At 41.5% G+C, this 72089-nt stretch overlaps 4 protein-coding genes and 1 pseudogene across 5 annotated transcripts; all 5 read left to right on the top strand.

Annotated features, from left to right (window-relative positions):
- Positions 1-7469: 7469 nt before the first annotated feature.
- Positions 7470-8309, top strand: LOC311180637 (olfactory receptor 7A10-like; the record flags this gene model as incomplete). Its single annotated transcript, XM_084248554.1, has 1 exon — positions 7470-8309. The coding sequence occupies one exon, from the start codon at positions 7470-7472 to the stop codon at positions 8307-8309; it is 840 nt and encodes a 279-aa protein (XP_084104680.1).
- Positions 8310-18148: 9839 nt separating this feature from the next.
- On the top strand, positions 18149-19260 carry LOC311180636 (olfactory receptor 7A10-like; the record flags this gene model as incomplete). Its single annotated transcript, XM_084248553.1, has 2 exons — positions 18149-18178; positions 18280-19260. The coding sequence occupies 2 exons, from the start codon at positions 18149-18151 to the stop codon at positions 19258-19260; spliced, it is 1011 nt and encodes a 336-aa protein (XP_084104679.1).
- Positions 19261-34435: 15175 nt separating this feature from the next.
- LOC311182665 (olfactory receptor 7A10-like) lies at positions 34436-35282 on the top strand (annotated as a pseudogene). Its single transcript has one exon. The product of its transcript is annotated as an olfactory receptor 7A10-like (transcript).
- Positions 35283-40355: 5073 nt separating this feature from the next.
- LOC311180635 (olfactory receptor 7A10-like) lies at positions 40356-46529 on the top strand (the record flags this gene model as incomplete). Its single annotated transcript, XM_084248552.1, has 2 exons — positions 40356-40438; positions 45578-46529. The coding sequence occupies 2 exons, from the start codon at positions 40356-40358 to the stop codon at positions 46527-46529; spliced, it is 1035 nt and encodes a 344-aa protein (XP_084104678.1).
- An 8066-nt stretch (positions 46530-54595) lies between these two features.
- Positions 54596-58216, top strand: LOC311180634 (olfactory receptor 7A10-like; the record flags this gene model as incomplete). Its single annotated transcript, XM_084248551.1, has 2 exons — positions 54596-54624; positions 57265-58216. The coding sequence occupies 2 exons, from the start codon at positions 54596-54598 to the stop codon at positions 58214-58216; spliced, it is 981 nt and encodes a 326-aa protein (XP_084104677.1).
- Positions 58217-72089: the final 13873 nt, after the last annotated feature.

Genomic DNA, 72089 nt, shown 5'->3' with positions numbered 1-72089 from the left:
TTTTTTAAAATGAGAAGATGAAAAATTATGTAATAGATCCCATTTACATCACACCAAAATAAATAAAAGTTAGATATCTAGTTAGTAAACTTAACAAAGGATGTGAAGGGTTTGTATAATGAAAATTATAAGACTCAGTTAAAATAAATAGAATAAGACACAAAGAAATGGTAAGTTATTTCTTGCTCATGGATTAGAAAAATTAGCGTGGTCTCAATGAACATCCTTCACAAAGCATCATCCAGAAAATGAAAAAAAAGGACTTTGTGGTAAGACCCAAAACCATAACACACATAGAAGAGAACTCTGCAACATAAATTTCAGATGTGTTCCTGGAATCATCTCCAGCAGCAAGGGAAACAAAGGAGAACATAAATAATTGGGCCTGTATTAACCCAAATACTCTGTACAGTCCAAGAAAACAGCACTACAGCAATAAGACACCTACTTAAGGGGAGGGTGTATCTGACCAGCATAATGCTGAAAATTAAAGACATAGGAAGAATCTGAGCTGTTGAGGTCCTTCCTCTCCTGTTCCACAACAACAGACACAGACGGGTCCAGTTCACTGTGAGGTGCACAGCTGGTTGGGAGACATCTGTCCGGAGAGAGAGGCTTCAGGCCAAGCCCCGTGTGCCACTGGATTGTCTGATGTAACATCCAGTTATTTCCCGGAACGTGCCTAACTTGCAAGTGACCTGCTGGGGTATGAAAACATCCTACTGTGTTGTGTCGCAACAATGTGAACACTGAGGACAAGAAAGTGGACAGTAAGGATGAGGAGATTTTCAGTACTGAGGTGAGTCTTCACAGGTCACCACAAGCCCTTCCTCTGGCTGCTAGAAGAGCAACAGGCGACCCTCACTTGGAGTTTGTTGTGGCGCCTGCTCCTGCCTCCCCGGGGCTGTCACGGGCCCTGCTTTGGCAGTGAAGACTGGGCACGATTCAGAGGTTGCTCAGACAACTGCTGCTCGGATGACATGGTGACCTGTGAGGATGGGACGCCCGGTGTCAGGAGTGGACTGTTGTGGGCAGCACCTCACGCTGGAAGCAGGGAAGCGTGTTAGCAGCTCCCTGAGCTCTAAGCAGGACACGTGCTTAGTCTCAGGGGTCAGAGGAGGCGCACGGGCTTCAGATTGAGTGTGGCAGTTGCCAAAATCTTCACTCTTTGGCCCTGCACATTTAGCTGGTTAGGAACACAGGCGTTTCCTTCTGGAGTTTCAAACACAAGGCTGCTGCAGTCACGTCAGTGTAAAAACAAAGAAGAAATTCCTATTTGCTTTTGCAAAAGTGCCATGAAAATAAGGAGTATGGAGTCTAAGGTGTTATATAGAAGGCTCGGTTCGCTGCTTTATGAGAGGGAAATAGCACCACTAGACAAATGATGTGGGGTCTTTGCCCCCAACACATTTGTGCCTTGATGATCCAGGCACCGAGTCAAGTTGGGTTCCTCAGCACAGATTTAAAAAAAAAAAATTATTTTATCTATTTTTTACATAATTTTTCCCTTTTGCACAATGTTTGCATTTTCATCTTGATTATAGTCCCCATACAATTCCCACCACATTTTGAAAACTTGCACACAGAATTAGAACAGGTGCTGGGTGGTTACAACATGAAGGCCGGGAGTAACAAAACTGGATGCACTTGACATCTAATCTAGTCCCTTGGGATCAGAAAATCATTAAGAAACTTTCCTTTTGCCCAATCCAGTGTCCACAGGGAAATCATGAGCTCAGAGCTTGGGGCAGGAGAGTGAGGTCTGGCTAATGAGACCGCGTGGAGGGCGGTAAATACCCTGTCTCCCTCGGTCCCTCAGACTGTCCAACCCGGGACCGGAGAGGACATGATTCCTGTCTGTGGAGCCCGACCTCTGCCCAGGGACCAGCCCTTGGCACCCTCCTGAGATCCTGTCTGTGACACAGCCCAGATCCATCCTCAAGCGTCCAGGGGGTCTCAGACGCTACATGGAGAAGCCCCCCTCACAGCCCCCACCCAGGTGAGTCTCAGAGCCCAGCAGGCACTTGTGACAGATCCAGGGAAAATGCAAACTGAGAAGTTCTGCCTCAGGTCACAGAGATCAAACCAGGCCCAGGGACAAGAGGTTCCCTTGTTCTCTTGCTTGACTGACTCACCATTTTATAATTAATATACTTATTTTTTGATCAAAACTGTCCACTGCTCTCAACACTACAGAGATGGTGCTGACAGTGAAGAGACAGGAAGGAAAATCTGTTAGGATGAGACTGAAGGGGTGAGTGGGGGCTTAACGTGGTTCCCGCAAAGATAGGAAAGAGCCCAGGTTTGGAGTTGAGGCAGCAGGAAGGGGATGACAGGAGTGACGGGGTGATGAGCAGGGCGTCTGTGTTGGAGAGATCCAGAGTAATGGAGGCAGATGACCTCACAGAGCAGCTGAGGAGAGGAACAGTGTGTAGTGTCCCTCACAGCAGGTGCTCACAGAAGTCATCCTTTTTCTTTAGTGTCCATTGGGGGAGACTAAAGAGTTTAACTTTGTAACCACTCTAGCATGGGCAAATCTGCATGGCTTTGCTTGTTAGAATTTTGCTCTTTTCAACTACAAATTGTTTTCATTCTTACAGTTTACTTACTTGCAGCCTGAGGTTTTATCTGGTTTTCTTTCAAATATTGAAATAGAATGGGAGTTTTTCACAATAAATACATGGCAGTTAATTCTCCCATATATGTAGAGTTTGTTGTACAAAATGGTTGAAAGTTTTCAATTTGTGTGTCGGCCTCAGTCGATCCTTTGTGTCCCACTATCTATGTCAAACACAGGCTGTTCTTGCAGTCTTAGTAGTGCTAAACCTAGTATACACATTGTGTTCATGTCACATCTGTGTTTCCTCATTACTATGTCTCTTCACATGTGTGATGTGATCTGTTGTATTTTCATTGATATTTAGTTGACATGAAACAGTGTGAAAGTTGGAGACAAACATGTTGACTGGATATAGTAATCTACTACAATATGATGACCACTGCAGCACTAGCTGACACCTCCTCAATACACACAATTAATATTTATTTTTGTCACAAAACGTTTCAGAAATAATCTCTTCACAACTGGGAAGTTTGCAGGAAAGCACGGCTGACTGTCACATGCAGTGGATTTGCAGAACCTTGTTCATTCAGTAGCTTCCAATGTGTGTCCTGGAACAACTTTTTACAACTGTCCCACCCCGGTCCCTGTCACCAATTTAAGTCTGTTTCAGGAACGCACGCAGAAGTGATAGCCAGTATTTGTAGTTCCTCCACTTCTATCACGTAGCAGAATGTTCTTAGGTGCCTGTGTGGTGGCAAAAGCACAGTTGCCTTCCTTCTCTTGACTGGATATCATGTGATATTTTACTATATAGAATGTGTATTATAACAACACCATATCCTGTGTGTGTGTTACTCATTACATGTTTTACATAACCCATGTATATTCATTTGGACAGTAAGAGCAATCGTTTACACATATAAAACAGCGCATATATTTTTTATATCAACATATGTACACATTATGTTCTTTATTTGTCATGATGGACTTATAGGTTATTTCTACATTTTGCTCACTAAGCAAGGGGGTGCTAATAGCTTTTCAATGTCATATACTCATTTCCATTGTACATGTATGAACAGATCATGACGGAGCACATAGAAATAGTGCATGTGGGATATGATGGTCTCAGGAATACACAACATGGAGGAAAGGGACAGACTGCTGTGGCACCAGCAATAAACATGGATCTGCCATATGACCCAGTAATTCCACTCCTAAGTATCTGTCCACAAAATTCAAAAAATTAATTTGAAATAAAACTTGCACTCCCGTGTTTATTGCAACACTACATATTATAGCTGAAACATCTGAACATATGAACAGAGCAAGAAGATGTAGTATATACACACAGTGGAATACTACTTAGTCATGAAAAAGATAAATGTATGCCATTTGTGGCAACATGGATGGAAAGTGAAATCATAATGCTAAGTGAAAATGTGTCTTGAGAATATTAAAAATCAGGTGATGTGATCACTATCTGGAATAAAGTAACTAAATGAACAGATTAAGATAAGGTGGGAATCTGACCCTTGAGGGTTGACCACAGAACTGAACCACCAAGCAGGGAGGGCTGGGGGAAGGGGAAACAACAAAGAGGAAAGGATGCACAGTGGTCGGCGGTGGTGGAACATGGGTGAGTGGGTGTGGGTGCACTATGGTGGCAATACCTGGTAGGGGTACCCCAATATTCCTTCAGTTACAAATAGATATGAATAAATAAGGATACAGGGCAAGGTTCTTGATTTTTAGATAACCGGTGTCTTAAATTACAAAGGAAAATAACAACTTTCTGTACAACAGTTCTGGACAGCTGATTTTTGAAAAGTAAAACACTTCTTACTTTCGCTCTCCATAGTGATTTCCAAATCTCAGCTCTGCCTCCATGCAGAGGACACAAGGCCCTAAGCGCGGATCGGAAAGTGTGTGTGTGTGGCTGAAATAAGGGAAATAACCTTTATTACAGGTAAAGTGAAGACAGATGAGACATCTGTGCCAGTGGAGCTGTCTTCTGTAATCAAACATTCAGAATTTAGCTGAAATGGAGGGAAAACATTGTATTTTATGTAGGGATTCAATGACGGATCATTTATGCATGTAATACATAATGTTCACACTTAGGCACAGCACACGTAACACAATCCACATCTAGAAGATCAGCAAATGTACAACTTCATGTGCAAGGACCTCACTCGGCAGCAGGATGTCGGGGCCTCCTGCCCACTCTCTCACCTCACCCCGAACCTGCAGCGCCCCCTCCTGTCACACCCCTGCTTCTGGGATCTGTAACTGCGCCAGGAACGCTCCTGTACTGACATCTTTTTTCTGGCTGTTCCCCAAACCCAAATGTTCTTCACATGCATGTATTGTTGCCACGTGATATCTCCTTTATATTAAAAATCCTGGTGACTTCACATTTTTTTTTCCAAGTCTCCTAATTGGAAGTGATTATACATGTTTCCTCGAGATTCAACCTCTTCATCCAACTCCAGTATTTTACTTAACATTAATGATCACCATAGGAAATATCATTTACCGAGATGACAAACATAATTAGAAGAAAACTTGTTTGGGGCTAGGATTTTTCTTTTTTTAAAAAAATAGATTTATTAATTATTTATGCATAGAAAAACTGGGGTGCAGGCCAGAGGTGCAGGGGGTGAGAGGATTCACCAGAGATAAGAATGGGGAGCAAGACATGTTGAGCTACTGAAAGCCACTGCTTCGGGGAGCAGAGGGGAGACAGGAGAGCTCTGCCGCACCTTGCGGGTCAGCTCCTTGGCTGGGGATCAAACTCAGGCAGTCCTGGTGGTTGCCTGAGACTTAACCCCTAGGATGCTAGGGTGGCCCTAGGGCTAGAATTTTTCAATGTAGTCTCACTGCTTTTTCTCCTTGATTCCAACAATATTTGGATAATGTAATTGGTCCAATGTATTTAAAAGAAAATATTAGGACATTTTCAAAGAAATGTTGACTTGGAAAAATGTTTGGATTAGATGAAAGAATGGCTAATTATTTTCAGCATCAAGAGAAAGTGAATAATGAATAGCCTTGAAAATTTCAGGTTAATTGGGCCTCCCTGATGGTGCAGAGGGTTAAGCACAGCACTGTCAAGCTACCCATGTCCACCTCAACATGAGTTTGATCCCTGGCCAGGGAGCTACCCACATGGCACAGCAGACCTCTCCCATCTCCCCGCTGCTCCCCTCAGCAGTGGATTTCAGTCAATCTGCCTGATTTGCTCTCTACTCTTGTCTCTGGTGAATCCTCTCACCCCCCATATCTCTGGCCTGTACCCCAGCACTTGCATGTATAAATATATGAATCTTTAAAAAAACGAAAATTTTAGGGCCTCCCCTGTTGGTGCAGGCAGTTGAGCGCTGCACTCTGATGCTGTCCGCAGCTTCTGCAGTGCCGGTTTGATCCTGGACGGCCGGCAGGGTCCCACATGGCACAGCAGACCTCTCCTGTCACGCCCACTGCTCCCCTAAGCAGTGTGTTTTGTCAGTCTGCCTGTTCTGTTCCCCCTCTGTCTCCAGTGAATCCTCTCACCTCCTGTGCATCTGGCCTGTACCCCTGTTCTTGTATAAATAAATAAATCTTTAAAAAAAATAAAGAAAATTTCAGATAACAGGTACTATCTCGATGAGATGAAATACATTAACTGAATGTATTAAAATAAAATCATGCCATTTAAACTCTTTTTTTATACTTTAAAATTTTTATTTATTTTTATGTATTTTTACATCATCCTTCATTTTTTTCAATGTATGCTTTCTCATCTCAGTTACTGTCCCCATGAAATTTCCACCATCAATTGACTCATGTCCCATCACCGCAGTCCCTTGTGCTCTTCCCACCCGTTTTGATCCAACTACCTTCTCCCCTCCTGCAGAATGTCTCTAGTTTATAGTTGCTGGTTAATATTGATTTTCACTTTATTATAATAACTTTTGTCCCTGATCCCCTTATTTGTATCCTGTACATTCATCCTGTAAGTGAAACCACTCTGTATTTTTCATTTTCTTTCTGGCTTATTTCAAGAGCATGATCCTTTCCAGCTCTACCCATGTTGCTGCAAACTGCATGAGTTCATCTTTTTTGATTGCTGAGTAATATTCCATTGTGTATATGTACCACATCTTCTTGATCCAGTTGGCTATTTTGGGGCATCTGGGTTCTTTCCATAGCTTACATACTGTAAATAGTGCTGCAATAAACATAGGGGTGCATAGGTGCTTTGGAATAATATTTTTGTGTCCTTTGGGGTAGATACATAGGAGTGAATTGCTGGATCATATGGAAGCTCCTTCTTTAGCAGGTTGAGGAACCTCCACACAGCTTTCCATAGTGATTGGCCCAGTTTTCACTCCCACCAGCAGTGCAGGAGAGTTCCTTTAACAAAAACAAAGAGAAGGCCTACAGATTGGGAGAAAATTTTTGCACACAATACGAATGATAAGGGAGAGAACACAAAGATCTACAAAGAGCTGAGGAAACTCAACAAAAATAGAGTCAACAACCCAGTCAAAAAATGGGCAGAAGAGAAAAAAAGAGACTTTTCCAAAGAGGAAAAGCAAATACCCAGCAGGCATAGAAAAAATATTGAACATTACTTGTAATCAGGGATATGCAAATCAAACCACATTGAGATACCATCTTACCCCAGTGAGAATGGCACATATGTAAAAAACAAGCAACAACAAATGTAGGTGAGGATGTGGAAACAAACTCATTTCTTGATTGCTCTGCTGTGGTTAAGTTTACATCGCTTCTGTCTCCATCCCCCAGGCTCACCAGCGACCTGGCGCCAGGAAACCAAACCCACCCCACAGCCTTCACCCTCCTGGGGCTCTCAGAAGAGGCCTCGCTGCAGCCCCTCCTCTTCTGGGCATTCTTGGCCATGTACTTGGTCACGGTCACTGGGAATCTCCTCATCATCCTGGCCATCGTCACGGACCCCCACCTACACACCCCCATGTACTTCTTCCTTGCCAACCTGTCCTGTGCCGACATCGGCTTCACCTCCACCACCGTCCCCAAGATGCTGCTCAACATCCAGACACAGAACAAAGCCATAACCTACAGGGGCTGTCTCAGCCAGATGCTTTTCTCCTTGCACTTTGGAGGACTGGACAACTTCCTCTTGACAGCCATGGCCTATGACCGGTTTGTGGCCATCTGCCATCCCCTGCACTACACGGTCATCATGAACCCCACGTTCTGTGGCCTCCTGCTTCTTGCATCCTGGGTGGTAAGTCTTTTGGATTCTCTATTACTCAGCTTAATGGTTTTGCGACTGTCCTTTTGCTCACAGCTGCAAATCCCTCACTTCTTCTGTGAACTGGACCAGGTGATCCAGCTTGCCTGTTCTGACACCTTCCTCAATGAGCTGGTGATATATTTAGCAACGGGGATTCTGGGGATCATTCCTCTCAGTGGCATCCTTTACTCTTACTCTAAGATTGTGTCCTCGGTTTTGAAAATCTCCTCAGCGAGCGGCAGGTACAAAGCCTTCTCCACCTGCGGGTCTCACCTCTCCGTGGTCTCCCTGTTCTACGGGACGGGGCTTGGCTTGTACCTCAGCTCTGCTGCTACCCACGACTCCAGGGACAGTGCAACAGCCTCGGTGATGTACACGGTGGTCACCCCCATGCTGAACCCCTTCATCTACAGTCTCAGAAACAGGGACATAAAACAGGCCCTGGTGAGACTCGTCAGCTGCAGAGCAACCCCAACGTGAGGGGGGCCGCTTCCTCAGATTGTCTGGTCGGGAGCAGCAGGGCTCACAGTACTTCCTGGTTATTTGTGCTTATTATTACTATTCAGGTTGGAAAATTTCAGGTATGATTTTTTTGAAAAGTCGTTATGTGTCCACTTCTCCCTGAGGCTGGGATATTTGGCAGCATTTCCTTATTTTTCCTGTGTCTGTGTCTATTTCTCTCTGTTTTCCTTATTGGGTGTTTTATAGAACTGGATCCTCATTTCCGAATTTATTTTGTTTGCATTTTAATTCTTTTTAAAACACTTTCTAGATCTGTCTTTGTGAACATGCAGAGACTCTTTTGTGTTCTCTTAATACTGTCCATCTCTTTGGTGAGGCGCTCCCATGTTCCTTTATCTTCTTTCTACTGCCTCGCAGCTGCCTGTCTGCCCTGAGTCACCTCTATAACTCACTGGTGTATTTAATGTTTCATTGACTTCGCCGAGACTCCTCTGCTTCTCACTCCTGTCTGTATGAAGCAGAACTTTTGTTCTGCTACTTATTTTATCCTTCTTGTGCTCAAATGTTCCTTGATTTTTAACTATTTATGTCACCTCATTTCCAGGTGTATAGCTGGGGTGATGTGTGTTAGGTTGATTGTTTCTCTTCTAAATTTCCTTGGCTTCAGGTGGAGGAAACCGTGGGTCTGGGAATTAAATGTTGTCTCAATTTGTTGAGAAGTGAACTCTGTCACCTCCACCCCCCCCTCCACAGAAACTCCAAGTGATTTTCATTTTTCCTCACCTCCCTCCCCACCTTCTTTTGGTCGCTCCTGCCACGGATTGAGTCTCCTGATGACTGGAGCTGGGTCTAGTCCACAGGGTTCCATCTTGGACTCAGCTGGCCTGGATATGAAGGGGGCACCTTTATGTGCTCAGTGTGCCCATTGCACCGCTGGAGCACAGGCAGTGACCACACCACAGCCCCAAGCCCTGCTGTCCATTGAGGGACCCGGGTTGCAAATGCTGTAAGTCTGCTTCAAACTTTACAAGGAGTGCTGTGTTCTCTGCCCCACTGTCCTTTGCTGTGCTCTGGATCCATTATGAAGCCATCTGGGCTCCCCTGAAAACTCTGATCTCCTCACTCTGGTAGAGGCTGGAGATTTTCTGTTCTGTGCTGGTCACTGAGCTCACAGGAGTCCCCGCCGGAAGAGGAAACACTTATGTAATGTTGGTGGAAGGGAAACTTGTGCATCTGTTATGGAAGCTGTATGGAAATCCCTCAAAATTTAAGAATATAAGTTCCCTATGATCCAATTGTCTCATTGTGAGCTTTTAGCTGGAAAATACCCCCATAAACACTTATTCAAAGAGTTGTGTGTCACCCGTGTTCACTGCAATGGTATTTACGATAGCCTAGAGGTAGAATGAATCCAACTGATTGACAACAGGGCATAAAGATATGGTTTATGAGATAATGGAATACTATTTGGATATTAAGAAGATGAAATTGCACCATTTGCAACAACAGAAGGGAAACAACAGAATTATCCTTACTGAAATAAGCCAAGCAGAGAAAGTCAAATACCATACGATTTCACTCACATGTGATAAAGAAAACAAACAGATCATGTCCATAAAACAAAATACACTTTTGGACTATGTAAGAATAATTAGTGGCTAACAGCAAGATTGGGGAAGGGAGGTGGTTAAATCAGATAGAGGACAGCGGTATAATGAAAGATAAATTTGAACATTTAGCAGTGAACTAAATGTTGCATATACTCATGTGGATTAATAATCATGTATACCAGAAAAATACATAAGGTTATAATGCAACATTACTTCATTTTAAAAATTAAAAACTGAACTCAAAAGAAATGGAAAGAATTTAATGGGAGTGTTCCTTTAATTAATAGCTTTGTATTACAATTAATTTACATTTCTAAGTGAATAACGAGGCTATGATGCATTTTAACATATAATGCAAAATTACTGATTTAGAGCAGCAATAAGAAATTTAGCATACATGCGGCAGGGGTCCCTCTATACAGAATATACAGGAGATTCGCGAGATTCAACTGCTTTCTTAAATTATGTTTTAAAAAGATGGCCTTAAGTCTGTTTTCTTCCATATAACATTGTGGGAATAACAAACCAATATTCAGATGGATGTTTTCAGAAATAAATGCCTGTATATAGTGTTCATTATTTTAGGATGAGTTCTATTTATGTCCAGTTTTTAGGGTTTTCAGGATACATAGATGTTGGCTCTCACTCAAACAATAAGCCCGTTCAGTTAATGTGGCAGGACATAAACACAAACATATCAGCGGCCTTCCCATATATACACTAACAATAGTTAGAGGACGAAAAAGTTAGAAAATGATCCAATTTACAACCACACCAAACAAATAAAAGTTAAATACCTAGTTAGCAAACTTAACAAAGGATGTGAAGGGCCTGAATTAAGAACACTATAAGATTCTGTCAAAGAAATAATAATGACACAAAGAAATAGAAAGTTATTTCTTGTGAAAGGATTGGAAGAGTCAATGTGGCCACAATGAACATCCTCCACAAAGCAGTCTACAGAGTCAACACATTCACCTGAATTTTTCAATGGCACATTTTAAGAAATAAAACATACATACCTGAACTTTATATATAACCAGAAAAGACCCTGGATAGCAAAGCAACTCTGACAAAAAATGAAAAATCAAATGTCCCTATTACAATAGCAGATTTCAAGCTACACTATAAAGGTATGATAATTAAAACAATGCTGGATAAATAAATGGTCAGGGAACTATAACAGACACAGAGACCAATGGGATAGAATCAAGACCCAGAAACAAACCAGACTTACAGGAACATTTAATCTACAAATTTGAGCCAAGAACATACACCAGAGCAAGGAGCCTCTTCAGTAAATGGTTTTGGGAAAACTGGGCACACACGCAGAATAATGAAACTAGATGACTTTCTCAAAACACAGAATAATCAATTCAAAATGAATAAAATTTTGATATAAGACCCAAAATTTTAACACATATGAGAAAACTTGGGAAACTCTCTGCTATAAAAATTTCAGACGTGTTTGTGGATTCATCTCCAGCAGCAAGGGAAGCAAAGGAGAATATAAATACTTGGGACTATATCAGTCAAAATGCTCCGTACAGTAAAAGAAAACAGCACTGCAGCACTAAGACTGTGTACGTAAGGGAAGGTGATATCTGTACATCATCACTCTGACCATTAAAGAAATAAAGAGTAACTGTGCTGTTGAGTTTCTTCCTCTCCTGTTCCACACCCACAGAGACGTGTCAAGTCCAACGTGAGGTGCCCAGCTGGTTAGGGGACATCTGGTGGACGGAGAGAGGCTGTTAGTCCAAGCCCGGAGGGCCATTAGGTGGCCTGATGTAACACTGAGTTATTTCCCAGAATGTGCCTAACTTGCATAGACCTGGTACAGGTGTGAGAACATCCCTGTTGAGTTGTGTGGCCACACAGTGGACATTAAAGACAGGAAAGTTAAGGAAAGTCGATTGTCTCCTAAAGAGGAACTTTCAGTACTGAGACGAGTCTGTCACAGGTCACTACAAGCCCTTCTCTGGCTGCTAGAAACCAATCGGAGACCCTCACTTGGACATCCTTGTCATGTCTGCTCCTGCCTCCTCGGGGCTGTCATGGATCTTGCATTGGCTGTGAAATACGGGCATGATTTAGAGGTTGCTCAGACAACTCAAAACTGCAGCTGGAGATGAGGATGGTGACCTGAGAGGATAGTGACGCCCGTGACAGGAGAGGTCTTCTGTTGGAGCCGCCCCCGAGCTGGCAGCGGTGCAGGTTATTAGCCCTTCCCTGTGCTGCTAAGTTCTTGGGGGGCTGAGGAGGTGCACGGGCTTCAGAGTGAGGGTGGCAGTTACAAAATCTTTACTCTTTGGCCCTGCATATTTAGCTGGTTAGGAACACCGTTGTTTCCTTCTGGAGATTCAAACATAAGGCTGCTGCAGTCACATCACAATAAAATAAAAAATAAAAAAGAGGTTCTTATTTACTTTTGCAAGAGTGCCATGAACACAAGGAGTGTGGTGTCTAAGGTTTCATATAGAGGAACTCGGTTCTCTGCTGTGAGAGAGGAATAGCATTATTGGACATATAGGGGGTGTCTGTGCCCCCAACACATTTGTGCCTTGATGATCCAGGACAACAAGTCTAGATGGTTCCTGGGACACACATTTAGAAAACTGAATACAGAGTGACAATAGAGTTCTGGTTGGCAACATCTCTGGGGGGTGCAGGGGTTCATGCAAAAGGAGTAATGACAACTGGATGCACTTGACATCTAATCTAGTCTCTCGGGATCAGTGAATCATTAAGAAACTTTCCTTGGTCCAGTGCAGTGTCCACAGGGAAATCATGAGCTCAGAGCTTGGAGCAGGAGAGTGAGGTGTGGCTAATGAGACCGCGTGGAGGGCGGTAAATACCCTGTCTCCCTCGGTCCCTCAGACTGTCCAACTCGGGACTGGAGAGGACATGATTCCTGTCTGTGGAGCCCGACCTCTGCCCAGACACCAGCCCTTGGCGCCCTCCTGAGATCCTGTCTGTGACACAGCCCAGATCCATCCTCAAGCGTCCAGGAGGGACTCACATGCTACATGGAGAAGCCCCCCTCACAGCCCCCACCCAGGTGAGTCTCAGAGCCCAGCAGGCAGTTGGGACAGATCCAGGGAAAATGCAAACTGAGAAGTTCTGCCTCAGGTCACAGAGATCAAACCAGGCCAGGGACAAGAGGTTCCCTTGTTCTCTTGCTTGACTGTTCATCAATTTATAATTAATTTACTTAATTTGAGACTCAAAACTGTCCACTGCTCTCAACAATACAGAGATTTTGCTGACAGTGAAGAGACAGGATGGAAAATCTGTTAGGATGAGTCTGAGGGGGGAGTGGAGGGGGCGTAAATGGTTCCAGCAACATTAGGACACAGCCAAGAAGGTCTGGAGTTAAGGCAGCAGGAAAATGAAGTATTAAATGTGATGGGGTCAGCCCTGACGTGTGGGCTCAGTTTTAGGATGGGGTGTGTGAGCAGGTGATCTGTATTAGAAAGAGCCAGACCAATGGAGGCAGATGACCCCACAGAGCAGCTGAGGAGAGGAACAGTGTGTAGTGTGTCCACTATATGAGTTGCTCACACAAGTAATACTTTTTCTTCTATGTCAGTTGGGGGAGACTAAGGAGTTTTACTCTGCAACCACTCTATTTCCGGCAAATCTGCTTAGTTTTCCTTGTTAGAATTTTGCTTTTTCAATTACAAATTATGCTCATTCCTACAATTTATTTACGTAGGGCTCGAATTTTTATTCTGATTTGTTATCCAAATACTCAAACAGAATTGGAGTTTTTCAAAATAAGTGTTTTGCACTTAATTCTCCCACATATACACAGGCCTGTGGGCAAAATGTTGAAAAGCTTTCCATTTTGTGTGGGCCTCAGTCGATCTATTGTGTCCCACTATGTATTGAAACATCGGCTGTTTCTTGCATTCTTAGTGGTAATAATATATTACACACATTGTGTTCACGTCACATCTGCTTTCCCGCATTACTATGTCTCCTCACTTTTATGATTCCAAAAGTGAGGAGACATTGAGATTTGATTGACATGAAACAATGTGAATGTTGGAGAAAAACATGTTGATTTCATATATTTATATATTGCAATATGATGACCCCTGGAGCACTAGCTGACACCTCCATCTATACACACAATTAATATTTATGTTTGTCACAAAATTATTAAGACATAATCTCCTGATAACTTTGAATGTTGTAAGAAAATACTGTTGACTCTGTCACAATGGGGTAGATTCCAGAACCTTATTCATCAACCAGTTTCAAGTTTGTGTCCTCAAACAGCCTCTTCCAAATTCCCCACCGTGGTCCATGGAAGCTATTTAAGTCTGTTTTAGGAGCACACATGGAAGTCATGTCCAGTGTTTGTAGTTCTCTGACTTGTGTCACGTGGCACAACGTTCTTAGGTGCTCAGGTTGTCAGAAAGGGCAGGGTGTCCTTCCTTCTCTTGACTGGATATTATTTGATATTTTACTATATAGAATGTATTATAACAACACACTATCCTGTGCATGTATTACACATTATATGTTTTAGATAATCCATGTATATTCATTGGACAATTAAGAGCAAATTGTATACATGTATTGTGAATATACTTTTATATCTATACATGTACACATTATTTTCTTTATTCATCCACTGATAGACTCATAGGTTTTTTCCTAACTTTTTCTCAATAAACAGGGGGTGGATAGCTTTTCGATGTCCTGTTTTCATTGCCTTTGTACATGTATGAACAGATCACGGGGGAGACTATTTTGTTATTTTGAGGTGCCACTGTTTGCTTGTCTACTGTGGCTGCAGCAGTATATTAGTCCACGACAGCATCTAGGGTTCTCTGAAACCCACTCCCACTTTGGTCATCTCCCTGGGAGCTCTGTCAGCAGCTGTGAGGTGACAGCTCCTGGTGTGATTTGCATTTCCCTGGTGAGTGATCCTGAGCACCTCCTCATGTGCTTGCTGACCATCTAGGTGTCTCCTCTGGAAAACACATATTTAGGAGAAACATCACCAAACTCCTCAAAAAATTAAGACCCTGACACTTGTGCTATTAAACACTATTATATTCATTCATCTATTCATTTATCTCCCAATAAGCTTATTCCAGTCAGAGTTGAGGATAACTGGGGCCTGCCAGGAGGCAGACCGTGCAAAGGAACTGACCCTGACAGGATGCTGTTCAGATGCAGGGCAGTGGGCCACACTTGCCTTGGGAGGGGAGGGCAGCCTTGTCCAGCCCTTACAGAGAGCAATGAGGACGTATCTCAGTAAACCTGGGTCTGCCACCATGACCCAATAATTACACTCAGGCATTTGTCCTAAAAATTCAAAAAAATAATTTGAAAGAAAAATTGCTCTTCCATGTTTATGGCAGCACTATATATTATAGCTGAAACATCCTAACATATGAGCAGATCAAGAAGATACAGTATATACACACCATGGATACTACTGAGCAATCAAAAAGGATAAGCTATGCCACTTGTGGCAACATGGATGGAGCTTGAAGTCATAATGCTGGGAAATAAGTCATGAGAAAGATAAATATCAGAGGGTGTGACTGATATGTGGAATAAAAGTAACTAACAGATTAACAAGCTGGGAATCTAAGCCTTGATGGCTGACTACAGAGCTGAGACACCAAGGGGGGAAGCCGGGGGAAGCAGAAGAACAGGCAGGAAGGAAGCACAACGGTCTGAGGTGGTGGAATATGAGTGAGTGGGTGTGGGTGCACTATGGTGGCAATACCTGCTGGGGGTACCCCGGATTTTCTCGGTTACAAATAAATACGAATAAATAAAGGTACAGGCCAAAGTTCTTAGTTTTTAGGCATCCAGTGTCTTAAAATGCAGAGGAAAATAACAACTTTCTTTAATACATTTCTGGAGAGCTGATTCTTTGCAAAGTAAACCACTTCCTATTTTCATTGTCCGTAGAGATGTGATTTCCAATTCTCACCTCAGCCTCAATGCACAGGACAAAATGCCCTAATCATGATCAGAAAGGGTGTTGTGTGTGTATGTGTGTGTGTGAGTGTGTGTGGCAAAATAAGGGAAAAAACCCCTTATGACAGGTAAAGTAAAGCACATTAGACATTTGTCCCACGTTGAAGCTGTCTTCTATAATCAAATACTCAGAATTGAGATGAAATATAAGGAAAGGAAAAGACATTATAGTTTATGGAGGGATTAAATTATGGAAAATTTATAGATGTGATACATAACACTCACAGTTAGGTAAAGCACATGTAACACGATCTACACTGTAGAAACTCAGCAAATATACAATGTCTCATGTGGGAACTTCCAAGGCATCAGGATGTACTGCCAACCTCTCTCATCCCACCCCCTACCTGGAGGGCCCCCTCCTGTCAACCCCAACTTCTGCTTCTGTAACACTGCCAGGAACCCCCTGTACTGACATCATTTTCTGGTATTTCCCCAAAGCCAAATGTTCTTTTCATGCATATATTGTTGCCAGGTGATATGGCCTTCATATAAAAAATCTCGTTGAACATTTTTTCATATGCCTGTTGGCTATTTGCATTTCCTCTTCAGAGAAGTTTCTTTTTAGCTCTTCTGCCCATTTTTTGACTGGGTTATTTTCTTTGTTGTTGTTGAGTCTCATCAGCTCTTTGCAGATTTTTGTGATCAGTCCTTTATCATTAGTGTTGGGTGCAAAAATGTTCTCCCAGTTGCTGGGGTTTCTCTTTGTTTTTGTTATTGTCTCTTTTGCTGTGCAGAAGCTCTTTAATTTGATGTAGTCCCAGCTGTTTATCTTTGCCTTCACTATCACTGCTTTGGGTGATGTGTCTGTAAAGATGTCTTTGATGTGCATATCCCGTAATGTTTCGCCTATATTTCCTTCTATGTATTTTATGGTTTCAGGTCTTATGTCTAGTTATTTAATCAGGAAAATGCAAATCAAAACTACCATGAGATACCATCTTACACCAGTGAGAATGGCACATATTAAAAAAAATAGCAACAACAAATGTTGGCGAGGTTGTGGAGAAAAAGGAACTCTCCTGCACTGTTGGTGGGAGTGCAAACTGGTCCAACCACTGTGGAGAATTGTGTGGGGATTTCTGGACCTACTAAACATAGAGCTTCCATATGATCCAGCAATTCCACTCCTAGGTATTTACCCAAAGGACACAGAAACACCAATCCCAAAGAGCACCTGCACCCCTATGTTTATAGCAGCACTGTTTACAATAGCTAAGCTTTGGAAACAGCCCAAATGCCCAAAAATAGATGACTGGATCAAGAAGATGTGGTACATATACACCATGGAATATTACTCAGCATTCAAAAAAGATAAACTCATGCAATTTGCAGCAAAATGGATGGCGCTGGAAGGGATCATGCTCAGCGAAATAAGCCAGAAAGAAAAAGAAAAATACCGGATGGTCTCACTCATAGCAGGAATCTAGAAAACTTAAATAAGGGACCAGGAAAATGAATAACTATAAAAAAGTGAAAATCAAAATCAACAAAAAACTATGAACCAGAGACACTTTTTTTTGGGGGGGGACGGGAGGGGAGGGATTGGGGTCAAAATAAGGGGGTTGCAATTGTATGGGGAATATAAAAATAAAATTTATTATTTAAAAAACAATCTCGTTGATTTCAGATTTTTTTGTTTAAAGTCTCCTTATTGGAAGAGATTATACAAGTTTCCTCCTGAGACTACCTCTTCATCCAACTCCATTATTTTACTTAAAAATAATAATCACCATTTGAATATTATTTAATGAGACCACACATATTTTTAGAAGAAAACTTTGTTGGGGCTAGGATATTTTGGAGTTTTTTAAATTTTTTTTTTTACTATTTATGCATAGAAAACCTGGGGTGTAGGCCAGAGGTGCAGGGGTGAGAGGACTCACCAGAGACAAGACTGGGGAGCAAGACAGGCGGCTCTACTGAAAAACACTGCTGAGGGGAGCAGCAGGGAGAGAGGAGAGGTCTGCTACACCATGTGGGTCATCTCCCTGGCTGGAGAGCAAACTCAGGATGCCTGGGTGATAGCCTGAGACTTAACCCCAGGCCATAAGGAAGGCCCTAGGGCTAGGGTTTTTCAGTTTTTTTTCTCCATGATTCCAACAATATTTGGATAATATCGTTGGTAAAACGTATTTAAAAGAAAATCTCAGAAAATTTTCAAAGAAAATTTTGAATTGGAAAATGTTTGCATTGGTTTTAAGAATAGCTAATTATTTTCAGCAGGAGGAGAAGATGGGCCATTCAAACGCCTTGAAAATCCAGGTAAGAGGCACTAGCACTATAAATGTAATTTATTAACTGAATGTTTTAAAATGAAATCACCACATTTAAACTCATTGCTTGATTGCTCTGCTGTGGTTAAGTTGACATCACTTCTGTCTCCATCCCCCAGGCTCACCAGCGACCTGGGGCCAGGAAACCAAACCCACACCACAGCGTTCACCCTCCTGGGGCTCTCAGAAGAGGCCTCGCTGCAGCCCCTCCTCTTCTGGGCATTCTTGTCCATGTATTTGGTCATGTTCACTGGGAATCTCCTCATCATCCTGGCCATCGTCACGGACCCCCACCTGCACACCCCCATGTACTTCTTCCTGGCCAACCTGTCCTTTGCCGACATGGGCTTCACCTCCACCACCGTCCCCAAGATGCTGCTCAACATCCAGACACAGAACAAAGCCATAACCTACGCGGGCTGTCTCAGCCAGGTGTTTTTCTTCACATTTTATGTAGGTGTAGACAATTTCCTCTTGACAGTCATGGCCTATGACCGGTTTGTGGCCATCTGCCATCCCCTGCACTACACGGTCATCATGAACCCCCAGTTCTGTGGCCTCCTGCTTCTTGCATCCTGGGTGTTCAGTCTTCTGCATGCTCTGTTACACAGCTTAATGGTTTTGCGACTGTCCTTTTGCTCAAAGGTGCAAATCCCTCACTTCTTCTGTGAACTGAACCAGGTGATCCAGCTTGCCTGCTCTGACACCTTCCTCAATGAGCTGGTGATGTATTTAGCAGTGGGGGTTGTGGCGATAATTCCTCTCAGTGGCATCCTTTTGTCCTACTCTAAGATTGTGTCCTCTGTTTTGAAAATCTCCTCAGCGAGCGGCAGGTACAAAGCCTTCTCCACCTGCGGGTCTCACCTCTCCGTGGTCTCCCTGTTCTACGGGACGGCGCTCGGCGTGTACCTCAGCTCTGCTGCTACCCAGGACTCCAGGGACAGTGCAATCGCCTCTGTGATGTACACGGTGGTCACCCCCATGCTGAACCCCTTCATCTACAGTCTCAGAAACAGGGACATAAAGCAGGCCCTGGGGAGGCTCTTCAGCTGCAGAGCAACCCCAACGTGACAGTGGCTGTTTCCTCAGATTTTCTGGTCGGGAACAGCAGGCCTAAAGTCTGTGGACTGAGTCATGATCCTTTCATCAGGTAGTAATAATCTGTGGTTTTTCTTACGTGCAGTTTGATATCAGTTTTTTATACATTATGAATTTGTTTTCCGTGTTTCCTTAATTATTTTTTACTCTTTTGTGTACTGGCTTCTGTATTACCAAAAGCATCATGAGAGTGAATTTTTCTTTAGTAAAATGTTTAAAGGAGGAAATTGGGTACCTACAAAATAATAAAAAGAAATGGAGGAAAAAATGTACAACTGCATCATGTAAAAACAAGCAATTTATGATTATCTGCAGAAAACTCTTGTCATATCAAACTATCCACGAGCATCCAGGGCTAATCCTCAGCTGTCCCTAATTCTGTAACTTCCTTCCTGCTTTCAGTGCTTTGTTGTCAACCCATAATATTCCTGGTGATGTCATTTTGCTCAGGATTTGTGTTTCATTTTTTCTTTCTTGTAGAAGAACCCTATTTCAGCTTTTATTTCAGGCAGGCAGAGCTGATGGTGATCAACTCCATGGGCTTCTCTGTCTGGGGAAGCTTTTATTCACATTCATATTTGAAAAATTCTGCAGGGTGAGTATTCTTGGCGGGAAGTCCTTGTGTTTAGGATTATGAGCACATCAATTCCTCTACTGTCCTGGAGAGTGACTGGGGAAAAATCTGAGGAAAGCCCAATTTAGATGCATTTGCAATTCTCTCTTTTTCCAGGCCTCCTATAAATTCTTCTCCTTTTTCTGACTTTTTATAATTCAACAGTGGGATGTCACAGTGAAGGTCATTTTCACTTTGAAATTTGAGCGTTATCGCTACATCCTGCACATTCATGCTTATTTCATTCTTTAGGTTTGGAAAATTCTCAGCTGTGATTATTTTGAAAAGCATCCCTCCTCTCTTGCCTCTTCATCTTCTGGGTCACCCACTATTCTTATGTGTCCACTCTTCACTGAGTCTGACATTCTTTGTAGCATTTCCTTATTTGTCCTATGTCTGTCTTATTTCTCTCTGTTTTCCTAATTGGCTGATTTCTACACTTGGACCCCATATTTCTGAAGTGATTTGTGTTCTCTTAATATTGTCCAGTTCTTTGGTGACGACTCTCTGGTGCTTTGATCTACTTTCCAAGGTCTCGCAGCTGCCCCTCTGCCCTGAGTCACCTCCCAAAACTCACGAGTGTATTTAATGTTGTTGCTCCACGTCATTGGGACTCCCCTGCTTCTCTCTCCTGTATTTATGAGCCAGAACTTCTGTTCTGTTACTTTTTCTTCCTTCTGTGCTTGATGTTCCTTGATTTCTAAGTATTTATGTCACCTCATTCCAGTTTTAGAGCTGGAGTGCTCGGGGTCAGTTTTGATTGTTTCTCTTCTAGTTGACCTGGGGGTGAGGTGGGGAGTGGGGAGTCTGGGACTTAAGTGTTGTCTCAGTTTGTTGAGAAGTGAACTCTGTCACCTCCACCTCCTCCCCTTTGTCCATAGAAGCTCCAATTGGTCCTCAGTTGTCCACACCTCCCTCCACACCTCTCTATAGTTGTTTCTGCCATGGATTGAGTCTCCTGGTGACTGGAGCTTGGTCGAGTCCACTGGGTTCCATTTCTGGACTCAGCTAGCCTGGATATGAAGGGGCCACCTTCGTGGGCTGTGTGCCCATTGCACCGCTGTGGCCAGAGAAAATGACCCTAGGCAATGACCACCACAGCCACCAGCCCTGCTGTCCACTGAGGGACACTGGTTGCAAATGCTGCAAGTCTGCTTGATACTTTGCAAAGAAGTGCTGTGTTCTCTGTCCCACCGTCCTTCTCTCTGTTCTGGAATCCATTATGAAGCCATCTGGGCTCCCCTAGAAACTCTGATTTCCTCACTCTGGTAGAGGGTGGAAGTTTCCTTTCTTGTGCTGGTCACTTGAGCTCACAGGGCCCCAGGCCAGAAGAGGAAACACTTAGGTAATGTTGATGTAAACTTGTGCATCTGTTATGGAAATCTGTATGTAATTCCCTCAACAATTTAAGAATATAAATTCCCTGTGATCCATTTGTGTCATTTCTGAGTATTATCTGGAAAATACACACAAAAATCACTAATTGAAGAGTTGTGTGCCTCCCATGTTCACTGCAGTGGTTTTTACAATGGCCAAGGTAGAAACAATCCAAGTGATCAACAGAGGACAAGAGATGTGGTACATGTAGATAATGGAATACTATTTAGGTATTAAAAAGATCACATTGTGCCACTGGCAACAACAGAAGGATAACAACAGAATTATCCTTACTGAAATAAGCCAAATAGAGAAAGCCAAATACCACATGGTTTCACTCAGACGTGATTAAGAAAACAAATAAACAGATCATGTCAATAAAACGAAATATACTTTTGGGCTACACGAGAACAATTAGTGGTGAACAGAAAGATGGGAGAAGGGAGGTGGTTAATCAGAAACTCGAGGACAATGGTATAATGAGAGATAAAGTTAAACATTTAGTAGGGAACTTTATGTCACGTATACATACGTTGATTAATATTCATGCATACCTGAAATTTATATAATGATATAATGCAAGGTTACTTCAATTTAAAAAATAAAAGGCGGGCCTCCCCGGTGGTGCAGCGGTTGAGTGCTGGGTTGTGAAGCTGCCTGCAGCCTCTGCAGCGCCAGTTCAATCCTCGGCTGCTCCCCGGCCACCAGAGGAGGGTCCCACATGGCGCGCAGACCTCTCCTGCCACCCGCTGCTCCCCTCAGCAGTGTACTTCGGTCCTTCTGCCTGCTCTGCTCCCCGCTCTGGCTCTGGTGAATTCTCTCACCCTCCCGCGCTTCTGACTGTACCCAGTGCATGTATAAATAAACAAACAAATAAATAAATAAATAAATAGAAATACATGCCTCTCAAAAAAAAAAAGTTAAAAAAAATAAAAATAAAAAATAAAAGGCTAAACTCAAAGGAAATGGAAAATAATTTAATGGGAGTATCTCCTTTAATAATTAGCATCATGTTAAAATTAACTAATGTTTCAAAGTGAATAATGAAGTTATTTTACATTATAAAATAATATGTACAATTATTAGAGAAGCCATAAGAAATCAGATTACACATGCTTCAATTGCTGTCTTATGTTGTTTTTATAAAAGATGTACCTAAATCTATTCTCTTGTGTCTAATAGTGTGGGAAATATAAACCGGATTTCAGATGGATATTTTGAGAAATAAATGCTATAAAAAGCTTTTTTTTTAATTTTAGGATGAGTTTCATTCATGTCCAGTTTTTAGGCTTTTCAGCATACATGGACGTTGGATCTAACTGAAATAATAAACCAGTTCAGTTAAAGTGGCAGGAAATAAACACAAACAAATCCAGCTTCTCCCTATATATGAACAATGAGTTAGAAAGGGAAAAAAAATAAGAAAATGATCCCATTTACAATCACACCAAAATAAACAAAAGTTAAATACCTAGTTAGTAAACTTAACAAAGGATGTGAAGGGCCTGTATAAGGAAAACTATCAGACACTGTTAAAAGAAACAGAGAAAGACACAAAGAAATGGAAAGTTATTCTTGCTCATGGACTGGAAGAATCAAAGCACTACCCAGAGTCAATGCAACACATGAAATTATCCACGGCACCTTTAAGGTATAAAACACACATTACTGACTTTCATATGGATTCACCAAAGACCCAGGAAAGCAAAGCAACTCTGACCAGAAAGGGAAATACTATTACAATAGCAGGCTTCAAACAATACTATAAAGTTATAGTAATCAAAACAATACTGGATAATTAAAATGGTCAGAAATGATAACAGACACAGAGACCAATGGGATAGAACAAAGATCCAACAATAAATCAGACTTACGGGAATATTTACTGTACAAAATAGGAGCCAAGAACATACACCAGAGCAAGGAGCCTCTTCAGGAAATGACATTGGAAAACTGGACACTCTTGAAAAAGAATGAAACTAGATGACTCTATCTCAAAACACACAAAAATCAATTCAAAATGAATAAAAGACTTTGATGTAAGACCCAAACCATAACACACACAGAAGACAACTTGGGCAAAACATTCTACAATATAAATTTCAGATGTGTTTGTGGATTCATCTCCAGCAGCAAGGGAAACAAAGGGGAACATGAATAACTGGGACTGTATCAACCAAAATGCTTCTCTGCAGCACAAGAAAACAGCACTACAACACTAAGACAGCCTACTACAGGGAGGATATATTTGCACAGCTTAATTCTGACAATTAAAGTCATACAAAGAACCTGGGGTGTTGAGGTCCATCATCTCTTGTTCCACACCCACAGAGACATATCAAGTTCAACGTGAGGCACAGCTGGTTAGGACACATCTGGTGGACGGAGAGAAGCTATTAGTCCAAGCCCGCGTGCCATTAGATTGTGTGTTGTGACACCATGTTATTTCTAAGAATATGCCCAACTTGCATAGAGACCTGGCACGGGTGTGTTGTGTGGCATCAAAGGGGCCTCCCTGGTGGCACAGGTGGTTGAGCGCAGTGCTGTGAAGCTGTCTGCAGACCATGCAGCACGGGTTCAATCCTGGCCAGCCACGGAGATACCTACACAGCACTGCAGACCTCTCCTGTCTCCCCTGCTGCTCCCATCAGGAATGCATTTAGTCAATCTGCAGGTTCTGTTCCCCACTCTGTCTCTGCTGAATCCTCTCACCCTCCCACACATCCGGCCTGTACCCTAGTTCTTGTATGCATGAATAAAATCTTTTTTTTTTTTTTTTAAAAAAAAGGTCAGGAAAGTGAAGGAAAAATTATTGTCTTCCAAAAGATTTTTCAGTACTGAAACGAGTCGTCACAGGTCACTACAAGCCCTTCCTCTGGCTGCTAGAAAAGCAAAGGGAGACCCTCACTTGGTGTTACTTCTCCTGCTGTGGCAGTGCGGTGTGTGCATAATATAGAGGTTGCTCAATAATCCTACCAGGGATGAGGACAGTGACTTGTAAGGAAGGTGACGCCTGGTGTCAGGAGTCAATTTCTGTGGCAGTGCCGGGTGCTGGCAGCAGCGAGCACGTTAGCACTTCCCTGCGCTGCTAAGCAGAACACCTGCCTAATCTTTGGGAGGCCGTGCAGGTGCTCAGGCTTCAGAGTGAGTGTGGCAGTTACAAAAATCTTTCGTCTTCAGAACTGCATATTTAGCTGGTAGGGAAGAGTCATTTCCTTCTGACGTTTCAACATAAGGCTGGGCAGTCACATCACTATAAAAGCAAATAAAGAAATTCCTATTTGCTTTTGCAAAAGTGCCATGACAACAAGGAGTGTGGTGTCTAAGGTTTTATATAAAGGAACTCAGTTCTCTGCTTAATTAGAGTGGAATGACACTATTGGGCATATGGGGTGTCTGTGCCCCCCAAATATTTGTGCCTTGAGGATCAGGGTATCATGTCATGCTGCAGGAGGCCTTGTTGCTCCAGCCAGATAGGATACTGACAAGCAGCAAAGAAAAAGGCCTCACACCGTGGGGCTGAAGATCTGGCATTTTTTTGTTTTTTGTTTTTGGTCATAGAAAAAAAAATTATTAAAAAGTATATTAGCCAATAAATTATATATATTAGCATACTGTAAGTAAATAACATAAAAAATTATTTGTTTAAAAATTAGTTGTTGGGCTGTTTGGCTCACTTGACAATGGGAGACAAGTTATTGAACATGCCTGACAAGCATTATAATACAATAATTATAGTAGGTTTTTTTATTTTGTTTTTTTTTTGAAGTTTTTTGGGAAAGTTTTTAATATGAAGTTATTTGAGTTAAGGAATTTCTAGGTAGAAAAAGTTTTGATAGCTAAACAACAGTTGGCCTCCGGCCAAAGGTCATGTAAATAAAATAATTTTTTAATGCTTAGGCTTTAGCTAATAGAAATGTACTGGCGGTTATTTACTGTTTTAAATAATTGTCTAAATAAAAAAATAAGTAGTTTTAATGTTAGGTCTGGTTTATTATTTATTAACCTTAAAAGCTGTCATTTAGCTGAGACCTGTAGGGGCCAGTAGTCTATGGAAAACATAATATACTAATTGTTTTTGCTTTACACATGATAATGTATTTTCTTATTATTATTACTAATAATGAATAAAAAAAGACCTACTGACTCTCTCGGCAGAAAATACTAGCACCTCACCAAGTGTCAGTGTCTCCTCATTCTACCTCATCCCCTTCCCCTCAGCCCTTAAGTTTCAGTTCTTTCGTTTTCGCCGATGCCGTCTCATCCTTTCAGGAACCCCTGACAAGACGTTTTGTCGGAGGCTGGTGCCCGGCAAGTGGCGCCCGAACAGGGACTTGAAAGGTAAGATTTCTTTCCCGTGCGGGGACGGCTAGGATCTGCTCCATAGGGTAGGGCGCATACCCGCCTGTAGAAAAAGCAGGTTTGAGGGGAGCAGTAAGTCAGAACCGTAATAAGGCGAGTGAGTGTCATTACGTGATAAGGCGAGTGAGTGTCTTATCGTTGAGAAAAATTGGGCCATATTGAGTCTAAGAAAAGAGGACTCTTTATTGATATAAGTATACTTGTTAAAAAAGGCCTTAAGACCTCTCATGCGCAATTGGCTAGTTTCCTAAATTTTGTTGTGATGTGTTGTTCTTGATTTCCAAAAGACAAAAGAAAATTATGGCTGTCTGCATGCCTAAAGGACATCAAAGAGGACTCAGCTGACAGCCCCGTATTAACAAAACAGTATTAGAAAAAGTGATCAGGATTCTTGGGATAGTAAAATTGTTTTTCAAAAGCCAAAAGTTAATTCTAGAGCTAGTAGTGACCTCTTTGCAGAGGCATCGGCTCCCAATTATGAGACCATTCCAAAATCCAGCCCAAATTTCCAGCCCCGACTTGGCTAAAATTGTTAAGATAAAAAATAAAAACTCAAAAACAAGTAAGAAATAATGTGTCATAATCTTAAATAAAAAAAAAAAAATACTCCAATCTTTTCCTGTTAATTATTTGGGGAGGAAGCTAAGTTCCCCCTGGTGGAGTTTTGCCGTTGTTTCTTTTAAAATAAATAAATAAATAAGACATTTCTAAATAATAGTATTCAAAATTCATTCACAATTGGTAAAGTAATAAAAAATAGTTAAGTATGACTATGTAAAATTATATGACTATAATATAACTAAAAGTTTTTTATTAAAATAGTATAAACCCACTGCAGTGGACTGGTGGGGGCTGCCCTTGATCTCAACAAGCAGCTGCCTGGACTTTTTCTGCAGTGTTGGAATCACTGGCAGGTCTCTACTGCCTTCAGGCTGTGGGGGACTGAACTTTTCTATTGTGCACCTTAAAAAATTATTTTGGTTCATTCTACAAAAATAGTTCCATTTCCCTGTGTTTCTCTGATTTTAAAGTCTAAATTGTCTTAGGCAAAAACTGTTAAGTTAATTTTGACTTGCTAACAAGCTACACAAAATACTTATTGATTAAATAAAAATTTTAAATTTACTTATTGGACCTGTAAAAAGTTAAGTTTCTTGTTAAAACTAATTAACCTGGTAAAATATAAAGTGGTAATACAAACATTTTTGAACAAAATTCTAAACCTCAGTATCTTCACACATATTGGTAAAATAACTATGTCTTAAATATATACACATGGCCAAAATTTTAAATGTATTTCAAGAAATCTCTGTGTCTGTTTGTGTCTGTCTTTGTGTTTTTGTTTTGTTTTGTTTTTTACCTCCGGAGGACTAATAATAAATGGCGCCTATATAAATTCTCATAAAAACAAATTTTAACATCATCTTCCAAAATTTTTAATATACAAAAACTAGTTCAAATTTTATAATATAATTCAAAACATATATGCCTTAAAATTATATTAAATATTAATAATCTACTCTGTATAAATGTATCTTTAAAGTATTTTTCTTTCCTTGACTAAAAACGTATATATATACATATATGTATGTATATGTAATTTTTTTTTGTCATATTAACTTTACCAAATACAACTAAGTTATACTGTTTTTAAGTCAATTTTAAAAATCTGCAATGTTTAAAGTAACATTTTGGGGTGGTGAACACACAAAGCACCTCCTTATGTTCTGAACTACTAAAAAAAAAACACCATCATAATTTGTTAAAAGTTTCAGTAATGTCTAAAAAAAAAAAATTAATAACTAATGGTTAATTAAAAAAAAAAGGTAAAAAAAAGTAGTTTTGTCTTAAAATTAAAATGTCTGGTTGTGCCAAAATGTAAAAACTAAAAAAAAAGCTAAAATTAAGGGTATGTAGTAAATTGTAAAAAGTTTAAAAAAAGTAAATTTTATTTGCCTTGCTTTATAAAACCTACAAATAATGAGTTTAAAAAAAAACAATAATATATGTTAAAAATTTGACTGTGTTACATTATTTAATCAATTTATTCATTTAATGGTAAAAAAACTAATTAATACTAAATCTTGCTTTCGTGTGGCCACACAGGCCATTTCAGTAAAGTTGTCAACATTGTGGTGCTGGACTAAACCGGTGCCTTCATGGAAATTTTGTGTTGTTGTTTCTGTTGTTTTTCTGATGCTTATGACAAAGCTTCCTAAAAATCTAAATTCAAGTACAAATTTGGTAGCCTGTCATTTGACTGATACAAGAAAATTTTGTGGAACCTCAGTAGAACTCCTGAGACACTCCACAAAGTTTCTCCCTTTCCTCCTGGAAAAGGCGTTAGATAAATTTGTTCTATTTGGCTTACCTACTGTAATAAAACTAAAAAAAAAACATTGTCATTTGAAAAAAATAATAAAACTTTGACATGTACAAAAATATTAACACTAATTTTCTAAAATGTATATAAAACCTTTCAGTACCTAATATATATACAAATTGTCAGTGGTAATTGTCACCTTGTAATATTGTATATTTCCATTATTTATTAATTATTAATTATTTATTGTTTACTAATTATTATTACAAAAATTGTTTCTAAAAAAATAAAAAAAAAACCTCAATAAATTCCTATTAATAAAACTGTTAAAAATAAAACTTTCCTACTAAGGACTAAATAAACCTAAAAATACACCTAATATTTACTAAGTTTTCTTTGACATAATACTGGTAATTTTTTTGCATTTTGTTCTAAATCCACAAAGTTTTCTTGTTTTGGTAACCAAAATCTGCAACAAGGTTGCAATTTTCTTTCCAGCAAACTAACTTGTGTTCACATTTTCTCTCCCCTTGATACCAACACAGCATAAAAATAGTGGTAGTAATCTTTTACTACTTATCTCAAAGTCTGTTTTTGCATAATTTCCATAGAAATTTTGTCTGCTTAAACTAAAAAATTGGACATAAGTTTCATTGTGTGGCTTTAAGTAAAATTCTTCCAAAAAATTAAAACAAAGCTAAACCAAAAAAAAAAAAAAAACCTGTTTGCTTTGTTTGTAAAATTACAAAAACCTCCAAAAAAGGTGAAAAAACTTGCCTCCATTGGCAGGACTAAATAACCCAGCCAACAAAAAGTCCCTAATACCCTCATGAAAAAAAAAGCCCAGGTAAAGTCTAAAAAAACCAACTTTGTTCCTAAAGCCTACATGGACCGAATGCCAACAGTTTGCTCTGATCGTATATAAAGTGTTCCAACAAAGCCAACTAAAATTACTATTTAATTATTCTGCCCTATAATTGTATACAAAAATAAGTAATATGGTTTAAAAATAAATTTAATTTACAAACTTTCGCTAGACTGTTAAAGTTTAAAATCAAAATTAAAAAAATTTATATTTTACATAAATTAAACCATTTCAAAATTTCTTTTTCTAAAATTTTGACATATTTACTGTCTTATTTTGGCTAATGTCTCTAAATTTTTTTTTTACTTGAACTAATAAACTGTTTTTCCAAAAATAAAGGACTTTTGCTTTCTACAATGGACAATACCTAGAAGCACTAATTTTATTTCACACTAAAACCCAATAAAATTTTCATCTAAAACTACATTCCAACATACATATAGTCAATCTTCATCGCCATAAAAATAATGGTCAAAAACAAAAAAGGGGGAGATGCTGCAGGAGGCCTTGTTGCTCCAGCCAGATAGGATACTGACAAGCAGCAAAGAAAAAGGGCCTCACACCGTGGGGCTGAAGATCTGGCATTCCTTTGCTTTTTGTTCTTGGTCATAGAAAAAAAAAATTATCAAAAAGTATATTAGCCAATAAATTATATATATCAGCATACTGTAAGTAAATAACATAAAAAATTATTTGTTTAAAAATTAGTTGTTGGGCTGTTTGGCTCACTTGACAATGGGAGACAAGTTATTGAACATGCCTGACAAGCATTACAATACAATAATCATAGCAGGTCCTTCTATTTTGTTTTCTCTTGAAGTTTCTTGGGAAAGTTTTTAATATGAAGCTATTTGAGTTAAGGAATTTCTAGTTAGAAAAAGTTCTGATAGCTAAACAACAGCTGGCCTCCGGCCAAAGGTCATGTAAATAAAACAATCCTTTAATGCTTAGGCTTTAGCTAATAGAAATGCACTGGCGGTTATTCACTGTTTTAAATAATTGTCTAAATAAAAAAATAAGTAGCTTTAATGTTAGGTCTGGTTTATTATCTATTAACCTTGAAAGCTGCCGTCTAGCTGAGACCTGTAGGGGCCAGTAGTCTATGGAAAACATAATATACTAATTGTTTTTGCTTTACACATGATAATGTATTTCCTTATTATTATTACTAATAATGAATAAAAAAAGACCTACTGACTCTCTCGGCAGAAAATACTAGCACCTCACCAAGTGTCAGTGTCTCCTCATTCTACCTCATCCCCTTAAGTTTCAGTTCTTTCGTTTTCGCCGATGCCGTCTCATCCTTTCAGGAACCCCTGACAAGACGTTTTGTCGGAGGCTGGTCCCCGGCAATGTCAAGATGGGATCCTTAGGCACAGACATTTGGAAAACTTGGACACAGAGTGAGAATAAGGCGCTGGGTGGCTACAGCTCTGGAAGGTGCAGGAGTTCATGCAAAAGGAGTAACAAAAACTGGATGCACTTGACATCTGATTTTTCTCTTGGGATCAGAGAATCATTAAGAAACGTTCCTTTGTCCAGTCCAGTGTCCACAGGGAACTCATGAGCTCAGAGCGTGGAGCAGGAGAGTGAGGTGTGGCTAATGAGACCGCGTGGAGGGCGGTAAATACCCTGTCTCCCTCGGTCCCTCAGACTGTCCAGCCCGGGACCGGAGAGGACATGATTCCTGTCTGTGGAGCCCGACCTCTGCCCAGGGACCAGCCCTGGGCGCCCTCCTGAGATCCTGTCTGTGACACAGCCCAGATCCATCCTCAAGCGTCCAGGAGGGACTCAGACGCTACATGGAGAAGCCCCCCTCACAGCCCCCACCCAGGTGAGTCTCAGAGCCCAGCAGGCAGTTGGGACAGATCCAGGGAAAATGCAAACTGAGAAGTTCTGCCTCCGGTCACAGAGATCAAACCAGGCCCAGGGACAAGAGGTTCCCTTGTTCTCTTGCTTGACTGTTTATCAATTTATAATTAATTTACATAATTTGTGTCTCAAAACTGTCCACTGCTCTCAACAATACGGAGATGGTGCTGACAGTGAAGAGACAGGAAGGAAAATCTGTTAGGATGAGACGGAAGGAGGAGTGGGAGGCTTAAAGTGGTTCCAGCAACATTAGGACAGAGCCAAGAAGTTCTGGAGTTAAGGCAGCAGGAAATAAAGTGTTAAATGTGAAGGGGTCGCACGGAGGTGGATGGGGTGTGTGAACAGGTGATTTGTATTAGACGGATCTCGAGTAGTAGGACATGTTACCTCACAGAGATGCTGATGAGATGAACTGTGTGTAGAAATTCCCGCAGCTCCGGTGCTCACATAAGTAATATTTTAATTTAATGTCACTGGGGACAATGAAGACTTTTTCTTTGCAACCACTCTATTACTGGCAAATCTGCATAGTTTTGCTTGGTAGTGTTTAGCTTTATTCAATTTTAAATTAATTGTGCTCTCTGACAGTTTATTTACTTACTAGGGCCTGAGTTTTTATTTGGGTTTGGGATTCAAATATTCAAACAGAGTGGGAGTTTGTCAAAATAAATCTTTTGTACTGAATTCTTCCACATATGTAGAGATTGTTGGGCAAAAAGCTTCAAAAGTTTTCAATTCTGTTGGGCCTCAGTTGATCCTGTTTTGTCCCACCATGCATTTTAAACATCGGCTGTTTCTTGCAGTCTTAGTAGTACTAACCTATCATCCACCTTGTGTTCGTGTCACATCTGTTTTTCCTCATTACTATGTCTCCTCAGTTCTGTGATTTGATCTCTTGTATTTTCACTGAGATTTAATTGACATGAAACAGTGTGTAATTTGGAGAGAAACCTGTTGATTTGATATATTTAAATATTGCAATATGATTATCACTGTAGCACTAGCTAACACCTCCATCCATACACACAAGGAATATTTACTTTTTCACAAAATGATGAAGAAATAATCTCTTAACAGCTTTGAAGGTTATAGGAAAGTACTGTTGACGATGTCACAATGCAGGAGATTCCAGAACTGTATTCATCCAGCAGCTTCAAGTTTGTATCCTGGAACAACTTCTTCCAAATTCCCTACCCTGGTCCATTTAACTAATTTAATTCTGTTTAAGGACCACTCACATAAGTGATATGCAGGATAGGTAGTTCTCTGACTTCTATCACTTAGCTCAGTGTTCTTAGTTGCTAGTGTTGTAGCAAAAGGCAGGGTGACCTTCTTTCTCTTGACTGGGTAATATTTTATATTTTATTATATACAATGTGAATTCTAACAACACAGTATTCTGTGTATTACACATTACATGCCTTACGTAATCCATGTACATTTATTTTGGACAATCAAGAACAATCTTATATATATATATATATATATATATATATACACGCGCGCATAAAGAGAGCAGGCATATATATTTTATATCTGTATATGTACACATTATTTTCTTTATTCATCCACTGATGGACTCATAGGTTATTTCTAAACTTTTGTTCAGTAAACAAGGGTGTATGGACAGCTTTTCAATGTTCTGTGTTCATTTCCTTTGTACATGTATGAACACATCACATGGGGGTCTATCTTTGCTATTTTGAGGAGCCTCTGTTATGTTTTCCACCGTGGCTGCTGCAGTGTATGAGCCACTGACAGCACCCCAGAGTCTCTGCGCCCCACGCCCATTGCTGACCATCTCCCTGGGAGCTCTGTTAGCAGGTGTGATGTGACATTAGGATTTGCATTTCTCTGGTGAGAGTGATTCTCCTTTTGTGCTTGCTGACCATGTAGGTGTCTCCTCTGGAAAATACACATTTTGGAACTCTCTAGTATTTGTACAGGCAATGACTTCCTGTGTGACATCAAAAAAACAAGAAGCACATGTGGTGATCCATAAACTGAAAAGCTTCTGGGACAATGGGAAGGCAATTCGTTAAAAAAAAAATGGCACCCACCTTCCCATCTCCTGCAACACACTCTTCTGTATTCAAAGGACAATATCGAACTTTTCCTCAGCATATTGGAATCCATTTTTGTTTAGATAGAAATAAGAGCTTTGGATCTGATTAATCAATGCTTTGGGAAAAGTGTTACTTCTCATTTGCATTTTCAAGTTTTTGACAATTTAATTTTTAAGAGAACCACGTGGATATAATTAAGTCTTGTTACATCTTTTCTTCACAAAGTCTTAGGTTTGTACTCCGTTGTGCTTAATGCATTAAAGGTGATCCCGGTATATGTAACCAGGCTTTATTTTTTTGCTATTCCATTGACTTTATGAACTACAATTCCCTAACACAGCTTCTATATGATGAAATCACAAAAGTGAGCAAACTAGCTGCAGTCCCTGCTCATGTGGATGTTACATTATGACAGAGAGGGTTGAGCACAAGGAAATAATGCATGTGGGATATGAAGGTCTCAGGAATAACATGGAGGAAAGGGGCAGACTGTTGGGGCACAAGCAGGATTTTATGGAATATTGTCTGGGGAGGACACTGCTTGTCGGAAAAGGAGCAAAACAAGGACCAGTTTATCTGTGTCAAAGAGAGATCAAAACCTAAAGCCCAAGGAAAACATAGAATCAATTTCACAAAAAAAAATACCAGAGGAGGGACCAGCTCACTCACTACTGCATCATGTCACAGTGTGTGGTCACATAAGTGGGAACAGGTACAAAAACAACAATCAGATCGGTAGCCTACTGTCAACCCCATTACAGGCGCGTGGAGTGACAGCGGGTCAGTCGGCCTGGGGGCCCTGGTGTCCAAGGAACTGTTCTTCACCCAGCCTGGCTCTTCAGTTGGGGCCTCACTCACAGGGTCTCTCCCTCATTAGCAAGAACTGACCTTTCAAATACTTCTCTCCTGTATGCGATGGATGCCAGATACTCTGAGGTTGCCTAAAGTCAGACCTGCCTTTTACTCTGTGATGAAACTTACCTACTCACACACACATACAAAAATGACACACACGTACACACGTAAACTCAACTGATGGAAGAGAACTGTAAATCAATGTCCACGGTGTGTTCAGACATTGCAATCTGACCATATTCTTTATAAAGCTCATGTAATATGTATTTATTTGGTTACTATTGCCAACTAATCTAAGCCAGGGTGTCAGAATATAGTGAATACATTAATTTCACACATAATATCATGCCTAGATTTTTGGAAACTGCAACTTTAAGTGAAATCATACATAGAAAAACCAACTTTATCATAAGTCAGTCGATATAAACGAGAACTAAATTTCCTATGGCAGATTTCTGGTCACAACAACATGCAGATAATATAATTGTTCAAACATATTTAAAAGAAAACTCAGGAAATTTTCAAAGAAAATTTTCACTTGAAAAATGTTTGCATTCGATGTAAGAACGGCTAATTATTTGCAGCATCAAGAAAAGTTGGGTCATTATCAGCTTTGAAAATTACAGGTAATAGCACGAGCTCTATGAGATGAAATTTATTAACTGACTGTACTTCAAATATTATCACCCCATTTAAACCCCATTCTTGATTGCTCTGCTGTGCTTAAGTTTACATCACTTCTGTCTCTATCCCCCAGGCTCACCAGCGACCTGGCGCCAGGAAACCAAACCCACCCCACAGCGTTCACCCTCCTGGGGCTCTCAGAAGAGGCCTCGCTGCAGCCCCTCCTCTTCTGGGCATTCTTGGCCATGTACTTGGTCACGGTCACTGGGAATCTCCTCATCATCCTGGCCATCGTCACGGACCCCCACCTGCACACCCCCATGTACTTCTTCCTCTCCAACCTGTCCTTTTCCGACATCGGCTTCACCTCCACCACCATCCCCAAGATGCTGCTGAACATCCAGACACAGAACAAAGCCATCACCTACGCGGGCTGCCTCAGCCAGATGTTTTTCTTCATATTCTTTGGAGGACTGGACACCCTCCTCTTGACTGCCATGGCCTATGACCGGTTTGTGGCCATCTGCCATCCCCTGCACTACATGGTCATCATGAACCCCAAGTTCTGTGGCCTCCTGCTTCTTGCATCCTGGCTGTTAAGTCTTCTGGATTCTCTATTACACAGCTTAATGGTTTTGCGACTGTCCTTTTGCTCACAGCTGCAAATCCCTCACTTCTTCTGTGAACTAGACCAGGTGGTCCAGCTTGCCTGTTCTGACACCTTCCTCAATGAGCTGGTGGTATATTTAGCAACGGGGATTCTGGGGATCATTCCTCTCAGTGGCATCCTTTACTCTTACTCTAAGATTGTGTCCTCGGTTTTGAAAATCTCCTCAGCGAGCGGCAGGTACAAAGCCTTCTCCACCTGCGGGTCTCACCTCTGCGTGGTCTCCCTGTTCTACGGGACGGGGCTCGGCGTGTACCTCAGCTCCACTGCTACCCACTATTCCAGGGACAGTGCAATCGCCTCGGTGATGTACACGGTGGTCACCCCCATGCTGAACCCCTTCATCTACAGTCTCAGAAACAAGGACATAAAGCAGGCCCTGGGGAGGCTCTTCAGCTGCAGAGCAACCCCAACGTGACGGGGGCCGCTTCCTCAGTTTGTCTGGTCGGGAGCAGCGGAGCTCACAGTGTATGGACTGAGTCACGATACTTTCCTCAGTTAGTCAGAGATAATCTGTGCTTTGTCTCATGTGCACAGTTTGATATCAGTTTTTTATAAATTATATATATATGTTTATGGTATTTCCTTATTTTGAACTGTTCTATATGCTGGGTTCAGTAGTAAGAAAAACATAGTCTGCATGCATATTTCTTTGGTAATATGTTTAAAATAGGAAATTGTGCACTTAAAATGTAATAAAAATGAAAGGGAGGAAAATCTGTGCAGCTGTATAAGACAGCCATTTATGAATTACCTGCAGAAAAATCTTGTCATATCACAGTATCCATGAGTGTCAAAGGCTAATATTCACTGTCCCTTACTCGGTACTTCCTTCCTTCCTTTGGGTGCTTTGTTGCTGGCCCACAATATCCTGTTCATGTCATTTTGCTCAGGGCTTTGTGTTTTATTTTTTTTCCTTCTAGAAGAACTCTTGTCAGCTTTTATGGTGAGGCAGGCAGACCTGACAGTGATAACCTCCACTGGTTCTCCGTCTGGGAATCTTTTATTCAATTAGAATAATTTTCCAGGATTGAGTATTCTTGGCGGGAAGTCCTTGTATGCAGGGTTATGAGCACTTCATTCCTCTTCTCTCCTGGAGAGTGGGGAAAAATCTGAGGAAAGCCTAATTTGGATGCCTTTGCAAATTCTCATTTTGTTCAAGCCTCCTGTAAATTCTTCTCTATTTTCTGATTTTTTTTATAATTTGGGGTGTCAGGTGTAGATCATTTTCACTTTGAAATTTGGCTGTTTTCTCTACATCCTGGACATTCATGGTTATTTCACTCTTCAGGTTTAGAAAATTCGCAGCTAAGATATATATTTTTTTTTTTTTGAAAGGCGTCCCTCCTCCCTGCACCTTCATCTTCTGGGTTATCCATTCTGCTTCTTTTTCTACTCCTAATTGCGTATGAAATAGTTTGTAGCATTTCCTTATATTTCCTATATCTGTCTCATTTCTCTCGTTTTCCTAATTGGGTGATTTATACATTTGGATCCTCTATTTCCGAAGTTATTTTTTTGCCAGTTTAATTCTACATAAAACACTTTGTATATTTGTGTTCATTTACATTCAGAGACTCTTTTGTGCTCCCTTAATATTGTCCATCTCTTTGGTGAAGACTCCCTGGTTCGTTATCTTCTTTCTAGGTTCTCGCAGCTGCCTGTCTGCTCTGAGTCACCTCCCATAACTCACGGGTGTATTTACCGTTGTTGCACCATGTCACTGAGACGCCTCTGCTTCTCTCTCCTGTATTTATGAGCCAGAACTTCTGTTCTGCTACATTTTTTTTCCTTCATATGCTCAGTTGTTCCCTGATTTCTAAGTATTTGAGTCACCTCATTTCCAGGTTTATAGCTGGGATGCTATGGGTCAGTTTTTTTTTTAAAAAAGGATTTATTTATTTTTAATTTAATTATATATATTTTTAAATCATTTTTAATTTTTGCACAACATATGCATTTTCATCTTGGTGATATTCCCTATACAATTCCCACCCCCCTTATTTTGACAGTAATCCCTCCTACCTACCTATAGCTGCTTGTTGATTTTGATTTTTACTTTTTACTAGTCTTTGATAGTTTCTTTTCTAGTTTATCTTGGCTTGAGGTGGGCTGTGAGGAGTCTGGAAATTAAATGTTGTGTAAGTTACTTGAGAAGTGAACTCTGTCACCTCCACCTCCTCTCCTCTCTCCACAGAAGCTCCAGTTGGTCTTCAGTTGTCCTCACCTCCCGCCCACCACCTTCGGTTCGTTCCTGCCATGGATTGAGTCTCCTGGTGACTGGAGCTGGGTCTAGTCCACAGGGTTCCATCTCTGGACTCAGCTGGCCTGGATATGAAAGGGGCACCTACGTGGACTGTGTGCCCATTGCACCGCTGTGGCCAAAGGCAATGACCACCACAGCCCCCAGCCCTGCTGTCTACTGAGGGACCCGGGTTGCAAATGCTGCCAGTCTGCTTGAGATGTTGCAAAGCAGTGCTGTGTTCTCTGTCCCACCTGTCCTTCTTTCAGCTCTGGGATCCATTATGAAGCCATCTGGGCTCCCCTGAAAACTCTGATCTCCTCACTCTGGTAGAGGCTGGAGATTTTCTTTCCTGTACTGGTCACTGAGCTCACAGGGCCCCAGGCCAGAAGAGGAAACACTTATACAGTGTTGATGGAATGTAAACTTGTGCATCTGTTATGGAACCAGTATGGAAATTTCTAAAAATTTAAGAATATAAATTCCCTGTGATCCATTTGTCTCATTTCTGAGTATTATCTGAAAAACAGACTCAAAAATCACTAATTCCAGAGTTGTGTGCCACCCATGTTCACTACAGCGATATTTACAATGGCCAAGGTAGAAACAATCCAAGTAATGGACAAATGGGCAAGAGACGTTATATATGTAGATAATGGAATACTATTTAGGTATTAAAAAGATGACATTGTGCCACTGGCAACAACAGAAGGATAACACCAGAATTGTCCTTATTGAAGTAAGTCAAACAGAGAAAGTCAAATACCATATGATTTCACTCATATGTGATGAAGAAAACAAAAAGATCAGGTCAATAAAAGGAAATATACTTTTGGGCTATTTGAGAACAATCAGTGGTGAACAGAAAGATGGGGGAAGGGAGGTGGTTAATCAGAAACCAAGGACAACGGTATAATGAGAGATAAAGTTAAACATTTAGTAGTGAACTTTAGGTCATGTATACATGTGTTGATTAATATTCATGTATGCCTGAAATTTGTATAATGATATAATGCAAGGTTACTTCAATTTAAAAAATAAAAGGCTAAACTCAAAGGAAATGGAAAATAATTTAATGGAAGTGTCTCCTTTAATAATTAGTGTTGTGTTAAAATTAACTAATGTTTCATAGTGAATAATGAAGTTATTTTGCATTATAAAATAATATGTACAATTATTGTATTAGAGGAGCCATAAGAAATAAGATCACACATGCTTCAATTGCTGTCTAATGTTGTTTTTATAAAAGATGTCCCTAAATCTGTTTTCTTGTGTCTAATTGTGTAGGAAATATAAACCAGGATTCAGATGGATATTTTGAGAAATAAATGCCTAGAAAGAGCTTTTTTTTTATATATTAGGATGAGTTGCATTCATGTAGAGTTTTTAGGCTTTTCAGCATACATGGATGTTGGATCTAACTTAAATAATAAACCAGTTCAGTTAAAGTGGCAGGAAATAAACACAAAAAAAACCAGCTCCTCCTTAAATATGAACAATGAGTTAGAGAGGGAATAAAAAAAGAAAATTATATCATTTACAATCACACCAAAATAAACGAAAGTTAAATACCTAGTTAGTAAACTTAACAAAGGATGTGAAGGGCCTGTATAAGGAAAACTATTAGACACTGTTAAAAGAAACAGAGAAAGACACAAAGAAATGGAAAGTTATTCTTGCTCATGGGCAGGAGAATCAATGTGGCCACAATGACCATCCTCCACAAAGCACTACACAGAGTCAATGCGACACACAAAATTATCCACGGCACCTTTACGGCATAAAACACACATTACTGACTTTCATATGGATTCACCAAAGACCCCAGAAAGCAAAGCAACTCTGACCAGAAAGGGAAATACTATTACAATAGCAGGTGTCAAACAATACTATAAAGTTATAGTAATCAAAACAATACTGGATAATTAAAATGGTCGGAAATGATAACAGACACAGAGACCGATGGGATAGAAGCAAGACCCAGCAATACATCAGACTTACGGGAATATTTACTCTACAAAATAGGAGCCAAGAACATACACCAGAGCAAAGAGCCTCTTCAGGAAATGACAAGGGAAAACTGGACACTTATGAAAAAGAATGAAACTAGATGACTCTATCTCAAAACACACAAAAATCAATTCAAAATGAATAAAAGTCTTGGATGTAAGACCCAAACCATAACACACACAGAAGACAACTTGGGCAAAACACTCTACAATATAAATTTCAGATGTGTTTGTGGATTCATCTCCAGCAGCAAAGGAAACAAAGGGGAACATGAATAACTGGGACTGGATCAACCAAAATGCTTCTGTGCAGTACAAGAAAACATCACTACAACACTAAGACAGCCTACTACAGGGAGGACATATTTGCACAGCTTAATTCTGACAATTAAAGTCATACAAAGAATCTGGGGTGTTGAGGTCCATCCTCTCCTGTTCCAAACCCACCGAGAGGTGTCAAGTTCAACGTGAGGTAACACAGCTGGTTAGGACACATCTGGAGGACGGAGAGAGGCTCTTAGTCCAAGCCCACGTGCCATTAGATTGTGTGATGTGACACCAAGTTATTTCCAAGTACGTGCCTAACTCGCATAGAGACCTGGCATGGGTGTGTGAAAACATCCCTACTGTGTTGTGTGGCATCAAAGGGGCCTCCCTGGTGGCACAGGTGTTTGAGTGCAACACTGTGAAGCTGTCCACAGATCCGCAGTGCAGGTTTGATCCTGGTCGGCAACAGAGATACCCACATGGCACGGCAGACTTTTCCTGTCTCGCCCGCTGCTCCTCTCAGGAATGTATTTAGTCAACCTGCAGGTTCTGTTCCCCACTCTGTCTCTGCTGAATGCTCTCACCCTCCCACACATCCGGCCTGTACCCTGGTTCTTGTACGCATGAATAAAATCTTTTTTTTTTTTTTAAAAAAGGTCAGGAAAGTGAAGGAATAATTATTGTCTTCCAAAAGACTTTTCAGTGCTGAGACGAGTCATCACAGGTCACTACAAGCCCTTCCTCTGGCTGCTAGAAAAGCAAAGGGAGACCCTCACTTGGTGTTCCTTATCACGCCTGCTCCTGCTGTGGCAGTGCAGTGTGTGCACGATATAGAGTTTGCTCAACAGTCACTGCCTGGGATGAGGACAGTGACCTATAAGGATGGTGAAGCCGGTGTCAGGAGTCATTTTCTGTGGCAGTGCCCCATGCTGGCAGCAGTGAGCATGTTAGCGCTTCACTGTGCTGTTAAGCAGGACATGTGCCTAATATTTGGTGCACGGGCTTCAGAGTGAGTGTGGCAGTTACAAAAATCTCTAGTCTTCTGACCTGCACATTTAGTTGGCAAGGAACACAGTCGTTTACTTCTGGAGTTACAAACATAAGGCTGCTGCAGTCACATCACAGTAAAAACAAAAAAAGAAATTCCTATCTGCTTTTGCAAAATTGCCAGGAAAATAAGGAGTGTGGTTGTGAAGGTTTTATATAGAGGGCTCGGTTTTCTGCTTTTTGAGAGAGGAACAGCACTACTGGACATATTGGGGGGGGGGTCTTTGCCCCCACCACACTTGTGCCTTGATGATCTAGGGTATCAAGTAAAGATGGGCTCCTCAGCACAGACATTTGGAGAACATGAACAGAGAGTTAGAATAAGGCACTGGGTGGTTACAGCTCTGGAAGGTGCAAGAGTTCATGATAAAGGAGTAACAAAAATGGATGCATTTGACATCTGATTTCTCTCCTGGGATCAGAGAATCATTAAGAAACTTTCCTCTGTCCAGTCCAGTGTCCACAGGGAAATCATGAGCTCAGAACTTGGAGCAGGACAGTGAGGTGTGGCTAATGAGACCGCGTGGAGGGCGGTAAATACCCTGTCTCCCTCGGTCCCTCAGACTGTCCAACCCGGGACCGGAGAGGACATGATTCCTGTCTGTGGAGCCCGACCTCTGCCCAGGGACCAGCCCTTGGCGCCCTCCTGAGATCCCGTCTGTGACACAGCCCAGATCCATCCTCAAGCGTCCAGGAGGGTCTCACACGGCTACATGGAGAAGCCCCCCTCACAGCCCCCACCCAGGTGAGTCTCAGAGCCCAGCAGGCAGTTGGGACAGATCCAGGGAAAATGCAAACTGAGAGGTTCTGCCTCAGGTCACAGAGATCAAACCAGGCCCAGGGACAAGAGGTTCCCTTGTTCTCTTGCTTGACTGACTTGTCAATTTATAACTAATTTACTCAATCTGTGACTGAGAACTGCCCACTGCTCTCAACAATACAGAGATGGTGCTGACAGTGAAGAGACAGGAAGGAAAATATGTTAGGATGAGACTGAAGGAGGTGTCGGAGGCTTAATGTGGTTTCCCCCAATATTAGGACAGAGGCAAGAAGGTTTGACGTTAAGGTAGCAGGAAAATAAAGTATTAAATGTGATGGGGTCGGCACTGAAGTGAGGGGCTCAGTTTTAGGATGGGGTGTGTGAGCAGGTGATCTGTATTAGAAAGATCCAGACCAATGGAGGCAGATGACCCCACAGAGCAGCTGAGGATAGGAATATTGTGTAGTGCGTCCACTCTATTAGTTGCTCACAGAAGTAATACTTTTTCTTTCATGTGAGCTGTGGGAGACTAACGAGTTTTACTCTGCAACCACTCTATTCCTGGCAAATCTGCATAGTTTTCCTTGTTAGAATTTTGCTTTTTCAGTTATAAATTGTGCTCATTCCTACAATTTATTCACTTAGGGCCTGCATTTTTATTCTGGTCTTGATTCAAATATTCAAACAGAATTGGAGTTTTTCAAAATAAGTGTTTTGCACTTAATTCTCCCACATATACATAGGCTTTTGGATAAAATGTTTAAAAGTTTTCCAATTGTGTGGGCCTCTGTTAATCTTTTGTGTTCCACTATGTACTGAAACATGGGCTGTATCTTGCATTCTTACTGGTAATAATATATTACACACACTGTGTTCATGTCACATCTGTTTTCCCTCATTACTGTCTCCTCACTTTTGTGATTTGATTTAATTGACATGAAACAATGTTAAAGTTGCAGAAAATTATGTTGATTTCATATATTTATATATTGAAATACAATTACCACTGGAGCACTAGCTGACACCTCCATCAATATACACAATTAATAATTATTTTTGTCACAAAATTATTAAGAAATAATCTCCTGATAACTTTGAATGTCGTATGAAAATACCGTTGACTATGTACAATGCAGTAGATTCCACAATCTCAGTCATCCACCAGTTTCAAGTTTGTGTCCTGAAACAGCCTCTTCCAAATTCCCCACCCTGGTCCATGGAAGCTATTTAAGTCTGTTTCAGGACCGCACACAGAGGTGATGTCCAGGATTTGTAGTTCTCTGACTTGTGTCATGTGGCACAACGTTCTTAGGTGCTCGGGTTGTCAGAAAGGGCAGGGTGTCCTTCCTTCTCTTGACTGGATATTATTTGATATTTTATTATATAGAATGTGTTTTATAGCAACATGGTATCTTGTGTGTGTATTACACATTATATGCTTTACATAATCCATGTATATTCATTTGGACAATTAAGAGTAATTGTGTACACGTATTGTGAATATATATTTTATATCTATACATGTACACACTATTTTCTTTATTCACCCATTAAGAGACTCACAGGTTATTTCTAAATTTAGGCTCAATAAGCAAGGGGGTGTGGATAGCTTTTCAATGTCCTGTGTTCATTTCCTTTGTACATGTATAAACACATCACGGGGGAGTCTAACTTTGCTATTTTGAGGCGTCTCTGTTCTCTTACCCACGGTGGCTGAAGTGGTGTATTAGCCACTGACAGCACCCCAGGGTTCTCTGTGCCCCACTCCCACTGGTCATCTCCCTGGAGCTCTGTCAGCAGCTGTGAGGTGACAGCCCCTGGTTCAGATTTGCATTTCCCTGGTGAGTGATCCTCAGGTTCTTGCTGACCATCTAGATGTCTCCTCTGGAAAATACTTATTTGGGTGCTCTCTGCCATTTGCATAGGCAATGACTTCCTGTGTGACATTAAAAAGCAGGAGGCCACACGTGGTGCTACATAAACGGAAAAGCTTCTGCATACAAGAGAGACAAAGTGATGATGGGCAGCCAATTTGTTCCTGAAAAAAGCCCCCACCTTCCATCTCCTGGATCACATTCTTCTATATTCAAGTGACAATATCAATCTATTTGTCAAGCATTTTGGAATCCATTTTTATCTAGAGAAAATTGATAGGTTTGGATTTGCATTTTTCAGTGCTTTGGAAAAAGCGTCATTTCCATTTTTCATGTCCAAGCTTTGTTCAATTTACATTTAAGAGAACAACGTGGATGTGATTAAGTTCTTGTTATATCTTTTCTTCACAAAGTCTTAGATTTTTCCTCCATTGTGCTTAATGCATTCATGCTGATTCTGGTGTATTTATCCAGGCTTTATTTTTCCTTCTACTCAATCTATTGTATGGATTACAATTCCTTGACATAGTTTCTATATGATGAAATCACAAAAGTGAGCAAACTAGCTGCAGTCCCTGCTCATGTGGATGTTACGTTATGACAGAGAGGGTTGAGCACAAGGAAAATAGCGCATGTGGGATATGATGGTCTCAGGAATAAACAACACGGAGGAAAGGGACAGACTGTTGGGGCACGAGCAGGATTTTATGGAATATTGTCTGGGGAGGACACTGCTTGTTGGACAAGGGGCAAAACAAGGACCAGTTTATCTGTGTCAAAGAGAGATCAAAACCTAAAGCCCAAGGAAAACAAAAGAATCCATTCCACAGAAACAAAAACCAGAGGAGGGACAATCTCACTCACTCTGCATCATGTCACAGCATGTGGTCACATAAGGGGGAAAAGGTAGAAAACAACACTCAGATCAGGATCCCACTGTCAACCCCATCACAGGCGAGTGGCGTGACAGCGGGTCAGTTGGCCTGGGGGCCCTGGTGTCCAAGGAAACTGTTCTCCACCTGGCCTGGCTCTTCAGTTGGGGCCTCACTCACATGAGGTCTTCCCCTCATTAGTAAGAACTCACCTTTTAAACACTTTTGTCCTGTATGCCTGGGATGCCAGATACTCTGAGGTTGCCTAAAGTCACACCTGCCTTTTACTCTGCGATGTGGCTTACCTACCTACACATACATGCAGAAACGACACACACACGTATACACGCACGCACAACTGATGGAAGAGAACTGTCATTGTCCAGTGTATTCAGACAATGCACTCGGACATTTTCCTACATGCTTTAATTATTCTATTGTGCTTCTTTCATGTAAACCCAGGTCTGACCCCTGATGGATGTGAGTTTCAGGATATGGAAATTCCTCTTGCGTGTTCTCCACAACTATATTAGCATGTTCCTGTCTTTCTCAACTTGTCATTATTTTTTGTGAGACCATATTCTTCATCTAGTTCATGCAATATGTATTTATTTTTCTACTATTCCCAACTAAACTAAGTCAGGGTTCGGTGTCAGAGTATAGTGAATACATTACTTTCACACTTAAATATCATGCATTGATTCTTGGAAACTGCAACTCTAAGTGAAGTATTTTGCAAAGCAAATCATGTACTTATCATGCATATATTGTTGCCACATGATGTCTCCTTCATAGATAAATCCTGCTGCCTCAGATTATTTTGTTCAAAGTCTGTTAATTGGAAGTGATTATACAAGCTTCCCCTTGATTCTAACTCTTCATCCAACTACATAATTTTACCTAACAATAGTAAGCACCATATGAAATATTATTTTCTGAGACCACACACATACTTCACAGAAAACTTGCTAGGGGCTAGGATTTTTCTCTTTTTTTAAAAAATAAAATACGTATTTATGATGTATGCATAGAAGAACTAGGGTGCAGGCCAAAGTTGCAGTGGGTGAGGGCACTCACCAGAGACAGAATGGGGGCAGGACAGGCAGATCGACTGAAATACACTGCTGAGGGGAGCAGTGGGAAGATAAGAGAGGTCTGCTGTGCCATGTGGATCACTCCCTGGCCAGGGATCATACTCAGGCTGTCCCAGTGGTAGCTGTGAGACTTAGCCCCTAGGCCACCAGGGACACCCAAGGGCTAGAATTTTTCAAAGTCGGTCTCACTGCTTTTTTCCATGATTCCAACAATATTTGGAAAAGCAATTGATCAAATGTATTTAAAATAAAATATTAGGAAATTTTCAGATACAATTTTGACTTAGAAATATGTTTACATAAAATGTTAACAATGGTTAATTATTTTCAGTATCAGGGGAAGGTGAGTCACTTAATAGCCTTGAAAATTTTGGGTAACGGGCTCTAGCTCTAAGAAATGAAATTCATTAATGTATTTAAAATGAAATCACCCCATTTAAACTCATTCCGTGACTGCTCTGCTGTGGTTAAGTTTACATCACTTCTGTCTCCATCCCCCAGGCTCACCAGCGACCTGGCGCCAGGAAACCAAACCCACCCCACAGCATTCATCCTCCTGGGGCTCTCAGAAGAGGCCTCGCTGCAGCCCCTCCTCTTCTGGGCATTCTTGTCCACGTATTTGGTCACGTTCACTGGGAATCTCCTCATCATCCTGGCCATCGTCACGGACCCCCACCTGCACACCCCCATGTACTTCTTCCTCGCCAACCTGTCCTTTACTGACATCGACTTCACCTCCACCACTGTCCCAAAGCTGCTGCTGAACATCCAGACACAGAACAAAGCCATAACCTATGTGGGCTGTCTCAGCCAGATGTTTTTCTTCTTACTCTTTGCAGGAGTGGACACCTTCCTCTTGACAGCCATGGCCTATGACCGGTTTGTGGCCATCTGCCATCCCCTGCACTACACGGTCATCATGAACCCCCAGTTCTGCGGCCTCCTGCTTCTTGCATCCTGGGTGTTAAGTTTTCTGCATGCTCTATTGCACAGCTTAATGATTTTGCGACTGTCCTATTGCTCACAGCAGCAAATCCCTCACTTCTTCTGTGACCTGGACCAGATGATCCAGCTTGCCTGTTCTGACACCTTCCTCAATGAGCTGGTGATATATTTAGCAGCAGGTGTTGTGGTGCTCATTCCTCTGAGTGGCATCCTTTACTCTTACTCTAAGATTGTTTCCTCTGTTTTGAAAATCTCCTCAGCAAGCGGCAGGTACAAAGCCTTCTCCACCTGCGGGTCTCACCTCTCCGTGGTCTCCCTGTTCTACGGGACGGCGCTCGGTGTGTACTTCAGCTCTGATGCTACCCATGAATCCGGGGACAGTGCAGTTGCCTCGGTGATGTACACGGTGGTCACCCCCATGCTGAACCCCTTCATCTACAGTCTCAGAAACAAGGACATAAAGCAGGCCCTGGTGAGGCTCTTCAGCTGCAGAGCAACCCCAACGTGACGGGGGCCGCTTCCTCAGATTGTCTGGTCGGGAGCAGCAGGGCTCAGTCCAGGGACTAAGTCATGATCCTATCCTCAGTTAGTCAGAGATAATCTGTGCTTGTCTTATGTACACAGTTTGACATTAGTTTTTTATATATTATATATTATAAATTTTTTATATATTACAAATATCCTCTGTATTTCCTAAATTATTTTTAACTTTTCTGAATACTGGGTTCAGTATTAAGAAAAGTATAGTGTGAATGAATTTTTCTTTAGTAAAATGTTTAAAACAGGAAAGTGGTTACTTACAAAGTAATACAAAGAAAGGGAGGGGAAATATGTACAACTGTATCCGGTAAAAACAGCAATTTATGGATTATCTGCAGAATAGCTGTGTCATGTCAAAGCATCCATGAGCGTCCAGGGCTAATGCTCAGCTGTCCCTACTTCTGTAACTTCCTTCCTGCCTTTCAGTGCTTTGTTGTTGACCCATAATATTCCTGCTCATGCCATTTTGCTCAGGGCTTTATGTTTCATTTTTTCTTTCTTGTAGAAGAACTCCTGTCAGTTTTTATTGTCAGCCAGGCAGACCTGGCAGGGATCAACTCCATGGACTTCTCTCTCTGGGGAAGCTTTTATTCACATTCATATTTGAATAATTCTGCAGGGTGGAGTATTCTTGGGGGGAAGTCCTTGTGTGTAGGATCATGAGCACTTCCTTCCTCTCTGTCCTGGAGGGTGACTGGGGAAACGTCCGAGGAAGCCTCCGTTGGATGTCTGCGAATTCTTTTTTCTACAGGCCGCTGTGAATTCTTCTCTTTTTTCTCATTTTTTATACTTTAACAGAGGGGTACTGGGATGTCAGTTTTTTCGCCTGGGTGTTATCTATACTTCCTGGATATTTATGGTTATTTCACTCTTTACGTTTAGAAAATTCTCAGGTATGATTTTTTTGAAAAGGGTCCCTCTCCCTTCTTTATTCATCCTGTGGATCATCCACTATGCTTACGTAGCCACTTCTATTTGAGTCTGACATTCTTTGTAGCGTATCCTTATTTTTCCTATGTCGGCCTTATTTCTTCTGTTTTCCTCATTGGGTGATTTCTATATTTGGATCCTCTATTTCTGAATTTTGTTTTGTTTGCCACTTAAATTCTATTTAAAACATTTTTTATATTTGTGTTCATTCACATTCAGAGACTCTTGTGTTCCTTTAATATTGTCCATCTCTTTGGTGAAGACTCTCTGCTTCTCTGTCTTCTTTCTCAGGTCTCACAGCTGCCTGTCTGCCCTGAGTCACCTCCCATAACTCATGGGTGTATTTTATGTTGTTGCTCCACGTCACTGAGACTCCTCTGCTTCTCTCTCCTGTCTTTATGAGCCAGAACTTCTGTTCTGCTACTGTTTTCCCTTTTTGTGCACAGCTGTTCCTGGGTTTCTGAGTATTGATGTCACCTCATTTCTGGGTGTACAGCTGGGGTGCTGTGGGTTAGTTTGTTTCTCTTCTAGTTTACCTTGGAGTGAGGTGGGCAGTGGGGAGTCTGGGGCAGAGTGTTGTCTCTGTTTGTTGAGAAGTGAACTCTGTCACCTCCACCTCCTCCCCTCTCTCTCACAGCAAGGTCCAACTGGTCATCAGTTGTCCTCACCTCCCGCCCAACTCCCTCTAGTCGTTCCTGCCACGCACGGATTGAGTCTCCTAGTGATGGAGCTGGGTCTAGTCCACAGGGTTCCACCTCTGGACTCAGTTGTCCTTGATATGAAGGGGGCACCTACATGGGCTGTGTGCCCATTGCACATTGTGGGCACAGGCATTGACCACAGGCAACGACCACCACAGCCACCAGCCCTGCTGTCCACTGAGGGACCCGGGTTGCAAATGCTGCAATTCTGCTTCAGCCGTTGCAAAGAAGTGCTGTGTTCACTGCTCCATCATCCTTTCCTGCTCTGGATCCATTATGAAGCCATCTGGGCTCCCCTGAAAACTCTAATCTCCTCACTCTGGTAGAGCGTGGAGATTTCCTTTCCTGTGCAGGTGACTGAGCTCACAGGGCCCCAGGCCGGGAGAGGAAACACTTATGTAATGTTGGTGAAAGGGAAACATAACATAACATAACATCTGTTATGGAAGCAGTATGGAAATTCCTCAAACTTTTAAGACTATGAATTCCTTGTGTTCCAACTGTCTCACTTCTGAGTATTTACCTGGAATATACGTACAAAAACACTAATTCCTAGATTTGTGTGCCACCCATGTCACTGCAATAGTATTTACTACAGTCAAGAGGCAGAAACAATCCAGGTGATGGACAACTGGACAAAAAGATGTGGTATATATATAGATAATGGATAATTATAAAGATGAGATCATGCATTTGCAACAACAGAAGGATAACAAAACAATTATCCTTACTGAAATAAGCAAGCAGAGGAAGTCAAATACCATATGATTAAAGTAATATGTGATAAAGAAAACAAATAGGGGCTTCTCTGGTGGCACAAGGGGTTAAGCACCACACTATGAAGCTGTCCGCAGACTCTGCAGCACGAGTTCAATTCCAGGCCAGCCAGGGAGCACCCCACATGGCGCAGCAGACCTCTCCTGTCTCTCTCTCTGCTCCCCTCAGCAGTGTATTTCAGTCAGTCTGCCTGTTCTGCTCCCCACTCTGTGTCTGGTGAATTCTCTCACCCCCCACACCTCTGGCCTATACCCCAGTTCTTGTATGCATAAATAAATAAATCTTTAAGGAAAAGTCTAAAAAGCAAAGAAAAAAATAAAGAGATCTGGTCAATAAAACAAAATATACTTTTGGACTGTATAAGAACAATCACTGACTACCAGAGATGAGGGAAAGGGAGGTAGTTAAATCACAAGTCAGAGGACAGCGGTATAATGAAAGATAAAGTTAAACATTTAGTAGTGAACTTTATGTCGCATATACTTATGTTGAATAAAAGTGATGCATATCTGAAATTTATATAATGTTGTTTTGCGAGGTTACTTCAATTAAAAAAATTAAAAGATAAACTCAAAGGAAGTGGAAAGAATTTAATGGGAGTGTCTCCTTTAATAAACAGCTTTGTATTAAAATTAAGATATGTTTCAAAGTAAATAATGAAGTATTTTGAATTATAAAATAAAATGTAAAATTACTGAATGAGAGAAGCTATAAGGAATAGGCACGCCCACTGCATGGTGCCTTTACACATAACTCACAAAAGATTACACAAGCTTCAACTGTCTTCTTATATTATTTTTTTTTAAATGATGGCCCTCAGTCTGTTTTCTGGTGTCTAATAGTGTGGGAATAATAAACCAATATTCAGATGGATGTTTTCAGATAGAAATGCCTAGAAACAGTTTTTATTATTTTAGGATGAGTTTCATGCACGTCCAGTTTTTAGGGTTTTCAGGATACATGGATGTTGAATCGAACTGAAACAATAAACCAGTTCAGTTAACGTGGCAGAATGTAAATACACACAAAATCAGCTGCCTTCCTACATGCAAACAATGAATTAGAAGAGAAAAAATTAATAAAATGATCCCCTTGACAATCACACCAAAAAAACAAAAGTTAAAAACCTAGTTAGGAAACTTAACAAAGGATGTAAAGGGCCTGTATGAAGAAAACTGTACGACTGTCAAAAGAGGAAAAAAGACACACAAAAATGGAAAGTGATCTCTTGCTCCCAGTTTGGAAGAATCAATGTGGTCACAATGAACATCCTGCCTAAGCACTACACAGAGTCAACACACTCACATGAAATTATCAATGTCTCCTTGATAAGATTAGGACAATAGCCCAGGGGCTGGGGCCTGGTTGCCATTACAACACTTGATCATTAAGCAGGTAAGAGCTATGGGTCAGCAGACTCTTGTCCCCCGGAGCCCTAGATGACATTCCTTACTCTCACCCTTTCCTTTTTACTTGTCAGTTTCCCAACATAACTGAATCTGTGTGATGATTCTAACAACACAAACGGCCAGGATCTCGCTCTTCAGCAGCATTCTGTTCAGGGAGGCTGCTCCACGACTCCTGTTTCTTTTTTAATCAGTGTGCTGTTGCCCACACAACAGTTGATCAGCCACCCAATGCTCTGGATGAGGACAAGACCTGAGAGGACAGTGATGCCTGGTGTCAGGGGTGAGGGGCGGCGGGGTGGGGGGGCTTTTGTGGGAGCTGCCCTGTGCTGGCAGCCCTGTGGCATGTAGCACTTCCCTGTGCAACTAAGGACACGTGCCTGGTCTTTGATGGGCAACGAGGTGCACGGGCTACAGAGTGAGTGTTGCTGTTACAAATATCTTCACTCTTTGGCCCTGCATATTTAGCTGGTTAGGAACACAAGTCGTTTCCTTCTGGAGTTTCAAACATAAGGCTGCTGCAGTCACATCACAGTAAAAAAGAAAAAAGAAATTCCCATTTGCTTTTGCAAAAGTGCCATGACAACAAGGAGTGTGGTGGCTAAAGTTTTATACAGAGGGCTCGGTTCTCTGCTTTATTAGTGAGGAATAGCACTATTGGACATATTGGGGGAGGTCAGTGCCCCACCACATTTGTGCTTTGATGAGCAAGGACATCAAGATGGGCTCCTCAGGCACAGACATTTTGAAATCTTGAACACAGAGTGAGAATAGGGTGCTCAGTGGTTACAGCTCTGGAAGATGGGGGAGTTCATGAAAAAGGAGTAACAAAAAATAGATTCACTTGACATCTAATCTAGTCTCTTGGGATCAGAGAATCATTAAGGAACTTTCCTTCTGTCCAGTCCAGTGTCCACAGGGAAATCATGACCTCAGAGCTGGAGCAGGAGAGTGAGGTGTGGCTAATGAGACCGCGTGGAGGGCGGTAAATACCCTGTCTCCCTCCGTCCCTCAGACTGTCCAACCCGGGACCGGAGAGGACATGATTCCTGTCTGTGGAGCCCGACCTCTGCCCAGGGACCAGCCCTTGGCGCCCTCCTGAGATCCTGTCTGTGACACAGCCCGGATCCATCCTCAAGCGTCCAGGAGGGACTCCGACGGCTACATGGAGAAGCCCCCCTCACAGCCCCCACCCAGGTGAGTCTCAGAGCCCAGCAGGCACTTGGGACAGATCCAGGGAAAATGCAAACTGACAAGTTCTGCCTCAGGTCACAGAGATCAAACCAGGCCCAGGGACAAGCGGTTCCCTTGTTCTCTTGCTTGACTGACTCGTCAATTTATAATTAATTTACTTAATTTGTGACTAAAAACTCTCCATGACACTCAACAATACAGAGATGGTGCTGACAATGAAGAGACAGGAAAGAAAATCTGTTTGGATGAGACTGAAAGGGGACTGGGAGGCTTAAATCGGTTCCAGCAACGTTAGGACAGAGCCAAGAAGGTCTGGAGTTGAGGCAGCAGGAAATAAAGTGTTTAATGTGAAGGGGGTGACCGTAGTGGACAGGGTGGTGAGCAGGGCATCTGTGTTGGAGAGATCCAGGGTACTGGGGGCGGATGACCTCACAGAGCAGCTGAGGAGAGGAACAGTGTGTAGTGTTCCCTCACAGCAGGTGCTCACAGAAGTCATCCTTTTTCTTTAATGTCAGTTGGGGGAGAGTAAAGAGTTTTACTTTACAACCCACCCCTCCAATATTGGCAAATCTGCATAGTTTTGCTTGTTAGTATTATGCTGCTTTCAGTTAAAATTGTGCTCATTCTGACAGTTTATTTACTTCCTAGGCCCTGAATTTTTATTTTGGTTGCGATTCAAATATTCAAATAGACCTGAAGTTTTTCAAAGTAAGTGCTTTGACCCAATTCTCCCATATACGCATAGATTGTTGGACAAAATGTTTGAAAGTTTTCAATTTTGTGTAGGCCAGAGTCGAACCTATCGTGTCACACTATGCATTTTAAACATCAGCCGTTTCTTGCATTCTTAGTAGTAATAACGTATTGTACACATTGTGTGCATATGTCACTTCTGTTTTTCCTCATTATTATCTCTCCTCAGCTCTGTGGTTTGATCTGTTGTTTTTTCATTGAGATTTAATTGACATGAAACAGTGTGTGAGCTGTAGAAAAACATACTATTTGATATATTAATATATTGCAGTATGATGACCACTGCAGCACTAGCTAACACCTCTATCAGTACACACAATTAATATTAATTTTTGTCACAAAACAATTAAGAAATCACTCTCGAAATTTGAAGGTAATAAGGAAGAACTGTCACAATGCAGTACATTTCCAGACCTTATTCATCCAGCATTCATCATTCAAGTTTGAATCCTGAAACAGCTTCTTCCAAATTCCCCACCCTGGTCTGCGTAACCAATTTAAGTCTGTGTTAGGACCTCACGCATTAGTGGTAGCAGGTATTTCTCATTCTTTCACTTCCATCACGCAGCAGAATGTTTTCAGGTGTCGTGTTGTTGCAAAGGCAGGGTGTCCTCCTTTCTCTTGACTGGATATTATTTAATATTTTATTATATAGAATGTGAGTAATAACACATTATTCTGTGTATTACACATTGTATGTTTTACACAATCCATGTACATTCATTATGACATTAAGTGTAAACATAAATATAGAGAGAGCACATCTGCATTTTATATCTATATGCACACTATTTTTTCATTCATCCACTGATTTACTCATAGGTTATTTCTCAATTATGGCTCAGTAAGCAAGGGGGTGCAGAGAGCTGTTCGACGTATGTTTTCATGCCTTTGTACATGTATGAACAGATCATGGGGGAGTCTATGTTTGCTATTTTGAGGCACCTTAATTTGCTTATCCACTGTAGCTGCAGTGGTGTATTAGCCTTCTGACAGCACCCCAGGGCTCTCTGTACCCCACTCCCACTGCTGACCTTTGGTCATCTCCCTGGGAGCTCTGTCAGCAGCTGTGAGGTGACAGCTCCTGGTTTGGATTTGCATTTCCCTAGTGAGTGATCCTGAGCACCCCCTCATGTGCTTGCTGACCATCTAGGTGTCTCCTCTGGAAAACACATATTTAGGCAATGACATATTAGGCAATGGTATGTATTTGCATAGGCAATGACTTCCTTGTGACATGAAAAAGCAGGAAGCCACACGTGGTGCTATGTAAACTGAAAGGCTTCTGCATACAAGAGAGACAAAGGGACAAAGGGGCAGACAATTTGTTCATAAAAACAGCCCCCACCCTCCCCTCTCCTGGATCACATTCTTCTGTATTCAAAGGACAATCCCAATCTATTCCTCAAGCATATGGAATCCATTGTTGTTTCTCTAGGGAGAAATGAGAGCTTTGGATCTGCAGTTTCCACTGCTTTGGAAAGAGTACGATTCCTATTTTCATTTTCAAGTCTTTGCCAATTTACTTTTTAGGGAACTAGTGGATGTGATTAAGTTCTTGTTATGACTATTCTTGCAAAGTCTTAGATTCTGCTCCATTGTGCTTAATGCATTCATGTTGACCCCGGTGTACATAACCAGGATTTATTTTTCCCATTATTCCATTTATTGTATGGATTACAATTTCTTGGCATAGTTTCTATACGATGAAATCACAAAAGTGAGCAAACTAGCTGCAGTCCCTGCTCAATTGGATGTTACATGATGACAGAGAGGGTTGAGCACAAGAAATAGCGCATGTGGGATATGATGGTCTCAGGAATAAACAACACGGAGGAAAGGGACAGACTGTTGGGGCACAAGCAGGATTTTATGGAATATTGTCTGGGGAGGCCACTGCTTGTTGGACAAGGAGCAAAACAAGGACCAGTTTATCTGTGTCAAAGAGAGATCAAAACCTAAAGCCCAAGGAAAGCAAATGATGTGATTCCACAAAAACAAAAAAACAGAGGAGGGACAATCTCACTCACTCTGTATCATGTACAGCGTGTGGTCACATAAGGGGGAACAGGTAGAAAACACTTAGATCAGGAATCCACTGTCAACCCCACCACAGGCGAGTGGTGTGACAGCGGGTCAGTCGGCCTGGGGGCCCTGGTGTCCAAGGTAACTGTTCTCCACCCAGACTGGCCCTTCAGTTGGGGCCTCACTCACATGGTCTCTCCCTCATTGGCAAGAACTGACTTTTAAATACTTCTCTCCTGTATGCGATGATGCCAGATTCTTCTTACTGTGGCCTAAAGTAATCCTGTTTTTTTCTCTGTGATGTAGCTTACCTACGACACACACATGTACACACGTACACACAACTGATGGAAGAGAACTGTAAATCAATGTCCCTCAATGTCCACGGTGTGTTCAGACAATGCACTCAGACATTTTCCTATGGGCTTTACTTGGTCTATTCTACTTCATTCAAGTAAATCCTGGCCTGACCCCCTAATGATGTGAGTCTCAGGACATGAAATTTCCTCTTCTGTGTTTTCCATAAGTATTTTAGCATTTCCCTGTTTGTCTTTCTGAACTTGTCATTATTTTGCAGTCCATATTCTTTAAATAGCTCATTAAATACATATTTATTTTCTACTATTCTCAACTAAACTAATATTAGGATGGGATGTCAAGTATACAGAATACGTTAATTTCTCACTTAATATCATGGCTAGATTCTTGGAAACTGCACCTTTAAGTGAAATGATATATACAAAACAAACTATTATAAGTTAGTTGATAACACAAGAATTAAACTTCCTATGGCAGATTTCTGGTCACAGACACATCACCAAACTTGTATATAAAGACCCTGACACTTCTAATACTAAACACTATTTGTAATCATTCATGTATATATTTACCTCCAAGTCAGCTCATTCCAGTCAGAGCTGAGGATACTGAGGCCTGCCAAGAGGCAGGCGGTGCAAAGGAACTGACCCTGACAGGAGCTGTTCGGATGAAGGGCAATGGGCTGCAGGTGGGAGTGCAGCCCGGTCCAGCCATTACAGAGAGCAGTGAGGATGCATCTCAAATCAATAAACATGGATTTGCTAATTGACCCAGTAATACCACTCCTAGGGATCTGTCCACAAAATTCAAAAAACTAATTGGAAAGAAACCTTGCACTCCCAAGTTTATTGCAGCACTGTACATTATAGCTGAAACATCCTAACACATGAGCAGATCAAGATGTAGCATATACACACAATGGAATACTACTCAGCAATCAAAAAGATAAACTGATGCCATTTTGACAACATGGATGGAGCTTGGTATCATAATGCTAACTGAAATAAGACACAAGAACATTAAATATCCAGTGGTGTGACTAATATGTGGAACATAAAACAACTAAATTAAAAGATTAAGGTTGTTGAAAACTAACCCTTGATGGCTGACTACAGAATGGAAACACCAAGGCAGGAGGCTGGGGGAAGGGAAGAACAGAGAGAGAAGGAAGCACAATGCTCTGGGGTGGTGGAACACAGGTGAGGTGGTGTGGGTGTCTATGGTTCCAATACCTGGCGGTGGTTCCCCAATACCACCTCAGTAAAAATTTTAACTGAATAAATAAGGATACAACAGCCAAGGTTCCTTGTTTTCAGGTAACCAGTGTCTTAAAATGCAGAGGAAATAGCAACTTACTTTACAACAATTATGGAGAGCTGATTCTTTCAAAAGTACACTATTTTTTTTTCCTTGTCCTCAGTGATTTCTAACTGTTAGCTCTGCCTCAATGCACAGGACAATATGCCCTAATTGTGGATCCGAAAGTATGTGTGTGGCTGAAATAAGGGAAATAACCCTTATTGCAGGTAAAGAGAAGATAAGGAGACATCAATCCCAAGTTGAAGCTGTCTTCTACAATCAAACATACAGAATCTAAATAAAATGTGACGGAAATAAATTATAGTTTAAGGAGGAATTACATTATGGATAATTTAAACATGTAATGCATAATAGTCACACTTAGGCGCAGCATAGGTAACACCGTCTACCCACTAGAAGATCAGCAAAGGTACAATGTCATGCACAGGAACTGCACAAGAGAGCAGGATTTTGGGGCCTCCTGCTAACTCTCTCATCTCACCCTCAATCTGGAGTCCCCCTCCCGTCACACCCCTACTTCTGTGCTCTGTAACGATGCCCGGAACGTTCCTGTAGTGACATCTTTTTCCGGCTATTTCCCCAAACCCAAATGATCATCTCATGGATATATGGTGGCCACATGACATGTCCTTCATAGATATTTCTCGCTGCCTTCAGATGTCTTTGTTCAAAGCCTTCTAAACAGAAGTGATTATACAAGTTTCCTCTAGATTGCGTCTCTTCATTGAACTGCATTATTTTACTTAACAATAATAATCACCATATGAAATATTATTTACTGAGATCACAGAGTGGGGAGGAGGACAGGCAGATCTACTCAATACACAGCTGTGGTCTCTAGTGCCTTGTGGGTCAGCAACCTGGTTGGAGATTGAACTCAGGCTGCCAGGGTGGTGCACAGAGTCTGAAACTCTAGGCCACCAGGGACGCACTAGTGGTAGAATTTTTCAGAGTCAGACACACTGCTTTTTCTCCATGATCCCAAAAATATTTGGAAAAGCAATTGATCAAATGTATTTAAAAGAAAATCACACTATATTTTCAAAGAAAATTTTGACTTGGAAAAATGTTTGTATTAGATGTAAGACTGGCTAATTATTTTCAGCATCAAGGGAAGGTGGGTCATTAATAGCATTGAAAATTTCAGGGAACAGGCACTAGCTCTATAACATGAAATTTATTAAGTAAACATGTTTTAAATAAAATCACCCCATTTAAACTCATTTCTTGATTGCTCTGCTGTGGTTAGGTTTACATCACTTCTGTCTCCATCCCCCAGGCTCACCAGCGACCTGGCGCCAGGAAACCAAACCCACCCCACAGCGTTCACCCTCCTGGGGCTCTCAGAAGAGGCCTCGCTGCAGCCCCTCCTCTTCTGGGCATTCTTGGCCATGTACTTGGTCACGGTCACTGGGAATCTCCTCATCATCCTGGCCATTGTCACGGACCCCCACCTGCACACACCCATGTACCTCTTCCTCGCCAACCTGTCCTTTGCCGACATCGGCTTCACCTCCACCACCATCCCCAAGATGCTCCTCAACATCCAGACACGGAACAAAGCCATAACCTATGTGGGCTGTCTCAGCCAGATGTTTTTCTTCATAATTTTTGTAGGCGTGGACACCTTCCTCTTGACAACCATGGCCTATGACCGGTTTGTGGCCATCTGCCATCCCCTGCACTACACGGTCATCATGAACCCCCAGTTCTGCGGCCTCCTGCTTCTTGCATCCTGGGTGTTAAGTCTTCTGCATGCTCTGTTACAAAGCTTAATGGTTTTGCGACTGTCCTTTTGCTCACAGCTGCAAATCCCTCACTTCTTCTGTGACCTGGACCAGGTGATCCAGCTTGCCTGTTCTGACACCTTCCTCAATGAGCTGGTGATATATTTAGCAGCAGGGATTTGGGGGCTTATTCCTCTCAGTGGCATCCTTTTCTCTTACTCTAAGATTGTGTCCTCTGTTTTGAAAATCTCCTCAGCGAGGGGCAGGTACAAAGCCTTCTCCACCTGCGGGTCTCACCTCTGCGTGGTCTCCCTGTTCTACGGGACGGGGCTCGGCGTGTACCTCAGCTCTGCCGCTAACCACGACTCCAGGGACAGTGCAATCGCCTCGGTGATGTACACGGTGGTCACCCCCATGCTGAACCCCTTCATCTACAGTCTCAGAAACAAGGACATAAAGCAGGCCCTGGTGAGGCTCTTCAGCTGCAGATCAACCTCAATGTGATGGGGCCGCTTCCTCAGATTGTCTGGTCGGGAGCAGCAGGGCTCACAGTCCATGGACTAAGTCAGGTTCTTGTCATCAGTCAGTCAGAGATAATCTGTGCTTTGTCTTATGTACACAGTTTAACATCAGTTTTTTTATATATTATAAATATTTTTTCTGTATTTCCTAAACTATTTATTTTTTTTGGTGGGACCCTCGCCAGTGGCTGGGGATCGAACTGGCTCTGCAGAGGCTGCGGGTAGCCGCACAACCCAGCGCTGAACCGCTGCTCCACCAGGGGAGGCCCTATCTCCTAAATTATTTTAACTGGTATGAATATTGGGAAGTATTCAAAAAAGAATCCGCATGACTTTTTCTTTACTGAAATGTTTAAAACAGGAAATTGGGTACTTACAAAATAAGGAAAAAATAAAAATAGGGACAAAATAAGCAATTTATGGATTATCTGCAGAAGAATCTTGTGCTATCACAGTATCCATGGGTGTCCAGGGCTAATACTCACTGTCCCTACTGCTGTCCTTTACTTCCTTCCTTTCGATGCTTTATTGTTGACCCATAATATTCCTGTTCATGTCATTTTGCTCAGGGTTTGTTTCATTTTTTTTTTTTTCTTGTAGAAGAACTCCCGTCAGTTTTTATGGTGAGGCAGGCAGACCTGTTGGGGATCAACTCCATTGGCTTCTCTGGGGAAGCTTTTATTCACATTCATAATTGAATAATTTTGCAGAATAGAGTATTCTTGGCGGGAGTCTTTGTGTTTAGGATTACGAGCACTTCCTTCCTCTCCTTTCCTGGAGGGTGACTGGGGAAAATCAGAGGAAAGCCTAACTTGGACGCCTTTGCAAATCCTCTTTCACTCAGGCCTCCTGTACATCTATTTTTTTCTGATTTTTTTTTTTTTTATGATTTAACAGTGGGGTGTCATGGTGTAGGTCATTTTCACTTTGAAAGTTGAGAGTTATCTATATTTCCAGGATATTTGTGCTCATTTCACTCTCGGTTTGGAAAATTCTCAGCTGTGGTTTTTTGAAAAGCGTCACTTCTCTCTTCTCTGTTCACCTTCTGGATTATCCACGTCTGTGGAGTCTGACATTTTTTGTAGCGTTTCCTTATTTTTCCTGTGTCTGAGTCTCATTTCTCTCTGTTTTCCTAATTGGGTCATGTATATACTGGGATCCTCCATTTCTGAAGTTATTTTATTGGCCAGTTTAATTCTATTTAACACACTTCCTATATTTGTGGTCATTCACATTCAGACGGTCTTTTCTGTTCTCTTAATCTTGTCCAGCTCTTTGGTGAAGACTCTCTGGTTCTTTGATCTTCGTTCTAAGGTCCTGCAGATGCCTCTCTGCATTTGAGTAGTCTTCCCATAACTCAGGGGTGTATTTACTGTTGTTGCATCCACGTCACTGACACTCCTCTGCTTCTCTCTCCTGTATTAATGAACCAGAACTTCTGTTCTGCTGCTTTTTTTCCCTCTTGTGCTCAGATGTTCCTTGATCTAAGTAATTATGTCACCTCATTTCTAGGTTTGTAGCTGAGGTGCTGTGGTGAGACTTCCTCTTCTAGTTTTCCTTGGCTTCAGGTGGAGGCAGTGGGGAATCTGGGTTTTAAGTATTGTCTCAGTTTGCTGATACGTGAACTCTGTCACCTCCACCTCCTCCCCTCTCTCTCACAGCAAGGTCCAATGGGTCTTCAGTTGTCCTCACCTGCCATAGACTGAGTCTCCTGTTGCCTGGAGAAGGGTGAGGACAATCTATAGAAACAGGTGGCCCTGATATGTAGGAGGCACCTACGTGGGCTGTGTGCCCATTGCACAGCTGCAGCCACAGGCAGTGACCACAGGCAATGACACCACAGCCACCAGCACTGCTGTCCACTGAGGGATCTGGGTTGCATATGCTTCAAGTCTGCTTGATATGTTTCAAAGAAGTGCTGTGTTCTCTGTCCCACTGTCCTGTCTCTGCTCTGGGTTCCATTATGAAGCCATCTGGGATCTGACTGAAAACTCTGATAGAAAACTCTGCTCGAAAACTAACACTGGTAGAGGGTGGAGGTTTCCTTTCCTGTCCTGGTCACTGAGCTCACAGGAGCCCAGGAAGAAGAGGAAACAATATACAGTATTGGTGGAATGTAAACTTGTGCATCTGTTATGGAAACCTGTATGGAAATTCCTCAAACATTAAAGAATGTAAGTTTCCTATGAAGAAAATATCTTATTTCTGAGTGTTTAGCTGGAAAATACACACAAAAAGCACTAATTCCAAGAGGTATTTTCCATCCATGTTCACTGCAATGGTATTTACAATAGGCAAGAGGTAGAAAAAACCCAAGTGTCCACCGACTGACAAATGTCCGGAAATATGCGGTATATGTAGATAGCGGAATACTATTGATATTTGGAAGAACAAAAGGGTAACAACAGAATGATCCTTTCTGAAACAGACCAAACAGAGAAAGTCAAATACCGTGTGATTTCACTCATATGTAATAAAGAAAACAAATAAACCGATCATGTCAATAAAACAAAATACGCTTTTGGAGTATATAAGAGCAATTAGTGGCTCATAGGAAGATGGGAGAAGGTAGGTGGTTCAATCAGAAATGAGGATGATGGTATAATGAAAGATAAATTTAAACTTTTAGTAGTGAACTTAATGGCACATATACATTAATAATAATCATGCATAACTAAAATTTATATAAAATTATAATGCAGGGTTACTTCACTGTAATAAATGGAAAGGTAACGTCACAGGAAATGGAAGGAATTTAATGGGAGTGTCTCCTTTAATAAATAGCTCTGTATTAAAATTAACTTCTGTTTCAAGGGAGAAAAAAATATATAAATTGGATTATAAATGAAAGAGGAGAAATCACAACAGACTCAGTAGAAATCGAGAGAATAATCAGAGATTACTATGAACACTCTTATGCAAACAAACTCAACAACCTAGAAGAGATGGACAAATTACCAGACGATATAATCATCCAAAGCTGAACAAAGATGCAACAGAACAACTAAACAGAGCAATTACGAGAAGCAAAATTGAGGAAGTAATGAAAGCCCTCCCCAAAAACAAAAGCCCGGGCCCAGACAGCTTCACAAATAAATTCTACCAAATGTTCAGCAATGAATTAGTGCCTATCCTACATAAAATCTTTCAAAATATTGAAAAAGAAGGAATACTACCAAATATATTCTATGAAGCCAACATTACACTAATACCAAAAACAAACAAAGACAGCACAAAAAAAGATCATTACAGGCCAATCTCCCTAATGAACACTGATGCAAAAATCCTCAACAAAATCCTTGCCAACAGAATCCAACAATGCATCAAAGGGACAGTACACCACGCTCAAAGTGGGATTCATCCCAGGGGCATAAGGATAGTTCAACACATGAAAATCAATTAGTGTAATCCAACACATCAACAAAAAAAAAATAAAAACTTTATGATCATATCAATAGATGCTAAGAAAGCATTTGACAAAGTCTAACAACTATTTATGATGAAGGCCCTTGAAATTCTTGGGATAGAAGGAACATCCCTTAACATGATAAAAGCCATATATGACAAACCCACCGCCAATATTATTCTCAATGGCGAAAAGCTGAAGGCCTTTCCCTTAAGATCAGGAACAAGACAAGGACGTCCTCTCTCACCACTACTCTTCAATATAATACTGGAGGTCCTAGTCAGGGCAATAAGACAAGAGAAAGACATACAAGGAATCCAGATAGGGAAAGAAGAAGTAAAACTATCACTATTTGAAGACTATATGATAATATACACAGAGAACCTTAAAAACTCCACAGAAAAACTATTCAAAATAATCAAGCAGTTCAGTAAATTAGCAGGATACAAATCAACATGCAAAAATCAGTAGCCTTCCTATACACAAAAACAATCAATCGGAAGAAGAAGAAATCAAGAAAACCATCCCTTTTATAATTGAAAGAAAAAAAAATCAAATACTTGATAATAAACCTAACAAAAGAGGTTAAAGACCTTTACAAAGAAAATTATAAAACACTGTTAAAAGAAATTGAGGTAGACACAAAGAAATGGAAAGAAATCCCCTACTCATGGATTGGAAGAATCAACATTATTAAAATGGTCATCCTCCCTAAAGAAATATGCAGATTCAATGCTATTTCAATAAAAATCTCAATGACATTCTTCAAAGAAATAGAACAAATACTGGGCCTCCCACTGGTGGCACAGGCGGTTGAGCGCCGTGCTGTGAAGCTTTCCGCAGCCTCTGCAGCGCCAGTTCTACCCTGGCCAGCCAGCGAGGGTCCCACATGGTACAGCAGACCTCTCCTGTCTCGACTGCTGCTCCCCTCAGCAGTGTATTTCATAAGTCTGCCTGTTCTGTTCCCCACTCTGTCTCTGGTGAATCCACTTATCCTTCTGTGAATCTGGTCTGTACCCAAGTTCTTGTATAAAAATAAAAATAAAAAAATTTAAAAAAACAGAGCAAATACTGATAAAATTCATATGGAACCACAAAAAACTATGAATAGCCAAAGCCCCACTGATGAAAACAAAGGAGAAAGGTGGTATCACACTTTCAAACTGCAAGCTATACTACAAAGCCATAATAATTAAAAGTTTGCTATTGGAACAAAAACAGACGCACACACCAATGAACCAAACAGAGAGCCCAGAAATAAAGCCCCAATTATATGAACAACCAATCTTTGACAAAGGAGCAAAGGATATGCAATGGATATGCAATAAATGGTGCTGGGAAAACTGCACTTCCACATGCAAAAAAATGTAACTAGACCACTACCTCTCACCGTGCACAAAAATCAACTCAAAATGGATAAAAGAACTGGACATAAGACCCAAAATCATAAAATATATAAAGGAAATACAGGGAAAACACACAAGACATACATCCCATTATACACGCCCTTAACATCCTTTGTTAAGTTTGCTAACTAGCTATTGGCTTGCTTTCTGTGGACTGTGGTCCAAATTTTATTTAAAAAAATGAAAATATTACCTTAAAAATTAACTAATGTTTCAAAGTGAATAATGAAGCTATTTTGCATTATAAAATGAAATGTTAAATTACTGAATTACAGGACTCGTAAAAAATTAGGCACACATATTGCATGGGTCCCTTTATACATAATACACAAAACATGATACAAGCTTCAACTGCTTTCTTATATTATTTTTAAAAAAGATGCCCCTGAATCTGTTTTCTTGTGTTTATTAGTGTGGGAATAATAAACCAATATTCAGCTGGGTGTTTTGAAAATTAAATGCATAGACATAGTTTTTATTATTTTAGGATGAGTTCCATTTATGTCCAATTTTTAGGCTTTTCAGCATACATGGATGTTGGATCTAACTAAAACAAAAAACAGTTCAGTTAAAGTGGCAGGATATAAACAAACAAAATCAGCTGTTTTCCTATATATAAACAATGAGTTAGAAGAAGGAAAATTAGGGACCTCCTTGGTGGCGCAAGGGTTAGTTAAGACTCAACCTATGCAGCTATCTGCAGCCTCTGCAGCATGAGTTCAATCCCCAGCTGGCCAAGGAGCAACCCACATGGTGCGGCAGACCTCTCCTGCCTTGCCCACTGCTCCCCTCAGCAGTGTATTTTGGTCAATCTGTCTGTTCTGCTCCCCACTCTATCTCTGGTGAATCCTCTCACCCCCTCCCCCACCCTTCTGGCCTGTACCCCAGCTCTTGTATGCATCAATAAATAAATCTTTTCTTAAAAAAAAGTAGAAGAAAAATTAGGCATAGATCCCATTTATAATCACACCAAAATAAATAAAAGTTAAATATCTAGTTAGTAAACTTAACAAAGGATGTGAAGGGCCTGTATAATGAAAATTATAAGACTCTGTTAAAGTAAACAGAATAAGAAACAAAGAAATGGTAACTAATTTCTTGCTCATGGATTGGAAAAATCAGTGTGGTCACAATGAACATCCTACACAAAGCATTATCTAGAGTCAGTGCAATCACATGAAATTATCAATGACACACTTTAAGAAATAAAACGTACATTACTGATTTTCATAAGGAACCACAAAAGACCCCACAGAGCAAACCAAATCTGACAATAAAAGGAAAAAAGTTATAATTACAACACCAGACTTCAAACTACACTATAAAGCTATAATTATTTTAATAACACTGGATAATTATAATGGTACGGGACGATGACACAGAGACCAATGGATAGAATCAAGACCCCAGAAATCATCAGACACATAGGAACAGTTAATCTACAAAATGGGAGCCGAGAACACACACCGGAGCAAGAAGCCTCTTCAGTAAATAGTATTGGGAAGACTGGACACGCATGCAAAAGGATGAAGTTACATGACTCTCTCTCAAAACGCACAAAAATGAACTGAAAATGAAAAAAAGACTGTGGTAAGACCGAAAACCATAACACAAATAGAGGAGAACTCTGCAACATAAATTTCAGATGTGTTCGTGGAATCATCCCCGGCAGCAAGGGGAACAAAGGAGAACATAAATAATTGGGACTATAGCAACCCGAATGCTCTGTACAGCCAAGAAAACAGCACTACAGCATCAAGACACCTGCTGAAGGGGAGGGTGTATCTGAACAGCATAATCTGAAAAATAAAGACATAGGACGAACCTGGGCTGTTGAGGTCCTTCCTCCCCTGTTCCACAACAATAGACACAGACGAGTCCAGTTCACTGTGAGGCGCACAGCTGGCTGGGAGACATCTGTACGGAGCGGGAGGCTGTCAGGCCAAGCCCCGTGTGCCCCTGGATTGTCTGATGTAACATCCAGTTATTTCCCAGAACGTGCCTAACTGGCAAGGAGACCTGCTGGGGTGTCAAAACATCCTACTGTATTGTGTGGCAACAAAGTGGACACTGAGGACAAGAAAGTCAAGGTAAGTCTATTGTCTTCCAAGGAGATTTTCAGTAGTGAGGCGAGTCGTACAGGTCACCACAAGCCCTTCCTCTGGCTGCTACAAGAGCAATGGGCAACCCTCCCTTGGAGTTTGTTGTGGTGCCTGCTCCTGCCTCCCTGGGACTGTCATGGGCCCTGCTTTGGCAGTGAAGTCTGGGCACGATTCAGAGGTTGCTCAGTCAACTGCTGCTCGGATGACGTGGTGACCTGTGAGGATGGGACACACAGTGTCAGGAGTGGACTGTTGTGGGCAGCACCTCACGCTGGAAGCAGGGAAGCATGTTAGCAGCTCCCTGTGCTCTAAGCAGGACACGTGCTTAGTCTTGGGGGTCAGAGGAGGCGCACGGGCTTCAGAGTGAGTGCGGCAGTTGCCAAAATCTTCACTCTTGGGACCTGCACATTTAGCTGGTTAGGAACACAGGCGTTTCCTTCTGGAGAGTCAACATAAGGCTGCTGCAGTCACATCACAATAAAAATAAAGAAGAAATTTCTATTTGCTTTTGCAAAAGTGCCATGACAACAAGGAGTGTGGAGTCTAAGGTTTTATATAGAGGGCTTGGTTCTCAGCTTTACAAGAGAGGAACAGCACTACTGCACATATGATGAGGGGGTCTGTGTACCCAACACATCTGTGCTGTGAAGTTGGGATCCTCAGCACAGATTTTTAATTTTTTTTTATTTTATCTATTTTTTACATCATTTTTCCTTTTTTGCACAATGTGTGCATTTTCATCTTGATTATATTCCCCATGCAATTCCCAGCACATTTTGAAAATATGAACACGGAATTAGAACAACGTGCTGAGTGGTTACAACATCAAGGACGGAGAGTAACAAAATTGGATGCACTTGACATCTATTCTAGTCTCTTGGGATCAGAGAATCATTAACAAACTTTCCTTTTGCCAAATCTAGTGTCCACAGGGAAATCATGAGCTCAGAGCTTGGAGCAGGAGAGTGAGGTGTGGCTAATGAGACCGTGTGGAGGGCGGTAAATACCCTCTCTCCCTCGGTTCCTCAGACTGTGCAACGCGGGACCGGAGAGGACATGATTCCTGTCTGTGGAGCCCGACCTCTGCCCAGGGACCAGCCCTTGGCGCCCTCCTGAGATCCTGTCTGTGACAGAAACCAGATCCATCCTCAAGCATCCAGGAGGGTCTCAGACGGCTACATGGAGAAGCCCCCCTCACAGCCCCCACCCAGGTGAGTCTCAGAGCCCAGCAGGCTCTTGTGACAGATCCAGGGAAAATGCAAACTGAGAAGTTCTGCCTCAGGTCACAGAGACCAAAACAAGCACAGGGACAAGAGGTTCCCTTGTTCTCTTGCTTGACTGACTCACCATTTTATAATTAATTTACTTATTTTTTGATCAAAACTGTCCACTACACTCAACACTACAGAGATGGTGCTGAGAGTAAAGAGTAAGAAAGGAAAATCTGTTAGGATGAGACTGAAGGGGGAGTGGGAGGCTTAACGTGGTTCCAGCAAAGTTAGGACAGAGCCAGGAAGGTGTGGAGTTGAGGCAGCAGGAAATAAAGTATTAAATGTGAAGGGGATGACGGGAGTGACGGGGTGATGAGCAGGGCATCCATGTTGGAGAGATCCAGAGTAATGGGGGCGGATGACCTCACAGGGCAGCTGAGGAGAGGAACAGTGTGTAGTGTCCCTCACAGCAGGTGCTCACAGAAGTCATCCTTTTTCTTGAATGTCTGCTGGGGGAGACTGAAGAGTTTTACTTTGCAACCACTCTAGCACTGGCAAATCCCATAGCTTTGCTTGTTAGAATTTTGCTTCTTTCAATTACAAATTGTTCTCCTTCTTACAGTTTATTTACTTACAGCCTGAGCTTTTATCTGCTTTTCTTTCAAATATTGAATAGAGTGGGAGCTTTTCACAATAAATACTTGGCAGTTAATTCTCCCATATATGCAGAGATTGCTGTACAGAATGTTTGAAAGTTTTCAATTTGTGTTTGGGCCTCAGTCGATCCTTTGTGTCCCATGATGTGTGTTAAACACAGGCTGTTCTTGCAGTCTTAGTAGTACTCAGCTCTCATACACATTGTGTTCATGTCACATCTGTGTTTCCTCATTACTATGTCTCTTCACATGTGTGATGTGATCTGCTGTATTTTCATTGATATTTAGTTGACATGAAACAGTGTGAAAGTTGGAGACAGACATGTTGAGTGGATATATTAATCTACTGCAATATGATGACCACTGCAGCACTAGCTGACACCTCCTCAGTACACACAATTAATATCTATTTTTGTCAGAAAACATTTAAGAAATAATCTCTTCACAACTGGGAAGGCTGCAGGAAAGCACTGCTGACTGTCACATGCAGTGGATTTGCAGAACCTTGTTCATTCAGCAGCTTCCAATGTGTGTCCTGAAACAACTTTTTACAACTGTCCCACCCCGGTCCCTGTCACCAATTTAAGTCTGTTTCAGGAGCGCACCCAGAAGTGATAGCAGTATCTGTAGTTCCTCGACTTCTATCACGTAGCAGAATGTTCTTAGGTGCCTGTGTGGTGCCTTCTTTCTCTTGACTGGATATCATGTGATATTTTACTATATAGAATGTGTATTGTAACAACACCATGTCCTGTGTGTGTATTATTCATTACACGTTTACATAACCCATGTATATTCATTTGGACATTAAGAGCAATTGTATAACATATAATACAGCGCATATATATTTTATATCTACATATGTACACATTATTTTCTTTATTTGTCCATGATGTACTTACAGGTTATTTCTTTATTTCGCTCACTAAGCAAGGGGGTGCAGATAGCTTTTCAATGTCCTGTGTTCATTTCCTTTGTACATGTATGAACACATCATGGGGGAGTCTAACTTTGCTATTTTGAGCACTTCTGTTCTCTTACCCACTGTGCCTGAAGCGGTGTATGAGCCCATCAGCAGCATCCCAGGGTTCTCTGCGCCCCACTCCCAGTGCTGACCTCTGGTCATCTCCATGGGAGCTCTGTCAGAAGCTGTGGGGTGACAGCTCCTGGTTCGGAGTTGCATTTCCCTGGTGAGTGATCCTGAGCACCCCCTCAGGTGCTTGCTGACCATCTAGGTGTCTCCCCTGGAAAACACCTATTTAGGAGCTCTCTGGTATTTGCATAGGCAATGACTTCCTTGTGACATGAAAAAGCAGGAAGCCACAGGTGGTGCTACATAAACTGAAAAGCTTCTGCATACAAGAGAGACAAAGGGAAGATGGGCAGCCAATTTGTTCATAAAAACAGCCCCCACCTTCTCATATCCTGGATCACATTCTTCTGTATTCAAAGGACAATCTAGCTAGATTCCTCAAGCATATGGAATGCATTGTTGATTCTCTAGGAAAAATGAGAGCTTTGGATCTGCATTTTACACTGCTTTGCAAAGAGTGTGATTTCCTATTTTCATTTTCAAGTCTTTGCCAATTTACTTTTTAGAGAACCAGTGGATGCGATTAAGTTCTTGTTAGAACTATTCTTCCAAAGTCTTAGATTCTCATCCATTGTGCTTAATACATTCATGTTGATCCCATTATATTTAACCAGGCTCTATTTTTCCCACTATTCCATTTATTGTATGGATTACAATTCCTTGACATAGTTTCTATATGATGAAGTCACAAAAGTGAGCAAACTAGCTACAGTCCCTGCTCATGTGGATGTTACGTTATGCTAGAGAGGGTTGAGCACAAGGAAACAGCAAATGTGGGATATGATGGTCTCAGGAATAAACAACACGGAGGAAAGGGACAGACTGTTGGGGCACAAGCAGGATTTTATGGAATATTGTCTGGGGAGGCCACTGCTTGTTGGACCAGGAGCAAAACAAGGACCAGTTTATCTGTGTCAAAGAGAGATCAAAACCTAAAGCTCAAGGAAAACATAGAATCAATTTCACAAAAACAAAAACCAGAGGATGGACAATCTCACTCACTCTGCATCATGTCACAGTGTGTGGTCACATAAGGGGGAACAGGTACAAAAACAACATTCAGATCAGGATCCCACTGTCAACCACACTACAAGCGAGTGGAATGACAGCGGGTCAGTCGGCCTGGGGGCCCTGGTGTCCCAGGAACTGTTCTCCACCCGGCCTGGCTCTTCAGTTGGGGCCTCACTCACATGGTCTCTCCCTCATTAGCAAGAACTGAACTTTCAAATACTTCTCTCCTGTATGCAATGATGCCAGATTCTTTTTAATGTGGTCTAACATAGGACCTGCCTTTATTCTGTGATGAACCTTACCTACCCGCACACAAACACAGAAATGACACACACACATACACACGTGCACATAACTGATGGAACAGTCAATCAATGTCCATGGTGTGTTCAGACAATGCACTTGGACATTTTCCTGCAGGCTTTACTTGTTCTATTCTACTTCACTCATGTAAACTCAGGTCTGACCCCCTAATGGAGGTGAGTCTCAGGATTTGAAAATTCCTCTTGCGTGTTCTCCACAACTAGTTTAGCATTTTCCTGTCTGTCTTTCTCAACTTGTCATTATTTTTGTGAGACCATATTCTTCATCTAGCTCTTGCGAGATGCGTTTATTTTTCTACTATTCCCAACTAAACTAAGTCAGGGTGGGGTGTCAGAGTATAGTGAATACATTAATTTCACACTGAAATATCATGCATAGATTCTTGGAAACTGCAAGTTTAAGTGAAATGATATATTGCAAAGAAACTGTATCATTAGTTCATCAAAATAAACACGAAATAAATTTCCTATGGCAGACTTCTGGTCACAGAAACATCACTAAACTTCTAAATAAAGACCCTGATGCTTCTCATATTAAACACTATTTTTATTCATCATCTTTTCATTTATCTGCCAATCAGCTTTTTCCAGTCAGGGATGCAAAGTAACTAAATTAACAGAGTAAGAGAAACTGGGAAACTGACCCCTGACAGCTGACTACAGAACTGAACCACCAAAGGGGGAGCCGGGGAGGAGGGAAGGTGAAGAACAAGGCAGGAAGGAAGCACAAGGGTCTGGGGTGGTGGAATATGGGTGAGTGGGGGTGGGTGCACTACGGTGCCACTATCTGGTGGGGGTTCCCCAATCTACCTCAGTTATAAATGAATACATGAATCAATAAATATGGACACAGGAAAAGGTTCTTTGATCTTAGGTATCTATTCTAGTGTCTTAAAATGCAGAGGAAATACCTTTCTTTATAACAATTCTGGATAGGTGGTTCTTTGCATAGTAAAACGCTTCGTATTTTCCTTAGTGATTTGATTCCAATTCTCAGCTCTGCTTGAATGCACAGGTCAAAATGTCCTAAGCATGAATCAGAAAGTGTGTGAGTGGAGGAAATAAGGGAAATAAGCCTTATAACAGGTAAGGGAAACACAGATTACACACCTCGCCCAAGTTGAAGCTGTCTTCCATAATCAAACATTCAGAATTCAGAAGAAATAGGAGGGAAAGAAATTATAGTCTATGGTGGGATTAAATTAGGGCTCATTTATGCATGTAATACATAATGTTCACACTTAGGCACAGCACATGTAACACAATCTACACACTAGAAGATCAGCAAATGTACAATGTCATGTGGAGGAACTTCACACGGCAGCAAGGATGTCGGGGCCTCCTGCCCAATCTCTCATCTCACCCCCAACCTAAAGCATCCACTCTGGTCACATCCCTACTTCGTGGATCTGTAACTGTGCCCAAAATACTCCTATATTGCCTCTATTTCTGGCTATTTCCCCAAACCCAAATGTTCTTCTCAAGCGTATATTGTTGTCACGTGATGTCTCCTTCATAGATAAATGCTGCTGCCTTCAGATATTTTTGTTCAAAGTCTGTTCATTGGAAGTGATTACACAAGATTCCTCTGGATTCTACCTCTACATCCCACTACATTATTTTACCTAAAAATAGTAATCACCATATGAAATATTATTTTCCCGAGACCACACACATACTTAGAAGAAAACTTGCTTGGGGCTTGGATTTTTCCTTTTTTAAAAAAGTATTTATTCATTAAGCATGCACAGAAGAACAAGGAAGCAGGCCAAAGATGCAGTGGGTGAGGCACTCACCAGAGACAGAGTGGGGGGCAGGACAGGCAGATCTACTGAAATACACTGCTGAGGGGAGCAGTGGGGAGACAGGAGAGGTCTGCTGCGCCATGTAGGTCACTCCTTGGCTGGGGATCATACTCAGGCAGTCCCAGTGGGGACCCTGAGACTTAGCCCCTGTGCCACCAGGGACACACGAGGGCTAGGATTTTTCAAAGTCAGTCTCACTGTTTTTTCTCCATGATTCCAACAATATTTGTATAATGCAATTGGTCAAATGTATTTAAAAGAAAGTATTAGGACATTTTCAAAGAAAATTTTGACTTGGATATATGTTTACATTAGATGTAAGAATGGCTAATTATTTTCAGTTTTAGGAGAAGGTGAGTCACTTAAAAGCCTTGAAAATTTCGGGCAACAGGTACTAGCTCTAAGAAATGAAATTGATTAACTGAATGTATTTAAAATAAAATCACCCCATTTAAACTCATTGCTTGATTGCTCTGCTGTGGTTAAGTTTACATCAATTCCGTCTCCATCCCCCAGGCTCACCAGCGACCTGGCGCCAGGAAACCAAACCCACCCCACAGCCTTCACCCTCCTGGGGCTCTCAGAAGAGGCCTCGCTGCAGCCCCTCCTCTTCTGGGCATTCTTGGCCATGTACTTGGTCACGGTCACTGGGAATCTCCTCATCATCCTGGCCATCGTCACGGACCCCCGCCTGCACACCCCCATGTACTTCTTCCTCGCCAACCTGTCCTTTGCCGACATCGGCTTCACCTCCACCACCGTCCCCAAGATGCTGCTGAACATCCAGACACAGAACAAAGCCATAACCTACACGGGCTGCCTCAGCCAGGTGTTTCTCTTCTT

The sequence above is a fragment of the Talpa europaea genome, assembly GCF_964194135.1.
Source record: "Talpa europaea genome assembly, chromosome: 12".
NCBI classification, from domain to species: Eukaryota; Metazoa; Chordata; class Mammalia; order Eulipotyphla; family Talpidae; genus Talpa; species Talpa europaea.
Note: the sequence above shows the minus strand (reverse complement) of the source record. Positions and strands in the feature narration are given on the sequence as shown.